The 72089-nt window shown below is 35.2% G+C and overlaps 3 protein-coding genes and 2 long non-coding RNA genes across 8 annotated transcripts; 4 read left to right on the top strand and 1 right to left on the bottom strand.

Annotated features, from left to right (window-relative positions):
• Positions 1-17073: 17073 nt before the first annotated feature.
• LOC140887857 (UDP-xylose transporter 3-like) lies at positions 17074-23550 on the top strand. 4 transcript variants are annotated; one of them, XM_073295395.1, is made up of 10 exons: positions 17074-17309; positions 17438-17453; positions 17558-17620; positions 17719-17876; positions 19601-19785; positions 20731-20798; positions 22137-22269; positions 22614-22775; positions 22846-23121; positions 23232-23550. In XM_073295395.1, exons 4-10 carry the CDS (start codon positions 17756-17758, stop codon positions 23346-23348), a joined length of 1062 nt encoding a protein of 353 aa, XP_073151496.1. In that variant the 5' UTR covers positions 17074-17309; positions 17438-17453; positions 17558-17620; positions 17719-17755; the 3' UTR covers positions 23349-23550. The 4 variants fall into 4 exon arrangements, with proteins under 4 accessions (XP_073151496.1, XP_073151495.1, XP_073151497.1 ...); XM_073295394.1 differs by lacking the exon at positions 17438-17453; XM_073295396.1 differs by having other exon boundaries at positions 17558-17876.
• A 1726-nt stretch (positions 23551-25276) lies between these two features.
• Positions 25277-27928, top strand: LOC140892776 (uncharacterized). The gene is made up of 3 exons (XR_012152910.1): positions 25277-25567; positions 26733-26886; positions 27486-27928. It is a non-coding gene; the product is annotated as an uncharacterized lncRNA (long non-coding RNA).
• Positions 27929-29848: 1920 nt separating this feature from the next.
• LOC140891533 (small ribosomal subunit protein eS26x-like) lies at positions 29849-31935 on the top strand. Its single transcript, XM_073300059.1, has 5 exons — positions 29849-29973; positions 30061-30153; positions 30626-30710; positions 30833-30966; positions 31648-31935. The coding sequence occupies exons 1-5, from the start codon at positions 29971-29973 to the stop codon at positions 31711-31713; spliced, it is 381 nt and encodes a 126-aa protein (XP_073156160.1). The 5' UTR covers positions 29849-29970; the 3' UTR covers positions 31714-31935.
• A 7218-nt stretch (positions 31936-39153) lies between these two features.
• LOC140889831 (uncharacterized) lies at positions 39154-52250 on the bottom strand. Its single transcript, XM_073297560.1, has 5 exons — positions 52181-52250; positions 51266-51352; positions 51047-51184; positions 41378-41389; positions 39154-41027 (listed from the first exon to the last, which is right to left on the bottom strand). The coding sequence occupies exons 1-5, from the start codon at positions 52248-52250 to the stop codon at positions 39154-39156; spliced, it is 2181 nt and encodes a 726-aa protein (XP_073153661.1).
• Positions 52251-55294: 3044 nt separating this feature from the next.
• LOC140886424 (uncharacterized) lies at positions 55295-56011 on the top strand. Its single transcript, XR_012151550.1, has 3 exons — positions 55295-55364; positions 55646-55816; positions 55931-56011. It is a non-coding gene; the product is annotated as an uncharacterized lncRNA (long non-coding RNA).
• The last annotated feature ends 16078 nt before the right edge of the window (positions 56012-72089 follow it).

Below are 72089 nucleotides of genomic sequence, written 5' to 3'. Positions count from 1 at the left end.
CATGTATAGCAGTGAGTATATGATCTAATGGGTGGGAAAATAACGGAATCAAACGTGCCTTTGCGTATTTTTCAATAAAAAATACGATACCGATGCGTAGATGGCTCTTCGGGACGAACGACCTTACTAAATCTTCAAAGGATCGTGTCTTGTGTGTACTGTGAAGATGAAAAGTTTCTGAAATCTGGTGTATGGCGGGTGGGTGAAGAAACGTGAGGTAGAAGAAGAGAAAATGGGCCAAACTTGTATATATTTGTGTTTATAATGGGTTGGGTTCACTTAAAAAAATTAAACTAAGTTAAAACATTTAAGCCCACTCTTTTTCAGATTAAAATTTTATAATTTTCAAAATATATGTTTATGGGCTTTTAAAAATATTTTAAAAGACCATAAAATGGCCTATTTTAGTAAAAAATAGGTTTCTAAATATATATATATATATATATATATGTATATATATATATATTAAAATAATATTTTACTGTCCTTGAAAACCTCAGTAAAAATATTAGATGAAAATCTCCATCTCATTCGTCCACGTTCTCGTTTACGCGATCGAAAAATGACTTTTCTAAAATAAATTTATAAATTTCAAAATAGCGGTTAAATGCTAAAATAAAAATTTAAATCATGCAAATATTTCACATAATAGCACATAAAAATCATTTAACCCATTTTTCTTTTATTTTGAAATCATGAAATTCCCTAATTATGCATGCGGCTTACGTAAACGAATTTCGGGCGTTACCTTAATTTATAATTTTTCAAACTTTAATATTGCTATACTCTACAATTTCTCGTTAAATAAATTTTTAATATCAAATTAATTGTATTATATAATTGTCAAAATGCATGCATAAATTCAATATTATATAAAAATATTTATGAAAAAATTATAAGTAAAATTAATTAAAACTAAAGTAAACTTAAAAAAGTATAAAGCATTTTATTTAAATGAAAAAATAAATGAAAATTAATAAATTGAAAGTCAAACTCATAAATATTTTTTTGTGGGATATTTGATTGTGAAATATGAAATATTTGAGGAGTGAGATATTTGATTGATGATGTGTATCAATGAGCCTACAAATACTTGGAAAAAATGTCACACCTCGAAACTGGGCCTAGTTGACATTGGCGTTATTTAACGTTTTCACATTAAACAGCAAGTCTCGGTTTTCAGAAACTCAAATACATCTCTATTCATTCATTCATAAAACTGAATTTACATCGTCTTTCCATAAATTGAATTCAAATGTCTTTTCAAAACATAACTGAATCAACTAAACTGAAATGCATCGACTTATAAAATGAAACTTGTAAGGGAATGGGGGTTGCACATAAACAGTTTGAGGTGTTGTCAGAAGGTGTTGACAACACCTACAATAGCACCTTGAGTAATTTGCAGCAAAATATTATTTATGCGTGAATAAAATAAACAAGCAACCAAATAAATAGACTCAAATGATTTAAGCAAGAGTATAAAATACTCTTGCAGTGTCTTAGGGCAAAACTTCACTAGAAAACTTTCAAAGAGTTTTACAAACCCTAAAACTAGTGATTATTGTAACAATCAATTTTCTCCAACATATGAGAAAATAAAGAGTAAAAGTTCTCCTAAAAATTCTATATGAAATAGAATAAAGAAAACGAAATAAGGAGAAAAATGTTGAAGCCAAAATCACACGAGCATCACACTTCTTGATCACCGATCTTTGAGTGTTCTTCAAGGCTTCAAGTTGTCTTGACCAATACAAACTTTAGAAGATCTTCGATTCTTTCTCAACGTACGTACTATGAAGCTCGTAACTCCCACTTGGTCGTTCTCCTTCCTCCAATATATATACTAGATCCTTCCTTGTAGATGTTTCCTTATAGACATAGGATTGTCTAGATTTGTTCATATCAAATCTACACAATATGAAAACGATATATTAGATAAGATATTATAATGAGCATATCAAGTTATTCAAGAAAATAAATAACTTATATAATATTACTTCATGTCCAAGAAAGGCAAAAGATATTAAATAAAATCTTTTCAAAAACATGATGATTTTAAGGAATAAATATTCCTTTCAATCTCCCCATTTTTGCATTTTTTGACAAAACACATTTAATTCAAAAATAGATCAACGAAACTCCCCCTTAATCAAAACTCCCCCTGAATAGATTCTCCCCCTAAGTATAAGCAGAGGTGTTGTCACGAGATATTGACAACATCTAGGTACGACATTTCAAATCAGAAAACATAAGTGCAAGGAGAAACAGAAACAAGAATTCATATCAGAGCGGACATCACAAAAGAACAGTTTTGATTAGGATCAGAGCAAAAATAAAACAAAACACACAAACTAAGACCAAAAAAAATTTAAACTATACTAGCAAAATCAAAATAAACAAACTAGAATTTATTGCTCTCAGATGAGCCATCAGCTTCTTCTTCTGCTTCACTTCCTTCTCCCCCTTTTTGTTCAGAAGGGCCAGCTCCACTTAATAGGGACTCATAGTAAGCCTTCATCCCTTCGTAATAGGCTAGATCAGCCTTCGCTTGGGTAATCTTCTGCTCAGCATGCAGCAGTTGAGCTTGAATAAAGGTAGGATCAATATCTGGAGCAGCAGATGGGGGTACAAAAATAGCAGTGACAGAGGAGGTATTGGAAACACCTGCCACAACACCTGCAGCAACACCTGATTCAGACCAAGGTAGGTCTATCTTTCAGTTGCCTCGCAGCAATGCAGGTGAGATCTTTAGCAGTTCCCCAGGCTCAGTGAGTAGCTCGTCATCATTCTTCTCAATATCTTGAGATAGCAGCATAGCATAAATCAGAGAAGGATATGGCAACTTCAGGGTTGGTTGAGCACAATCTGCAAAGGCCATGACTGTGTCAAACACAAGTCGGCCAAAATTGAAGTTGACTCCTATCCAATTGCATACAAGACTGGAGTCTGGTGCTTTGTAACAATGGTGGAATTCCCAGATGGAGTCCATGTCTTGATAGCAGTTTTGTGAAGAACAGAGTAGAAGGAGGTGAGTTTGGCGGCTGGTAGCTTTTTAGGATGAGCTGGAAACACTGTGACTTGACCACCTGTGATGACAGAGGTCATCTCATCCAAAGTAGGTAGAGCAGCATCATCACCAGTAAGTGTATGGAGGAATCCATTGATCATAGCAGGGCTGAAAGCAAAAATCTGTCCTCGCACATACACTTTGTCATATTTAACATACCAAGGGTCCTTCACTGCTTCAGTAAAATTGCAATAAAATTCACGAACAAGTGTCCTGCAATACGCACCAGCAGTGGTAACAGTAGACAACATGTTCCTTACCTCAAAGAACTTCACCATGTTCTGAGCTTGATAGCTGTCCACATCAATGTTGTGTTCCTCAAGGAACTCTCTATCAGCATACTTATCCCAGCAGTCAGCAATTTTCTTAGAATAAAAAGTTGAGGAATAAGACTCATTTACCCGATAGTCTTCACCCAAGGTGTTGTCCAGGGTGTCGGCAACACCTTCCTCAACATCTTCTTCTTTATCCTCAGAATCTGACTCTTCTCCCAATTCTTTTTCAGCATCTAAGTCTTCACTCGAGTCAGAGCTGGAACTATCAGAGGGATGAGGATGGTTATCAGCAAACTCATTAAGCATCTCCTCGTCTGGCTCTCCATCAGATTCATTTGCAGACACTGCTGCTTTCTTACCCTTTGATTTCTTCATTTTAGCCATGAACTAGGCTATTGACATTTCCTCATCGTCTGAGAGAACACGAGGAGCAACTGTGGCAGTCTCCTCAACAGTAGGAACAGGTGCAGATGTATCTTCTTTAGTACCAACAGACGGGGTGTCTGATCATGTGGCTTCATCATCAGACGATGAATCTTTCTTTGATGGTTCTTCTTTCTCAAACGAAACTTGGATGGTTGGAACATAAGGTTCCATGGCACTGGCTTTTCCCCTTTTTCTATGCACCAATTTGAAATCCTCATCAGAGCTTGCATCACCAGAATAGAATTCGGTGTCCACAAGAGAAGGCCTGGATGGGTGACTCTTCCCACGGAATCTTTTCGAAACTGATAAGAACTCAGATATATAATAATCCAAACCTTTTCCAATTCTAACTTGGTTTCAGTAGGCCCCCAACGGTAATAAAATCCCCAACGGTAAATCTCCAAAAACGGTAACAAATCCGATTTAAATTAGGCAATAAATCCCTTGATTTCCACCGATAATCTAGGCCCAAATATTTTCAAATTTAACTCATCATCAGACTATAACACCACTGAAACAAAATCCAATCCCATTCAAATTCAAAAATTCAGTGGATAGGGCAAAAATCAAAACTTTTGTTTGATCAGAATTCATAACCTTTCGGCCAAAGATATTCACAAATAAAAAATATGCATGTCCTAATTATGTCTAAAAACATAGTGTGACAGAAATTAAAAATGCAATCATATGCACAAATATATGTTGACAAGTGAGGTGTTATCCACGATGTTGGCAACATCTCCCAGCAACACTTCAGGATTCAGAAAAAATTTGATATCCAATTCATTATTTTTGCAGAAGTGGTAGCCTGCACACTAAAGGAACGATCGTCAAATGAACCCTTTTAGGTAGATTTTTCCATTTGCTTCTGATAATCAATCAAATTTGATGATTGATTCAATTCAAGCTTAATCATTCTTGTTCTTTTGTTATTCTGATTTTGCAAAGTCACTTTTCATTTGGGACAAGATCATGGAATACACGAACGTCCCTCCACTACTTTGTGACTTAGTCAAAACTCTTCTTAGATTAATCCAATTAAACTGTAAAATATTTTGCAAAGAATCCTGATTGAAAACTAGTCAATGGTTACAAAGTATCTAACACATCACAAAACAGAATGAATGCATGAATGCAATATGCCTAAGATCCTAAAAATGCACATGCATGAAAAGGTGTTGTCACAGGGTGTTGGAAACACTCCTGACAACATCTTGGTTCTGTCTATAATGCACACATACTGAGAGACTTTCTTAGACTGGAGAATCTCTCGAAATCTAATGCTTTTGTGAATATATCAGCTAATTGGTTATTAGTTCCAACAAACTCAATTAAGATCATGCTTTTCTCGACCAAATCTCGAATGAAGTGATGTCTAATGTCAATGTGTTTAGTTCGAGAGTGTTGTACTGGATTTTTGGATTTATCAATGGCACTAGAATTATCACAGTACACGATAAGAGTATCACTCTTAACACCGTAATCATTTAGCATTTGATTCATCCAAAGGAGTTGTGAGCAACAGCTACCAACAGCAACATACTCAGACTCGGCAATAGATAGTGAGACACAGTTTTGTTTCTTACTATACCATGACACTAAGTTATTTCCCAAATAAAAACATCCTCCCGAAGTGTTCTTTCTCTCATGTAAATCCCCAGCCCAATCAGCATCACTAAACCCTACCAAATTCGAATTGGTTTTTTTAGTGTACCACAAACCCAAATTCAAAGTTCCTGCCACATATTTTAGTATACGTTTCACGGCCTTTAGGTGAGTAATTTTTGGGTTAGACTGGTATCTAGCACACAGACAAACACTATACATGATATCAGGTCTAGTATCAATTAAATACAAAAGACTACCAATCATGCTTCTGTAGAGGGTGTTGTCAACACCTTCGGCAACATCCTCCCTAGACAGTTTTTCATTAGACCTCATAGATGTGCGCATGTGTTTAGTGTTGTCATTCAGAAACTTCTTCACAAGATTTTTATCATACTTGTTTTGACACAAAAATATACCATCATGCATTTGTTTCATTTGCAAGCCCAAAAAATATGTTAACTCACCAACCATGCTCATTTCAAATGTAGAAGACATGCACTTCACAAAAACATCAAAAAGTTTGTCATTTGAAGCACAAAAGATTATATCATCTACATAAATTTGGCAAATTAAGATATTACCTTGAGACTTTTGCACAAACAATGTCTTATCAACTTCACCTCTTTTGAAACCAATATTTAGCAAGTACTCAGTTAGTCTTCCATACCATGCACGTGGTGCTTGCTTTAATCCATACAATGCCTTTTTTAACTTATACACATAATCAAGATGATTTGGATCCTCAAATCGTTTAGGTTGTTTCACAAAGACTTCTTCATTTAGGATCTCATTCAAAAAGGCACTTTTTACATCCATTTGAAAAAGCTTCATCCCCATGTTACACGAAATAGCAAGCAAAAGTCGGACTGACTCAATACGGGCTACAGGAGCAAAGGTTTCATCAAAATCCACCACTTCAACCTGTGTATACCCTTGAGCTACCAACCTAGCTTTATTTCTAATGATGTTTCCCGACTCATCAGTTTTATTCTTAAAAATCCATTTAGTTCCTATGACATTACCATGAGTAGGACACGGTACCAAGTACCAAACATCATTCCTAACAAATTGTTCTAACTCTTCATGCATAGCATTGACCCAAAAATCATATTTTAAGGCCTCTTCAACCTTTTTGGGTTCAATGTTTGACACGAAACAAGAGAATCTTACCTGAGAATACATCGAACTCATGCACAACAAACCTGCCAACTTTCGATAATCCACTTTCTCTTTCCTTCGAGTTTGCAAGTCTCCATGCACATCTCCAATTACCTGTGAGGTTGGGTGATTCTTCTGAATTCTGCTTGGAACATTCTTTCCAGCTTTGTTTACCTCAATGTTCTCAACAGTATTCTCATCAGTAGGCTTTTCAACTTTTGATTTTGTATTTTCTGTAGGAGGTGTTGTCGGAGGTGTTGGCAACACTCCTTTGACAACATCTAAATTTTCAGAATTATCCAGCAAATCATTAACTTCATCCTCAGTTGTTTTCTTCTTTAGATCTGCAAAGTCATCAAAAACAACATTAATTGACTCAAAAATAGTCATTGTTCTTAAGTTATACATCCTATAGGCTCGGATATTTGATGAATATCCCAAGAACATACACTTATCACTTTTTGCATCAAATTTAGCAAGATGATCTCTATCATTCAAAACGTGACATACACATACAAAAACATGAAAATATTTAAGGTTTGGCCTCTTTCCCATGAGAATTTCATATGATGTCATAGTAGTACCATTCCTTAAATAAACTCTATTTGAAATATGACTTGCAGTATTCAAGGCTTCAGCCCAAAATCATTTTGAAATATTTTTCGAACTCAGCATCACTCTTGCCATTTCTTGCAAAGTACTATTTTTTCTTTCAGCAATTCCATTTTGTTGTGGGGTTTTAGGAGCAGAAAATTCATGAAAAATATCTTTCTTATCACACAAACTAGCAAAAGAAGAGTTTTCGAACTCCTTACCATGATCAGTGCGAATACGGATTACCTTCAGATTATGTAGATTCGTAATCTTAGTGAGCAATTTCTTGAAGACATCAAATGTGTTTGATTTTTCTCTCAGAAAATTTACCCAAGTATATCGTGAGAAATCATCCACACAAAAAAAAAGAATATTTCTTACCTCCAAAGCTTTCAACATCCATTGGACCCATCAAGTCCATATGTAAAAGCTCAAGGCAGCGTGTTGTCACAGATGTTGGCAACACCTCGTGTGACACCCTAGTCTGCTTCCCTTTCTGACACGCTTCACAAACAAATGAAATACCAGATTTTAAGTTAGGCATACCTCTCACAGCATCTAACTTACTTAAGTTCTTTAATGTTTTGAAATTTTCATGACCCAATTTTTGATGCCATAGATCAAACTCATTAACTTTTGTGTGCCTACAAGCCATCTCTTCTCCGAGTTGATAGCCGTTGTCAGATGACCTAGTACCTGTCATGACACATAGATTTGAATCATCAAAAACTTTGCATAATTTCTTATTAAATTGCACATGCAAATTATCATCACAAAGTTGGCTTATGCTTATTAGATTGGCAGTAAGTCCTTCAAGCACATTGCGAAGTTTAGGCAGACCAGCAACATTCAGAGTTCCCTTCCCAACAATGTTTCCCTTTGAACCTCCACCATATGTTACTTTTCCACTTTTCTGTTCAATATAGTCAGTGAAAAACTTCTTGGAACCTGTCATATGACGTGAGCTACCGCTATAAAAGTACCAAGCACCTGAAACGTTAGTTCTTAAAGCAGTATAAATCATATGACATTGAATATCAGCTTTTGGTACCCAAACCTTCCTTACATAAAATCTATTTTTGGAGATGTTGTGGGGAGGTGTTGGCAACATCTTAGGCAACACCTTCGATGCAGATCTATACCTGTAGTCTTCCTGCAGCTTAAAACAGTACGGTTTGATGTGACCAGGTCTATGACAGTAGTGACAAATGTACTTATGTTTCCTTCTAGACATTGAAGGAGCAGCAGGTTGTAGCTTTGGTTTTCGAGGGACAATTGGTGAGGCCTTTTTATATGAGCTTTCAGTACTGCAACTTTCCTTGACAAACACAGGGCCTTTTGAACTTTCACCAACCTCAAATATGCTGTTTTCAAAACCTAAACCAGTCGTACCATCTCTTCCCATCATAAGTAGAGAATCAAGTTTGGAAGTACTTGAATTAAACTTAGCCAAGGTAGCATTTGCTTTTCCGAGTTCTTTCTTCACTTGACTTAATTTCATGTATTTCTTACTCAGCATGACTTCCAGTCTTGACACATCAGCCTTTAGATCAGAATTTTCCTTTGAAAGAATAGTATTCATATTATTCCTTTCAACCCAATCAGTATGTAACTCTTCAAACATCATCCGAGCTTCTTCCATGGACATTGTCTCTTCACCTGGATCAGCATCACAAATATTATCAGTAATGAAAGAATTCAAACAAACTGACCTTTGGGAGATGTTGCGGCCATGTGTGGCAACACCTGCGACAACACCTAAAGGATTGACTTGAAACTTTTTCTTGCTCTCCAGTAGTGCAGATAAGGCAGTATGGCTTTCTTCATCTTCCTGTTCTTCTTCTTCAGACTCTTTATCACTTAAAGATGTGTTCATCCCTTTCCTAAGCATGTTGGTACACTCATTTGCATAGTGTCCAAAGCCTTGACAAGCATGACATTGAACAGTGTCCAACTTCTTTGAGACACAATTCTTCTTTCCTTCCAATATCAGTCAAGGCTTAGGATTATCAACGGGTTTCCTTGGTGATTGTTCTGGTCCAATAATTCTTAAAGGCTTGTTAGAGAACATTGGAGCCTTGAGTTTTTGATCCGTCTTTCTTGACTCTTTCATCTTCTTCAGATAATCATTGAATTTCCTAGTCATGAGAGAGATCGAATCATCTTCTAAATCAGATTGATGAACTTCTTGATGAAATTGAACATACTCCTCGTATGAGGGTTTTGAGGCTTGAAGGGCTATTGATTTTCCTTTATCCTTCTCTTGTTCTGTATTGTTCATCTCAAAAACTTGAAGAATGCTAATCAGTTCAGTCATCTTCATCTTTGAACTGTCTTTTATTTCTTCAAGCGCCCAAATCTTCCCATTGAATCTTTTAGGCAAGGATCGAAGAACCTTGTTCACCATAGTTTCACTAGCAATAGGTCCTCCAAGAGCATGCGCCTCTGTAGCTATCTCCCTAAGTTTCTTATCATAATCAGCAATAGTTTCATTATCATCCATCCTGATATTCTCAAATCTTGCATTTAACAATCTCGATCTTGTTCTTCTCACGCTATCAGTCCCTTCACAGTGTTCTTGAAGAGCATCCCATGCATCCTTAGCAATAGTGCAGTCAGATATGATTCCATACATCCTCATATCCACAGTTGCAAAAATTGCATTGAGTGCTTTAGCATTGTAGCTTGAACTTTGTGTTTCCTCGGCAGTCCAAGTTTCTTCTTGCTTGATGATATAGTCTCCATCTTCATCTAGCGTCTTTGGAGGAGTCCAACCAGTCAGAATACTTTGCCAAGCACGAACATCCATAGCTTTAATAGTATATCGCATCCTATTCTTCCATAGTGCGTAATTCGTGCCATCAAGGACCGGAGGTTTCAAGAACGAGTTCGCAACAGACGATGAGTCCATCTTATTCCCTATAATAAAATAAACAAATCAAGATCAGTTCTTAGTGTATCAAGAATATGGCTCTGATGCCACTTGTAAGGGAATGGGGGTTGCACATAAACAGTTTGAGGTGTTGTCACAAGGTGTTGACAACACCTACAATAACACATTGAGTAATTTGCAGCGGAATATTATTTAGGCGTGAATAAAATAAACAAGCAACCAAATAAATAGACTCAAATAATTTAAGCAAGAGGATAAAATATTTTTGCAGTGCCTCAGGGCAAAACTTCACTAGAAAATTTTCAAAGAGTTTTACAAACCCTAAAACTAGTGATTATTGTAACAATCAATTTTCTCCAACATATGAGAAAATAAAGAGTAAAAGTTCTTCTAAAAATTCTATATGAAATAGAATAAAGAAAACGAAATAAGGAGAAAATATTGAAGCTAAAATCACATGAGCAGCACACTTCTTGATCACCGATCTTCGAGTGTTCTTCAAGGCTTCAAGTTGTCACGACCAATACAAACTTTAGAAGATATTCGATTCTTTCTCAACGTACGTATTATGAAGCTCGTAACTCCCACTTGTTCGTTCTCCTTCCTCCAATATATATACTAGAATCTTTTCTTGTAGATGTTTCCTTGTAGACATAGGATTCTCTAGATTTGTTCATATCAAATCTACACAATATGAAAACGATATATTAGATAAGATATTATAATGAGCATATCAAGTTATTCAAGGAAATAAATAACTTATATAATATTATTTCATGTCCAAGAAAGGCAAAAGATATTAAATAAAATCTTTTCAAAAACAGGATGATTTTAAGGAATAAAATATTCCTTTCAAAACTAAGACAGAAAGAAAGTAGCAGACATCTCAATTCATCTTCACCAGCCCCAAAACTGGTTCTGCTCATCATCCTTGAGTTCCTCTTCGTTTTTATCTGAGATGATTTTGGTGGGTGAGTGATATGGTTGTCACTCAATAAATGGGAGAAATATCTCAGCTTTTAACTTCAATTTTTAACATAAATCTTATGCATATAAAGTATCATATCAGAATTGAAATCATATATATATATATATATATATATATATATATATATATATATATATATATATATATATATATATATATATATAGGTTCTTTCAAGTGTCCACCTATCATGCCCACTATCATGCCCACCAATGATGTGGCACTATTCTATTGGATGTGATAAAGATGTGATCCAATAGAATAATGTCACATCATTGGTGGGCATGGTAGTGGGCATGATAGGTGGGCACTTGAAAAAACCTATATATATATATATATATATATATATATATATATATATCACTGAATCACATAATCAAATTATGCACCAGTTTACTCATGATTTTCATGGCTAATTGATATCAGTCCTTTATATGTGTATCCTCGAAAGGTTGAAGAATCATAACAGAGTATCAGAATATATATTCCCATCACCAGTTCACAAGCATAAGTGTATCAGAGATCAGATTTCAAAATTCAAACTTTAAACGCAAAACATATATGCTGGAATCGTTTAAAGAATAATATCATATTTTAAAACGGTAAGCCCACTTACAGTAGATTGTTGAAAAGAATTTTTGGTTGTTCTTGACTGCCCAACTAACCCCTCGATTGAATCCTCGACTGAATTGCTCAACTGAATGCTCGAACTCACTTTTACTTGTGATTTTGCTCAGAATGTTGTGTAACATTTACTAAAAAATCTGAGTGTTATTTATAGGGACAAATCAGACTGTTAGGATCCCTATTTATTGCCTTTGATTTGGAGTGATTATATCAGTTACAAAATCCTAGATTTTATGTTTGTCTGTTACAAATTTGCAGCTGGACGCCCCAACTGACTGCATTGTCCAATTGAACTAGTTTCAGTTCCAGTATTCTTAACTTCAGTTTACCTCATTTCAGTTTATCTCAATTCATCCCACTAAAATTTTGGATTCTCACAGAAAATATCCTCATTATTATCACCTTGTTGGTATGAAGATTCGCAAAAGCCTCTATTGAAGACCTGTGTTTGGGGTAACAACTTATAAAATATGGACCAAATTCAAAATGAAGGAAATTAACAAATGCTGTCGAAAATTTTTTATACCCAAAGAGCTACATGACAATATTTGATTTTTACTTGATATAAAATTCATAAAAGCCTCTATTTTTTTAAAATTTTATATATTAGAAACTGTGTAAAATTTCATATAGGAAATATCGTATACTAATAAAATCTTCATCTTACTTGTTAAAAGAAAAAATATATTTTCTATTGGATCATAGATTCTTGGTTTACAAATACTTTATTTATACTAGTGGAAAGGCACACCCCTTGTGTGTGCAATATATTTTGGTTCAAACAAATTTAGTTAAATAAATAAATAAAACGGAAAGACATGGATAAACACCATTGAAAACGGTTGAAAAATACGTGGGATAAGTTAGAAAAATGTGGGAGAGGTTGAGAGTGCACTCACGTGTGAAAGCAGTTGTTAAAATTTCAAATTTGTTTTTGACATACCAACATACCAATTTAGTAGGCTCTCATGCTTAATAAAATAGAAAAGATACCAGGTTATATATAAATTGATATAAGTCTATATAAAGTCTAATCAATATTTAATCACCATTTAAAATGTTTGAAAATACATTTATATTAATATTTTGTTGACTATTTGGGCAAACAAATATGTGAGTCATGAAGCACTTAATTCGGTTCCCAAATTTCTGAACCACGTTGGAGAATATATATAAACTTAGGGAATTCGTGATTGCACGGCATGCATGTGCACTTTGATGGCACCATCATGCATGTACTTCGAAAATAATATTTCGACTCAAAAAAGAGATTAGCGATCGAATCATAACGATTTGTCGAGGCTTGAGTTGCTTAAATCGTAAATAAGAGTTAAGAATTCATGTCATGTGGATATATATTGAATTTGTTGTTTGCAGAATATTAGTGTATCAAATGATCACTTGAATATATTGTTGGGTCCGAAAATGCAAGCAATCTTGATTTTGATGATAAAAAAACTTGCTATTGTGTTCTAACATATTTACTAAGTGTGCAGCTGATAAAAGACAAATTGGAAGTACTAAGTTGTTGGAATACTATCTTAGCTCAACTTAGTTTCTGGCGCAGCTGTTTGACTCTAGCATATCTCATAGCTCGATGATCCAAATGACCAGCTGCCAAAACCGTCGCATAGCCAACGCAAAAGTCTACATGTCATATCTTATTCCAGGTGGACCAATTCGGATGATAGCTAGACCAAAACATCGTCTCAAGATAGAGTTGTATGAACTTGAAGCAGCAGATGGAATGACAGACCAGCTTTGGTTTAATGACCATATCTCTCAGCTCCGTTATCCAAATAGAATTATTCAGTATGTGTTTCAAAGCTAAGCAGATGATCTACAAATCATATTCACAAGTAAAAGTCTGAATCAGATCCTATGAAGATGATAAATTACGTTGAATTTTCTGGTTCTGCACAGGTTGCTGATAGAGCTCAATATTGTATATAGTCTGGTATTTCGAGTGTTTCTCTCTCATACAAACTCGAAATGGATTGATTCTTTATTACATGAAAATCTAAGAGAAAGGGCTACAACATTCATGTTTATCACTTTGATCAAAAATCAATGAATCAAGAGATATAATCATTCACACAGACCACATACACTCGACTGGTTTGTCCTCGACTGTTGATGAGCAGTCCTGGTATTTCATGCACATATCTCTCATATGAAATCCAAATGGAGTGCTTCTTAATGTCTTGGAAAGCCAAGACAAAGGGATACAACTTTCATGTTCACCACGTTGTCGATAAATCAACACATCAAGACCTATAAACCTTCGACCGCTCAATATCTCCTCGACCGCTGAGCTCTCCTCGACCGCCGATGAGCAGCTCTGGTATTTCGCGCATAAATCTCTCATATGAACTCCGAATGGCGCGATTCTTAAAGATTTGGAAATCTAAGATGAAGGGCTACAATTTTCATGTAATCACTTTGCCCAAAAATCAACACATCAAGATCTATAAGCATCTGATCAGAGAATACTTTTTTGTCACCTGGTTAGGTGATCTGTTTGGTCTCTCAACCAACCGAGGAGCTTGTCACCAAGCTAGTTTAGAAGCTTTTCACTTGGTCAGCCAAGGACCCAGTCTCTTGCTCACTTGTCAACCATTTGTGTATGCTCAAACATATTCAAATTTAGTCAAACGGTCAAATCTACAGTCCAAAAATAGAAAATAAACGTTATGTTGACAGACACAAGTACATCAGCTTTTTCAACGTTCTTATATTTGTGTCCAACATTCATTTTCTCCTTGAAGCTTTTAAATACAAGATCTGAAGATTGAGGAGAAGAGAGAGTGGACAACCAAAAGATTATTCAGCTAAGTTAGAGCTTTTTTACATGAAGAGGGCATCAAAACAGATTAATCAGTTTATTCAAGAGCTTGCTCTTGGTGTGAAGAACACAACAGATTTCTTAAGCTTTCACAGTCAAGTTCTTGACACCCAACTCACTCACACACATTTATTAGATGATTTGTATAGATTAGTTGAGTGAAAGTCTTTACACAAAGACGTTAAAGATGTGTAAATTTTTATTTTCAGTGTTATGTCATTGGAGAGATTGAGAATCTAGGAGTATTGACTTAGGCGGCGGGGTAAGTCCTAAGATTGGAGTGAGGTGATTACAAGATGTTGTAATGCTCAAAGTCTTCTAGTGTATCCTTTCCTGTGAGGAAGAAGGGGTGACGTAGAAGATTGAACTTCGAACATCCATAAAAAAATTCTTGTCTCTTTACTTTATCGCATTTACTTGTTGGTATTGTTGGATGATTTGTTGAAGCATTTTATATGTTCTTTAAGGTGTCAAAATGTTGTACACAAAGTGTTTGATAAAATGTTTCAACCAAAATATTTTTACTATCTCAACTTGCATCTTTTTCAAACAACTTCCGAAATGCTTAACCGGTTTTTAGATGGATTATTTCGAGTGTTTTCCGTTTTTTTTTTAACCAACTCGATATAATTTATCGATGCTCGGTTCATTTTCGAACATTTCAGGAACGAGCTATTGTAGCTCAAAATATTTTAAAAGTGTGTATTCACCTCTCTTCTACACACACCCGATCCCCAACATATATGGTGGCATGATAATGGGAAATGGGTGTGTGTATCTCTATATTCTTTTGTGCATCATTGAATTTTTTTTTTTAGTGCAACATGATTGAATATATTGAGGATAATTTTAAATGACATGCTTGAGACCGATTATTTATGACCTATTTAACACTAATGTCTTAAATTAGAGACGAGACATTGGATTCGAAATCCAATGATAACACATTAACCCTTCCATCGACTAAAATAAAAAGAAGACATGCTTGATTTGCTTGAGTCATTATGTTTATTAGTTGTAGGAGCTTAAACTTGTGTTGTGAGAGTCAAATTACTAGTGGAAATTAAGATATTTCACGACTTGTAGTAAATGAGAATTAAAATGTTTTTTAATTTTTTCAGGAGAAAGACACGATTTTAAAAATGAAAAGTAACAAAGTACAGACCTAGTGAGTTGTGAATATGTGTTCTACAATTGCTTCACTGTTGGGAATTACTTGAAATAATTTTATGGAATAATTATCTTTTCGATTACATATCTATACTTGAAATGTATAGCATTTCAATAATTTTTCCAACTAACAAAAATCAGTCTATATGTAATAACTACTTTACATGAAGATTATATTTGTATATATATATTACCAAGAATATATATATTATCAAGAATTGCTCCAGATATTGATTTCAAACTTGTTGATGAGTTTAGAAAGTAGGGGTTTGATATTGCTGCATGGACAACAAAAATGACAAGTAAAAGGGGACCGAATCTAAATTTTGAGAAAAACACATCATTCGAAGAAATAAACAATTTGACGAAAGGACATGATGATGTGACACATTCAGGTGAATAATCTTTCAGAATTGAATATTTTATATTTATTATTAATCAAGCTCGATCTTTCTTCAAATCTGATTTGAGTAAAATATTAATGATCGTGAGATGTTATTCGCCAAATGAAAAATAGCAATGATATGCTACAGTGTTTGTCGAAATTGAATGGTTTATTCTCAAATACTTATGTTGCTTATAAGATTTTGTTAACTATACTACAATAATTACAGTTGTATTCGTTGAAAGAAAATTATTGAAGTTGAAGGTAATCGATAATTACATTTGATTAACAATTCCACATGTTAAACAGAGTAGCTTTGTTGTCGATTGATAATGAAATAGTTAGAAAACTGGATTATACACATTTGATAATTATTTTTTCCACTAAATTAGGTAAACGACTAGTATTTATGTAATTATTTTAAATATTTGTTAACTTGTTATTGATATAATATATTTTTTGAAATGAATTTATATATTATTAAGTGTATTTTGTGAACCAATTTTTTTACTTTTCGTCTCAAACTACATCAAATATAGGTACGATTCTGCTGTTCATCTTGTAAACATTTCTAAGGCATATTTTGAAAAAATATGAGAAATTTATGTTTGATGAAATATGGTGCTCTAAATAATTAATAAACCTTAAGAACCCTAATTAATTTTAATAAAAACAATGAAGCCTTCAATTTCAAGCGACATGCCAGTGATTAGCCTCAAGAAGGTCAACTAAATCTAATTACCTCTTAATTCGCCACTCGCAATTTTCAGGCATATTAAATTAAAATAGTGATTGGGGATGTTTGATTTCAAATTTAGAACGAAATTTCGAGTTCGAAACAAATTATAACAACACGAAAATTTATGTAAGACTGTTTTACAAATTAATTTTATAATAGAAATATCCGTTCCTACCCAATCGACACATAACATTAATTTAATAATTTTCACAGTAAATATAAGTCATCTCGGGTTCTCTCTCATGTATAAAGTTTGTAAGACGAGGAGATGGACTCGCAAAGAAGATACAAATTTATAAATAGGAGAGCTCCACCACTCCACGCTTGTCCAAAACACACACACAACCTATATATATATATATATATATCGGTCTTCTATATATATATACGTATACTTATACAGGACACAATTGTTCTAATCACATTTTTCTTCTCAGAAGGAAAGAAAAAAAAATTGATCGGATACCTTCCATTTACAAACGCCCACTTCTGTGATCAGAGTAATTTTCAAGCTACTCTTTAATCCACTCGAGGTGAGCACAATTGCACATCGACTTTTGTATACCTGCTTTGAATTATATAGATTTGTGAATTTTGTAATGCTGCTTTTGTTCGTGAAAATATGCGAGACATATGGCATATTGTTTGTGTGATGAAGCAGATCTAGGGCGTACAATGTATGAATTTCATGTTTTTCCTTATTTGCCGCCTTTTTCTGATGTTAATTGAGTATTGCTCGTGAACTTTTTCTGTTTTTGTTTGGATTCTTTATTCTGTGCAGCTTAGCTGGACTCGTGGATTTTCGTCTGGACTTTGGTTGATCTGTATGACTGATTGAAATGAGGTAATCAATATATTTTTCCTTCCATGTCCAAGAAATAATAAGCATTCATGATTTTGGAGGCCAACTTTTTACGGCAATTTATGGTGTATGATGAGTAGATATTAAGGATTTGGATAAGAAACTGGGAGCGTAAAGATGAGCGAAGGCCAGCGGTATCAGCTGGGAACAATTGGAGCGCTTAGCCTCTCTGTGGTTTCATCTGTGTCCATTGTGATTTGCAACAAGGCGCTCATTAGCACTCTTGGTTTCACTTTCGGTGAGAGGTTCTGTGCATTATTCATTTTTGTGCCTGTTACGTGTTTCACTGGACATATTGGGCTACACTGAAATCTGAATGCTGAATTTTGAATTTGGTTGTGTTTCTTCTGATATTGTGCTTTAATCATTGTGGTTGTTTGACTCATAACTACACACAGTTAACTGAGTGAATTTATTTGGTGAGGATCGTGATGTAATTTTTATCATGGTACTTTTGAAGAATCTGGGGACGGTTGGATAGTTATGTTCAAAATGGAATTGGAAGATCAAAGATGATACTTGGCCTGATGATAACTGGAACAACTGCTCCATGTATGATCTGATAATTTCTTGTTGCACCTGCGTTTTTTTTTAGGTTGAGTAATGAGTCATGGAATCTGGAAATGAAAATGTTTTTTTGAATTAAAAGTGCATTATTGTCTTTGTGACTTCGTAGGAAGGACAAATAATGGTTCTTATTAAGATGATAGTGCAGTACAAAACTTCAGATAAGTTCATTTTATACCTTTAATTTGGCCACAGAAAAAGATGGCAAGCTTTTATAAAGCACATAAGCTACCATCTCGAGTAAAAAAAATCAAATTTTCTTCGTAAGTGATGTTCAACTTTGAGAACTTTGCACTCTGTTAGATGTAATCGAGTGGTGATGGGTGAATCAACAAAAGGTTATTTTATTTATCAACAGGAAAATTTTCAATGAAGGGAACAAGCTGCAAGTGAATTCGGGCGACCATTGATTTTGATGTTATGGTTGTTCTATTATATAAGACATCAGAAGTTGATTTTTTTCCCAAGCAACTTGGTGTAAATGCTAGTTGAAGTTGAGAGTTGCTCTTTATTTTAAAGTCGTTCACTTAATCATGCTATATTCCCTAGCTACATGAGTTGGTGTGTCATGATTGGTGGTGTTAATTTTTTCTGAGACCATCTCTATGATTTAATTATCTCGACAAATTTAAAGTGTTATATTGGCAATATTATCCTGAAAGTTGTATTCATGTATTGCGTTCTCTCCTTGCATGAGGGCACCATACTTCAATACTATTCTTATTATTCTAAGGCTCTGGTTTTATATATTTTTAAGATGGTGGTTTTTGCTGAGTCAGTTTTCTTTTGCCACATGCTTTTAGCTCAATTATGAAGATGTAGGATCATGTCTCATATTATTTTCCGTTGTGGTCTTGTCTTACCATGATTTCAATTAATTACCCCCTCTTGCTTCTTGTCACTTGCACGGTGACTTTCTTCCTTTTTCAGCATTTGCCTTGTCATTGTATCGTGTTTTGTTAATTTGTAGTAAACGGTTACTTTCATAAGCAGGTAAAATTTGTTTTGTGAAGCAAACTTCATCAGTAGTGAATTATGGGGATGTAAAAGTTGCCACCAAGATGCTGGAAATTTCATTACTTTAGTGTTTCTTTTGAAGGAAGTTCTTTCTTGGAAGATGCTTTATACTTGCAATCTACAGATGATACTCTAAAAAATATGTACAAACCTTGTCAAACCCCAATTGAGAACCTTTAAGTTTTACCTTGTTAATTTGTTGAGTTGGTGCATTAAATTAAAATACTCCCATTTATCTGGGGTGATGGAAAATCATTATGACTTTAGCCACGTCACCCTCGTTTATCTCTTGATTTTCCGTATTTTGCTCTTTTTAGTTCTGCACAAGCATTGCTGAAGTCATTAACTTTGTTCTTTACATTTATTGTGGTCCCTCAGCTACAACCTTGACAAGCTGGCATCTTCTTGTCACGTTTTGCTCTCTTCATGTAGCACTATGGATGAAATGGTTTGAGCACAAGCCTTTTGATCCAAAAGCTGTTATGGGCTTCGGAATTCTTAATGGAACCTCAATTGGGCTTCTGAATCTTAGCCTGGGTTTCAATTCTGTTGGTTTCTACCAGGTTAATCTGACTTGCCTACTATATCTAAATTTCAATTCACTAGGTTGGATGTTAATTGTTAGCCTATTAGTTGTCTTCTCTTAGAAGAAAGAATTCTCTGTAAGTTTAAGTTTTAACAATCAAGGTAGCTCCAGTTTTGCTGAAGGCAGTCAAAGTACCTTGAGCTCAACATTCTATATCTTTATAAAAAAATGAATTGCAAGAGACTGTTGTTCATATCCGAAGATCAAGGTAATCTAGTCTGCCGGCAGCGGTTGGAACTAGTGAAGTATGGATGTCAAGTAGAAGAGTCCAAGCTTAGGGGAAACATTTATAGCTTCTTGTAGCTCATAGTAGTTGCCTAATAGAAAAAAGATTATGCAAGCATGTTACTGTTCTGAAAGTACCTAGCTGCCTTGTTTTCTCTTTTGTTAGCTTTTTTCCACATTATTTATAATATAGAAATTTCAGTTGTCCAACCAATGATGCACAACTCGTACCCGACCACTAAAACCCGGTACCGTGTTTTAGTGATACGAAAAATAAAAATAAAAACAACTATGGTCGGGGACAAAGTGGGCAGGAATAGTTGGGCAGTTGAAAACTTCTCTCTCTCTCTATATATATATATATACACATTTTGTTAGTCAATTGATTATTACAAGTAGTCTAGTCTTCCTACGGATGGGTATTCTAAACATTTTGAGCTTTATGTTTGAGGTACTTATGGAGCTATTTTCTGCAGTAAGGTTCATACTTGGAGCAATTTAATTCCAAATACAAATAGATTAGTCTTCATGTAGATGAGTATTCTAAACATTTTGACTTTTGAGCTTTATGTGTGAGGTACTTATGGAGCTATTCTCTGCAGTAAGGTTCATATTTGGAGCAATTGAATTCCAAATATCTTGATTTTGCAAGTAATTATGCTTTCTAAATATTTTTCTTGGGGATTCTGAATTGCAGATGACAAAGTTGGCAATTATTCCTTGCACTGTCCTCCTAGAGACTTTGTTCTTCAGAAAAATTTTCAGGTTACTGTTAGTATAATTTGATGCTTGATTCATCCCATTAGCTTATATGATGATCGGATACCTATTTTTCTGCCCTATTCTTTCTTACTTAATTAAGTATCATTTCCTATGTGATTAATTGGGTTTTATTTTATCATAAGAAAAGTTGATTAAATATTTACAGAAATGATGGCTGTAGCGAATGTTCTGGTGAAGATTGTGATAGTTGCTACTTACCGATAGTATTCTTGTAGACCAGAATTCTTGAGTCCGTAAGTACTTGCATAAGTTATCTGAATTGTAGTAACGAGAACTAGCTGGATGTCTTCAATCACATCTTTCAATATGCACTTGTAAATTGCACTACCACTTCAAGAAAAATAAGTTTTTTCTCCTTCTAGCCTACACGATCTACTTGCAAATACCTCAACACAGGATAAGTCAATCATGCCGACCTTTTAATTGCCTCATGTTAGATACATCCATGATAGATTTGCCCTCAAGTCAAGTTACCACTTTCAATTGTGAATTCTCATTTATGTCCTTTAATAAGTTAGAAAATTGTTTTCTTTAGCGGTGTTCTAAGAATTTCACAAGCTCTAATTAATATGTGACATTTAATATACATTAACTTTTATTCTTTACCTTAATATCTTCAAATTATTTTATTAATTAATGGAGAAATATTAATTACTCTTAAGTTAAATTATTAAACAAAATTCAGTGCATTAATGAAGCACATGAAATGGCAAAAACAGCACTTGCTTTGCACGTTAGTGATTAACCATCGAAAACATGAGCAATAAATTTAGATAATATTTGAATTAATGGTGGACTAACAAAGAAGAAGATGAGGGGTTTTCATTAACACACAAGATGATTAATTAATGGTGGACTAACAAAGAAGAAAATGAGGGGTACAAGAGGAAGTTCACAATTGAAAGTGGTTTATTTATATGTATGTTAGATAGATAGATTGTCTCAGAAGATTTTCTTGTTATTATGGAAACAAACTTTTTAGATGCTCTCATCAAATCATTGCGGTAAAGCTAATTTCTTGTTATGTTTGCTAAAAATTGCTAGTTTAGTATTTCACATCATCTTTAGGAAATAAGACTTTGGTTGAGTAGTAACAATGGCGTTCTGACCAATGGGAACGGGGTTTGATCTGCTATTTTTGATTTTGGCAAAACATCACTTATCTGTGGTTTAATTTTCGAAATATCTTGGACTCTTTCTAGTTCCTCTGTCACAGTCAAGATTTTAACTTGCTAGTGTACGTCCAAGTTTATATTGCCAAATTCATTATTATAAGATTTAAATGTTTACTGCTCATACTGTCTCGATTGCCATTTGCAGTAGGAATGTCCAGCTCTCTCTTACTGTTCTTCTCATGGGTGTTGGGATAGCTACAGTTACTGATCTGCAGCTCAATGCCCTGGGTTCCATCTTGTCTCTATTTGCAGTTGTGACGACTTGTGTTGCCCAAATTGTATCCTCAGATTTTTTATTGAGCTTATTTCCCTTATCCTCGAGATTTCCGTTGCCAAGATATTGAAACCATGCTAGGTGTCTGATTATGCACAGGGTGTAGTAAAGTGTAGCCCCAATGCTTAGGTGATTATTACGTTGTGCCCCACAGAAACACTTCAGGGACCCTGGACATTATCATGTGTTTTTGCACTATGATAATTATGCCCTTTGCTTTAATTGTAGGATTAATCTAGAGAAGATAATTGTAGTCTCTCTTTCGTAGTTAAATTACTGAATTTTCAGCATCTTGCTTCTCATGTATTTCGCCTAAGCCATCTTGGTATCTTAACTTAATATTCACAGATGACTAATACCATCCAAAAGAAGTTCAAGGTTTCTTCGACTCAACTCTTGTATCAATCTTGTCCTTATCAGGCAATGACTCTGTTCATAGCTGGACCATTTCTTGATGGAATGTTGACAAATCAGAATGTCTTTGCTTTCAATTACACTCCTCAAGTGTTGGTAAGTTTCGAGCTCTTCTCCAGCGTTTAGATATTCCACATGACATAACTCCTTGAGTATTCAATGACAGGCATTTATTGTTCTTTCCTGCCTGATATCAGTTTCCGTGAACTTCAGTACCTTTCTGGTAATTGGAAAAACATCACCCGTAACTTATCAGGTCCTTGGGCATCTGAAAACCTGCCTTGTTTTAACTTTCGGCTACTTACTTCTACAAGACCCCTTTAGCTGGCAAAACATTTTAGGGATCTTGGTTGCTGTAGTTGGCATGATACTGTACTCTTACCATTGCACCATCGAGAACCAGCAAAAGGCGATTGCTGAAGCAGCAACACAATTATTGCAGGTGTGTGCTTAACGTTTTTTTTAAAAAAAAAAAAAAAAAATAGTTGCACACTCATATTTGGTTATATTGGAGAAAATTTACGTGCTCATTCACAATTTCTGTGCTTGAAGGCTAAGGAACCTGAGTCGGATCCCCTCTTAAGTGTCGAGAATGGCGGTGGTATCTTGACCGACGGAGGTGTGGTGAGAGGTCCAGGATGGAATTCAAACAAGGACCTGCAGGCATAAATTTTCCCCATGTCCATTCATTCATGTGGTTTATATAAGCGATGAAGATGTCGCGGGATCCTGCATGTTGCAGATTGCATTTTAAAAGAATACGAATTTTTATCAAGTAGCATAGTAGCTTAAGGGATGTGTCTTTTGTAGTTGCAGTTTTGTAAGGACAAGAACTCATTCTTATTATAAAGAAACTATTCATTTTCTTTTATGTGTCGGATAATTTGTTCTTATCACGTAATTGTGACAACATTGAGTCTGAATAAGCAATTTAATGAAATTCTTTTGGAATGGCTACTTGGGAGTTTTGAAACTACGGCTATTCGTATGTGATATTCTATATAGATATAGAATGAGCTAAGGTTGCACTTGGTCGGAGGGATTTAGATTCAAGGGAAAATAAATATATTGATTTGAAATCTTCTAGTTACTAAATCTTTTTTTTTTTTGATTGACATATAATTTTAAAGTGAATTTTAATTTAGTTAATTATAAATATATTGTTTGGCTAAAAAAAATGTGAAATTCAAATAATAAAACCACTATATTAATCTCGAGATAATTTGAAATGAAAAAAAAATGTATTATAAAATAACAATGTCCAATTTTTTTTGAAACAAATAAAATAAAATTTATATTTTATTTATTTATGAGTAAATTACTAAATTTATATAAATAAATGTAAAATAAAATATGGATATTTTTTAAAAAAACAAATATAAATTAGATTATAACATTAAATTTTATAAGTTAAAATTATCTCATATAATCTAATACATAAAATAATCAACTTTCACTTAGAACCAACAAATTTATCAATAGTTAATGCTCTCTTTTGCATCGTGCTAGTAATATAAGAAATGCTTTTTGTACAATCAGACTTTAATAAAATAAAATTCTAGTAATAAATATGATAAATAAAATTCTCGTAAAAAATTTCTAATATTAATAAAATATGTAGGGAACAGTAAATAAAAAAAAAATAAAAGAAGAGAGTAAAACTATAAAAATGTTCAACACTTTCACTTCACAAAACAAGTTTCAAACAATGGTGTTTAGAGAAAAAAATCACGAGAAAATTCCAATAACTAAAATCCTCGACGAGATCAATATTCTTCAAATATTTGCACCGTCAATGTTTCTCGAAACATTATCCATTATCTTAGTGTTCGAAATGTCATTGTTTGGGCATTGATAAGTTTTGGTGATGTGCGTGTTGTTTTAAGAAAACCAATAGACTATTGCTTATTAAAAGAATCTGTAGAACATTTTTAAGTAGAACTAGGTTGTTTATAGAAAGAAAATAAGTAGACCTTCGAAAATATGTTACCAAGAATTTCAGCAGAACATGTCATCTTCTTTTAGAAACAGAAGCAGCAATCCTTGACAACCTTTTCAAGATTTTAGTGGAAAGCTATTACGTGCACAATATCAGTAAACAACATTGCATATATTATCTGAAAATTTTTCAGAGAATGCCCATATTTACGAGGTCATTCTAATTTTTCAATACAATTCATTCAATGAATCTAGAAAATTATTTATTTCCCTTATCATTTTTAAAATGAGATAAATAACAAAAAAAAAATGTCTATTATACAAATAAAAAGTCATTTTCGTCCACAGGGCATTGGTGAGTTGGTAAAGCCTGAGGTGAAGTGGGAAGAAATTCCTCAGCGTTGCGGGATCGATCCTCGTGTGGAGCATATTCCTCATTGAAATATTTGGGATATGCTCTGGGGATTGGACCATGTTCCCTGCCTACTCGTGCACATCCCTCGATTTCGATTTAACCCCGCATGAGCCAATAGGCCTCTAACTTGAGATGGAGTCCCCTTCGGCGTCAACCTTTTTTTAAAAAGTCATTTTCTTCTAAACGTTACAAATTATTGCCGGTTGCAGGTAAAAAGAAGGCCACGCGTCCATGGGCTGCTCTATCCGCCGCAACAAACGAGATCTCGTAGACAATTCTATAGGACACCTAAGGCGAAGAAAACCATTTCCACGAACCCTAGAATCTCGTTACTTTCAAGAAATAGGCATCAAATCCATATTGATATCCATCGGCCCAGGCTCGGAACCGATTGAAGTTGATGTATAATTCTTGTTGTTGTGAACGAGGAGTGGCAAGTTTGGAGGGATAGAGGAATTCTGGTATATGCTGGATAATGTCACAGTTACTATGGGTGTGACGGGGCAACACTTGCTATTGCAACAGCGTGCTTCAGGTGGACTTTGTTGTGGCGTTCGTTTCTTGTTTATTATTATTATTTTAATTTCTCGATTATGAGTTTTGGGATGTGGGTTTTGGTTTGTTTTCCTTGGTCATTTCGATATTTGTGGTCAAGTTAGGAGGTTTTGATTGGGCAATTGGTTATGTATAGGGAAAACTTGATTTTAAGTTTATATCGCTCTGTTGATCCTGGTCATCCACTCATTACTTCCTCTTTGGTTCTTCTTCGATTCTTATTGTTTCTTGCACTTTGGTTGACTGCTTGTGATATCTTCAAATTCGATTTTCCTTCGACTAGGTTGGTTCGTTGTTTTTGTTTCAGTTTCTTCTTGTTCTCTTATTCTTGTTTGGGTTTTCTGATTTAATGATTTGGTTTGCTTCTGTTTAACTGTTAACTGAGATACTTGCACTTTGTTTCGCTGCTTGCGATATCTTCGAAATCGATTTCTCTTCGACTAGATTGGTTCTTTTCTTTTTGCTTATGTTTCTTCTTCTTCTCTTATTATTTTTTGGGCTTTCTGATGTATTGATTTTCTTCGTTTACGTGTAACTGTAAACTGAGATAATCTCGAAATATATTTCAATCCTTCTTCGCGGCCTCTTCTCGGCTCTTTCAGTTGAAATAGGTACAATGTGTCTGTTTTATGGGCTTATGATATGATTTCTGTTTTCATAGTTACTGATGGTTGTCAAGAGGTAGAAACGATTAGATGTTGTCATAATATGAATAAAAATAACGTGATCCGAGTGTTGCCTTGTTTATAAGTATAATAACTGCAAAGGTTGGTAAGTTGATCGAATTTTGCAGGAATACAGCACTTCATGCATTTTAACTTTCTTGCTTCTCTGAGTGCTAGAATACTTTGTTTGTTCAGAGCTCTTAGTATCCCTGCTTGAGATGTGAATATATTAAATTTTGGCCTCTCATTTAACTAATTGAGACATGTGGTGTTTTTTTTGGTAACTTGCGTAAGGTCTTTTTAGACAAAACTATTGTCATATGGGTTTGAGGTTCATAACTTTTTTGTGATAGGTGTTTCTTGTATCAATTTTTTCCTTGAAAGAATCTTAAATTTCTGCTCTGTTGGACTAGAAAGCACTTTGTTCTCACTCCATCCACTAAATTAATGGATTCGCATTTCGTTTCCTTATTTGATCAGAAACTGAACAAGGTTTGGCGCTATTAATTTTAAGAGTGATTGATTTCAAAAGGGAACCATGACCTCAAGTCTCTGAAAGTGCCAAAAGCCTTGTTAGGCAGATGCAGGAGCCAAATCCTAAAAAGTGTCTGACTGCCCAACAAGTACTTGGTTGGTTAGTTCTATCTTTTGTTTTTGTCATTTATTATAATTTCGGAACTATTTTGTAGGTCATTTATTATGGACGTTATTACCTGAACAGAGCAATAGGCTAGAATTTTGAAATTTTGAAATAAATAAGAAAAACTTATATATATATATATATATATATATATATGTAAAATGTGCCTATAACTAACCCCATGATAAGAATAAAATCACAATGTACTGTTTATGTATATATTAGAAATAGTAATTTTTCTTATATTGGAAATATTCGGTTCTCTCCCTTGGTGTTAATTGGTTGAAGCATCATTTTTATCTACTCTTTTCGGACACTGACAATTTAAATGTATGTAAGCTTAACTATAGATTCTGTTTGTAATGTACTTTATTCAATTATGCATTCATTTTGCATTGAGTAAGGCTATGTTCCTAGCTATACTCCTGTGTAAAAGAATAGCTAGAACGAAAACCTCACCTCACCCATTTCTTGAAAGAAAGTTAGGCGGCATGTTTGTAAAATGTAGTTCCCTAGATGATACATTTAAATTATTTGATGATGATTGAGGGTGATGCATTTCCTGATAATTTATTGTTTCCAAAATTTTACAGGCATGTCGAAATTATGGGATGTCGAGACAGGGAGACTGATATGTGCTACGACAATTACACTTAGGATGAGTAGAGACCTGCGAATGAATAATTCTATTATAGTTGTCTATGCGTAATATCGATGATTGTGCTGTGCTAAGAAGTGATCTCTGGTCAAATGGAATGGCTACAAAGACTTTAAATCAGAATCAGATTCAGATTCAGATTCAGATTCTCGCTTTTGTACCTTTATAGTAACTATGAATGGCTTCCCGTTTTAGTTTTCTTCAATCGAGTTACAACAACTGCATCACTTACCTTCAATTTGTGGAGTTGTAAGCTTTAAATAAGGCTTTTTCAAGGTAACAATTGTTCTATCCATTGTCCTTTTTTCCCTACAAACTTTGTTTGTGTATTGATCTTGCACCCATACAAAAGTGAGGACCAGAGAAATTCGTTTAGCATTCTTGATTTGTAGTTAATGAGGCTTTCATTTACACTTTGCTAGCACAATAAATGAATCTTTATCATTTATGGATTGGGAATGTTCTCTACTACTAGCAAAAAGAACGTGTGATGCATGTTGATACAAATTAAAAATATTATGAATTAAAAACATATATATTGTTAAAAATTTAATTTTTAAAACTTGTGTTATTGAAAAACAACCAATACACAATTGAAAAACAATTTTTTTTTAATTCACAATTTTATAGGTATATAGATATATAGATAGATATATTAATTGATCTTTGATTCCCTCCTTATCATGTACTGTACACCTGGGTGAACATTGAAAAACAATTTCCTTTATTCACAATTTTATAGGTACATAGATATAGATATATAGATAGATATATGAATTGAACTTTGATTCCCTCCTTATTCTGTACTGTACACCTGGGTGAACACCTCAAGAATTGAGGTCACCCTAACTAGCATATATATATATATATATCAATATGATGTGAATGCTCTCTCTCGAGCCCTCGCAATTCGAATATCATTATCATCTTCAAAAGACTCAAGTAGCTCAAGCTTATCATGAGTCTTTAGTATCCAGCAAGCAAAGAATGTTTGATCAAAATCCTGAAGATTGCTCTTGCTACTGCTTCTCACAACCAGTCATTCTTTTATTATTTGTAAAGTGTGAAGAAGTTGTAATCTGTGGAAAGAGTCTTAATCATTACTGATTGACTAAGGAAGTGTTTGCAATCACTAAAAAAAAGTGATTGTTAGCTTTTGGCTTAAAAAAATCATTTTTGTTTGTTTCTTAAACCTAGATTATGTGTTAGCTTATGCTTAACTTAATTGAAATCCAAAAGCTAGTCATGTGGTGATTATGATTCTCCAAAAGTGATTCTAATAAGAAGGTCATTGTTAAAATCACTATAATTACTTATTTATCAAACACTACCCAACTTTGAATTTTTAGATTTTCACATTTGTTTCCAAACATTATCAACTTTTGATTTTTCTTAACTTTTTTATAATCTATAAATTAATCACTTCTACAAAAGCACAATCTATTGCAAACACTCCCTAAATGTGTTGTTTGATAGGATTTTTAGTAAACAAAGGTAAGACTTGCTGAAGTGGATTTGTACACGATTTTAAATCACACCAAAATTTTTCTCCATTTTACTCCTAAATTTAAGTATTTAACACGTATCTTTTTCAATTTATATCTCAAATGACTAATGTATCCTCATTTTTTTCTACTATCATTATCTTATTTTCTCTTTATCTTATTTTTCAAATTCCGTTATCCATTTTTATTAAATTATCCGAAGACATTTTTACAAATTTTCTTTACTTTTTAAAAACTCACATATTATTTTCTCTATTATAATTTTTTTTTTATCTTTTCTCTCAAATAATTGAATTATCGAGCACCTGAAAATCAGGTAACACGGTTACTAGTTTTTATAATAAAAAAAAGCCGGTGTTTTCTCGCATTCACTTGTGATCGAACTCAAATATCTCACTTTATTAAAACATGCTCATGTAATGAGCCACAAGATAGATGATAAATATAATATTTTATTTTACTGTTTTATGAATATAAAAGATTGAAGATAAATAAATGAGTAGTTGATGATTTACGGATAGAAAAATCTCAAATATCTGACCAAAACTCGGGTTCAATATCAAATTATAAAAAAAAAACCTCACCAGTTAAAAATAAACCAAACAATCATACCTTTCCAACTAAAAAAATGATTTATTATTATATAGTTGTTTTCCCCTCATATATACAATTATATAGTTATGTGTAATGTACAATTAATTCAATTCAGAATATTTTAAATGGGTTTATTTTGTTGGGCCAAAAAACAATCACACAATAAAGTATCTTTGTGCCCAATTTGTTGGGCCCGAAAACAGACCTAATAAATATATTTTAGCGAATTTAGGGCTCCGATTAGTAGTTGCTATCACTCGACGCCACAGATCATTCGTCCGCGCCTCCACTGCCACATTGCTACGCCTCAAACAATCAAGCATGGTATGCGTTTCTCCGAATTCAGTTTTCCATGCTGTGTTTTATATTTCACATTCTCATTCAGATTGATTTGTTTGTTTGTTTTTATAGACATTCAAGCGAAGGAATGGAGGGCGCAACAAGCATGGCCGTGGTCATGTCAATTTCATCCGCTGCTCTAACTGCGGAAAATGCTGCCCTAAGGTTGTGTTTCTTTTTTTTTTTTGTTACTCTGGTGTTGGATAATTTTTCTATTTATTGATTCTATTTTACAAAGAAATCGCAATTTCTGTCTTGCTAGCTAAATTTTTTACGGTTTTTTTAGAAGTTTTAACTGTTTTGCTACTTTATGCACAGATCTATGGTTGGTGGGGGTTTAAATTCATTATTTTGTCAATTTATATTGCCCTGTGGCTATGATTCCAGTTTTAGTATCATTAAGCCGAACTTGACGTATTGTTTCCTGCTAGGTATTTTATATTGGTTTCGGAATATGTCCCATAGGTATTTATTTACATAAATATCAATAGAAATGAGGAAAATTCGTACTGAAACTTTGCAAATTTTTGTTATTTTCATTTTTTTGCCTTGAATTTTTCAAAATTCTGGTTTGTAATCAAAGTTAAAACAATTGCTTGTGGTGGTTTTACTTTGGCTTATTAATTTTTTTAATTAGGACAAGGCAATCAAGAGATTTCTAGTGAGAAACATAGTTGAGCAAGCTGCTGTGAGGGATGTTCAGGAAGCATGTGCCTTTGACAGTAAGTTTTAGCTGGTGTTATTCATTGTTCATCTTCAGTTGGTCCGGTACTCGATCCTAGTTGACATTTTATTAGGAGAAAGGTAACAATTGATGTATCACATGCTTCTGTATTCTCTGTAGTGTACACTCTTCCTAAGCTGTACGTGAAGATGCAGTACTGTGTTTCATGTGCCATTCACTCCAAAGTGGTGAGGGTCCGATCTCGTACTGATAGGAGGAATCGTGAGCCACCACAGCGATTCAGACGACCAAGGGTTCACACTCTTTACTTTTAGTGATTAGTGATTTATTAACGATTCTTTTATTTAATGTTCTCTATTCTTTATTGATGATAGTTGCGTCAGTGTGCTGCATTATCATGTATAATTAACTTGTGTTGTGCATCAGTTTTCCATATATTGGGCTAACACTATTGGGATAGATATGCTGTTTTTATGTTGACACACTCTTGTGCTCGCTTGTACCTGATCAAACTTTTCTTAGTTACCAGTACCAAATGTCAAAATCCTATTTGTTATTGCCTGCCCCATTTATTTCAAATAATTCTTAAACAGTGATTCTTGGATATTTCCTATTTTGAATGTAACCTTGGGAAAAAGATCCTGTGGAACCGATAGAGATTCCTGTCATTCTTCAAATTGAAATACTCAAAGATATGTTTACCAGAATCCAGCGTTTTCCTTCTGTTTTTATTAGACCATCAACTAGAGTCAAGTGGTTCATCTTGTTCACATAACCTTGTGTACTTGCCTTGTTCTGTGGAAATATGGACAGAAGTCTTTTGAATATTCTGGAGTAAAGTTGTGTATCTTGTTCATATGACGTTGTTTACTTGCCTTGTTTTATGTAACGTGAACAACGGTTATTTTTTGATTACTCAGATATTTGTTGAAAAAATTGTTGAATTTGCTTTAATTTTTGTTGCACATTTGCAGGATGATATGCCAAAGCCGGGTCAAGCTCCACGCCCTGGTGGAGCTCCTGCAGCTGCTCGCACTTGATTTCTTCTACTTCACCATGTTGCTACTAGACTTCACTTTGCAGTCAAATTGTGATTCCCTTATTCCTGGTTTTGACCGTTAATTCTTAAATGTTGTTTCAGAATCGAAACTTTTAGTCGGGTAAAACGAGTTTTCCATTTCTTGCGTTATAATTTGCAGGGATTTGCATAAATTTTATTGATCTATTTGAGTAAGGGGATGAATTCCATTTCAGTTTTGCTACCGGGTTTTTCAATAACTAATTTTAAAAAATTTAAAAATCGCTAAATTAATTTGGTGGGGGCTTTCGGAAAATTACAGCAAAACTCTCACTTGATGCGGACTCTGCAAAATAATCTGCATGGTCCCGGTGCTGTAGCCTTAGGGATGGCAATGGGACGGGGATGGGGATGTTTTCCCCGTTCCCGAATAAATAACCCGTCCTCATATCCGTTCCATTTCTCGTCGGATATTTTTCATACGTGTGGAGACTTAATTACCAAATTCAAATATATATATATAAATATATATGTTTTTAGTTTTATTTATATATATATTATTAGTTAATTTTATTATAAAATAAATAAAAAAAATTTTGATTGTAAAATTAAAATTTAATATTAAACATAATATCTGGAATTAAAAATATGCATATGAATCAAGATTATTTTTTAAGTGAAAAAAAATTCCTTTTTTAAAATAGTATAAATTAATAAATACTATTATTTTTTAATTTTAATATTTAATATAATTTATATATTATTCAAAGATTTAATAAAATTTGATAAATAAAAAATATTTATATTTCAATATTATTATTATTATTATTATTATTATTATTATTATTATTATTATTATTATTATTATTATTATTATTATTATTATTATTATTATTATCGGGGTAGATTCGGGGACGGAGATAGCATCTCCATGCTCGTCCCAATATGTTTTGAGTATTTTTAAAAATTTTCGAACCCAAACCAATACCAGAAAAAGCTTCTTTATACCCGCCCCGTTTCGGGTTTTCTCCGCACGTCCCCGAACCCGTGAAGAAAATTGTCATTTCTATGTAGCCTCATGAACTTTTTTTTTTTTTTTTAAATATTTATTTATTTATTTATTTTTTACAATTCAGATCTTTTCTTTTAACAATATGGGTCATATCTCTTATTTAATCAATTAATCTAGCTTTCTTCTGCTCACGATAAGAAAAAAATAAAAGAAGTCACAACCCTTGTTTTCCAAGCTCAATGATTAGTAATATAATCGAGCGAAGTTGATTCGAGTTTTTTAATGTTTGAATCATTTATAGACTATAGTCGAGTTGTAGTTTTATTTAGTGAATATATTAATGATTTATGATTTTATTCGAATTTTTAATGAGTTTAAACGTGCTTAAAAGATAAATTATATCTTCATTAAATTCAGTAGCTCACAAAAAACTAAATTATTTATTTAGATAAAAATATAATATTCTTAATAAAATTTTTAATTTTATTATAATAAATAAAGTTAATAGATTTTTATATATTTTTCAAGAGTAAAATTATAAAATTTATAAATCAAATATCAAAATTATTATTTTTTTCATTTAAGAGCTGACTCATTAGCTTACGAACAAACATGTTCACAAGTTAATGAATCGAATAATATAAAGCTTGAAATTGGTTTATTTATCTAAATAAAGCTCATTAAACACTTTTATCGAATCGAGCTTCGTATAGCTCACGAGCGGCTTGATTTATTTACACCTCTACCAATGATGAAGGCTTCTCAAAAGAGATGTTTGCAAAGTTAAGAGCAGATACAACAGGTGAGGAATCGCCCAACTTCCTCGGCCCATTTCCTCACTCGCACCTCCATGGGGCGAGGATCTCGCACGCGGATGTTATCTACGTGCGAGGAAGAGGTGGGCCCATGCAAATACCTTCCACGTGGTGAAGCCCATCATATTGTTTTATCTTTTGCTATTTATTAAGTTTAGGCACCATATAAAAACTGATAGTGTCATGATCTGTTTTTCGATAACCCAAAATTGCCCCTGTTCCCGTCCACGTTATTTTTTCCCTTCTCAAATTACTTTTCCCTTTTCAATTACAGATCGTGTATAAGATCAGTTTTATTTTATTTGAGAAAGATCAATTTTATTTTCTCCCCTCTTCAATTTACATTCACGCCTTCTTAGGTCAAACTCACCCCTCTCTCTGAAACAGAACAATCGAAACAAGCAGATTTTGTGAAGCAGAAAAATCGAAAATCCAAGATGGTTGTTGCTTCTTCTTCGGCTTTCACAAATTATCAACCCCGCAGTCTGTTTTTTTCCTCTTCCAATACTGATAAAAAACACCCCCACAACACTATTGATTATCAAAATCATCCGCTGTTGTTTCTGCACGAAATCCATTTTCGCATACGGTGCGTGGCTCATGGTAGCAGATTTTAATCAGATTTTTTTTGGGTTCTTGCAGGATTGTTTTTTTGAGTTTGCTTTTGTTATCTTTGCGTCTTTAATCAGATTTTTTTTTAGGTTCTTGTAAGATTGTTTTGATTTTTCTTTTGTTTCTTTTTATTTCCTTTCCCATATCATAACAATTCACATTGATTTTTCGTGTTCTTTCATTTTTTTCCCCCTGGATTGAAAGTGAAAGAGTAGGCTCACAGAGTATTTTATTAAGGATTTTCAGGGTGTTTATGAGTTTATTTAGAGAAGCAACTCCACTGCAATTTAAGATAATTTGCTTCAATTTGGTGCACATCTTCTTTGCTTCTTCTTCTAAATGTGACTGTATCGACATCGTCGTTGTTAATTCTTCTTCACCCAAGGTTAAACCCAGAGCTTGGGTCAACCCAAGCCTTCCTTGGGTAAACCCAAGCCTTGGGTTGACCCACGCTTGAGTTTCACTTGAGCTTGGCTAGATACATAGATTTGTTTGATCCATGATTCAGTGTTTGTTTTTTATTGTTCTAATGTATTTGTTTTATTTTTATTTTTTCATAGGTATATTTGCCAACAAAACTGGGCAGAAATGCAATTTTTCGTGTGAAATTGACAATTGAGTCGAGATATAAAGAGACTGCCCAAAAGATTAATAACTATCTGAACAACGAGAAAATAGCAATGTTTTTTGATCAGTCACCATTTGGTAACCTCGTTAGGTATCACCGAGATTTTAATGTTTCAAGTCAAATTATGTGGTATCTAATGAGTAGCCAGATAGTTGATAACGGTAGTGATGATTTTTGGATGGTCGTGCGTAAAAGGCCAGTTAGATTTTCTATGTTAGAGTATTGTTTAATAACAGGTCTCAGCTGCAGTATAGAGCCGACAGATCTACCAGATGTAGAAAGTATCTTTGTCTCGAGACACTTTGTTGGTAAGTCTCAAATTTTTCTTAGTGATTTGGAGACAAAGATTACTGCCGTAGGAAAAAATGAGACTGTGGGGATAGATGTGGAGAAGTTGAAGATGACTAATCTTTACTTTTATTCTACTGTATTCTGTGGGGGGAGTAGGAAAAAAAACATGAAGGTCGACCGTACATGTCTAAGGCTTATAGATGATTTGGATAGGTTTAATAAGTATCCCTGGGGTAGAATAGCCTATCATGATGCCGTCAAATCTTTGAAGAAGGACCTTTTAAAGAAATATACTTCCCAGGGACATGGTTGTAAAGAAGTTCATGGCAATTTTCTTCTATGTGGTTTTGTGCTGCCTCTGCAGGTATATCATTTTTTGAATGTTAAAAGTGACTTTGTTATTTTTATTTATAATAATAACATTGTTTGAAATAATTTTCGCAGATCTTGGCTTATGAATATTATCCTAGTGTGGCACAAACGTTTGCCAAGAGAAAAGATATGGTAGACGGTTTGATTTTGCCCAGGATGTTTCAGTGGGTGACGAACATGTGGCCTGCAAATCGTGCCCCGTCTGATGTTGATGTTAGTGCAGCATTTGGTGCCTGTGATATAGATGTAAGTAATATTAATTAATTTGATATCGTAGCTGTGGACATAATTTTTTTTATTTATCTGATACGATTTTAAATAAATATAGAATTGTGTTGGATATTTGACTCCTACTTATGAGGAGCTCATGTCATCGTATTATACCACCGTTGTTTTTGTTGATTCTGCACCAGATGTCGTCACCACTTGGGTACTAGAGTTGTGGAGTCAGGGTAAGGCTGTTATATGCAGCCAGTACCCTATCGAGCATGATGTCACTAGATCCAGCTCTAGCAACCCTTCTATTGAAGCCACTAGATCCAGCTCCAGCACCCCTTCTGCTGATGCCATTAGATCCAGCTCTAGCACTCTTCGTCCCATTCGTACGGGGCCTAGAGTCTACGTTGGAGCCAATCCTACCCGCCGCACATCATCCCTTGAGCATCGTTTTGGGCGGCGTTTGAGTAAATTGGATGATACCGTTAACTCATTGCGTCTTGAGATGAGAGAACAATTTATCGACACCAGAGCGTGTATAAGGCAAATGAAAGCTGGTTTTGATGAGTTGAGATCGAGTTTGACTGAACAGATTAGAGCAGGTTTGGCTGAGATCAGGTCTCAGACGGCGGTACATGTTCAGAGAGATTATAGCATGGTCTATAGCAGAAGGCAAAATAGAAAATCATCTGTACTTGAGGCAGACGTTGGTGAGTAATTTTTAATTAAGTGCACATAAGAGAATTATGTATTAAAATTGTCATTTTAATTTTAAGTTGTTTGATGTATGCTATTAGGTGTTGATGATAATATGATCAGGGAATTGTTTCCCAAAATTAGCCGAGTTGAGCTGCCAACTATACCAGAGGAATCCTTTGAAGGTGAGTTAATGCATTTTTTTACGTATATATTTATGTATAGCATAACATAATAAATGATCAACTTTATGTTTTTAGATATTCAGGTGACTCCTAATGCGGTTATGTCAGGTTCTGAGGCAACCACGTCGAGAGGTTGTGACGGTGTGAGGCCATTTGTGGAGTACTTACTTTCAAGGTAAACAACTCGTTGGCTCGAGTTAGAGCATCGATGCTCGTAAGTTCGCCTAGCAGAATAAAAGGATTTTATGACAATTATGACAAGTCGTTCTACAAGCCCATGACAATCGCAAATTCGCCCGTCACGATTTGTGTAAGCATTTAAAATTCGTGAACATTTGTAGATCAATTATTTTTTATCTTTGAAAAATATTCTTCTGTCGAATTTAGCTCATGGGTGAAGCTCTCCGTGGATTACTCGAGATTCAGCTAAAACATCCTGAAGTGATGTCACCAAACGTGTCCCTGATGGATAGGCATTTCTATGTGTCGATGTCCGTGGTGGATGAAGTTGAAAACCGAATTCTCAAAAAAAATGTGGTAGGGGTGGTTAAAGGGATGGATCCAAAATGTCCTTGTGTCTCCTGGGCAAAGGCGCGAATAATCCTCATCCTAGTCCACAGAGATGGACGATGGTTTTTACTAAAACTCGTTGCAGGGGTCAATAAGTGCACTATATATGATTTGCAGCGAAAGCACGATCCTAAGTGCAAAGATCTGGATGAGGACATAGGGCCTATACTTATGAACGTTGCTCGTCTGCTATCTTTTGTTGGGAACAACCCACACCCTGAGAGGTCATGGTCTATAAAAATGTTTGATGAGTTCAAAGCCCAGATTAAACAGTACGTTATCATATCTCTAATGTGTAATATGTTTATCATTGACAGATGACTAATAGTTTCATATTTTTTTAATTTTACAGTGAGGATTCGGGAGCATTTGTCCTCGCCGTTGCTAGATATGCTTTATCCAAGAAAAGTGATCACCTAGTATTAAAGTTAGATGACAAACTTGTAACTGAGTTTAGATTTTTTTTACTCTGTAATATGTTTGATAATCAATGGACTATTCATTGATCTTTATTTCTTTTGAATTGATGAATTTAAGGTTTTATTTTCTCAATTATGTTATATAATGATATATGTTTTAGTAGTTGAATCCACTGGTTTAACGATTTTGATATATAATCTTTCAAGTTATAACATATGTATCCGTTATTTTCACGAGTATGTTATATAATGATACATGTTTTAATAATTGAATCCACTGGTTTAACGATTTACAACCATGGTCGACCCAAAACTCATTGGGTTGACCCAAGGCTTGGATCACCCTGGGTCGACCCAAGGAACCCCCAAGGTTTGGGTAGCTTGGGTTGACCCAAGCTATGGGTTTACCCAAAGCTTGGGTCGACCCAAGCCTTGGGTTGACCCAAGCCCTGGGTAACAGAGCTTGGGTCAACCCAAGGCTTGGGTCGACCCAGAAACTCTTGGGTTGACCAAGAAACTTCTTGGGTCGACCCAAAAACTCTTGGGTTGACCCAAAAATTCTTGGGTTGACCCAAAAACTTTTCACGAGTATTTTATATAATGATACATGTTTTAATAGTTGAATCCACTGGTTTAATGATTTTAATATATAATCTTTCAAGTTATAACATATGTATCCGTTATTTTTACGAGTATGTTATATAATGATACATGTTTTAATAGTTGAATTCACTGGTTTAACGATTTTAATATATAATCTTTCAAGTTATAACATATATATATCCTATTTTCACGAGTATTTTATGTAATGATGCATGTTTTAACCGCTGAAGCTACTAGTTTAACGATTTTGATATATAATCTTGCAAGTTATAACATATGTATCCGTTATTTTCACGAGTATGTTATATAATGATACATATTTTAACAGTTGAATCCACTGGTTTAACGATTTTAATATATAATCTTTCAAGTTATAACATATGTATATCCTATTTTCACGAGTATTTTATATAATGATACATGTTTTAACCGCTGAAGCTACTAGTTTAACGATTTTGATATATAATCTTGCAAGTTATAACATATGTATCCGTTATTTTCACGAGTATGTTATATAATGATACATGTTTTAATAGTTGAATCCACTGATTGAACGATTTTAATATATAATCTTTCAAGTTATAACATATGTATATCCTATTTTCACGAGTATTTTATATAATGATACATGTTTTAATAGTTGAATCCACTGGTTTAATGATTTTAATATATAATCTTTCAAGTTATAACATATGTATCCGTTATTTTTACGTGTATGCTATATAATGATACATGTTTTAATAGTTGAATCCACTGGTTTAACGATTTTAATATATAATCTTTCAAGTTTGGGTAGCTTGGGTTGACCCAGGTCGACCCAGAAACTCTTGGGTTGACCAAGAAACTTCTTGGGTCGACCCAAAAACTCTTAGTTTTTGGGTTGACCAAGAAACTTCTTGGGTCGACCCAATTTTTTTTGGACAAGATATTTTTTTGACTTATTATTACAAAACACAAAGGTTGCTTCTTTGTTTTTTTAACTCATTATTACAAAACACAAAAGTTACTTCTATCTTTTACTAAATTCTCCAATCGAAGGAATTCTATTTTTTTTTTCTACCCACTTTTTTTTGTAGACAAGGAGGTAATACAACTGGAAAATTAATGTTAGGTGGCCATTCACTTTCTTCCGGAACTGGATAGACAGTCTCTGAGTAAGCCATACACCATGTCATCGTAGAATAATACTCTGAACACAATTGATACAAGTCAATATTCGCTAACCAACTGGCTGCAATGGCATGAGCACATGGGAATCTATCAATATCAAAAACTCGGCAAGTGCATCTTTTAGATTCCAGGTCCATAATGGCCGAGTGTCGACCACTCCGAACATCAAACTCAAGACGGCCCAATTCAAAAACTTGCATTCCTTGGGCATCAGTGAACCGGCTGCGAAGAATTCCCTCGATGGTAGGGGTCAGATTATTGTTAGCTGCAACTGATGCGTTACGATATCGGACAAACCAAGATGATGCCAGTCTCTGCAAAGAATCTAAAAGTGATATTATAGGAAGCTTTCTCTCTTCAAGTAGTCTAGCATTGATTGATTCAACCCCGTTTGTCGTCAAAATATTGTAACGAGTATTTGGGCAATATGCTCGAGTCCATCGATCAAGTGTATCTCTTTCGTCTAAAAACTGCGCAGCCTCAGGATATCTCTTCCTAAAATCACTGTATGCAACATCAAACTTGTTTTGCTTATAAATTTTTGCAATCTGCAAAAACATTTCCGTTGCGCCCTTTTTTTTGCACCTGATTTTCAAATTCTGGGATAAATGCCACACACAATGACCATGATGTGCATTTTTATAAACACTAGAAACAACATTAATTATTCCCTGATGTCTGTCTGAAATTATCACCAGATCAGTCGAGTCTGGTATTACTTCTAACAACTTCGTCAAAAACCAACTCCACGAAGAAGTAGACTCACCATCGACAATTCCCCACGCCAAAGGATATTGATGATAATTTCCATCCTGTGCAGATGCCACAAGTAAAACACCATTGTACTTGCCTTTCAACCATGTACCATCAATTGACACACATTTTCGCATGCTTCGATATCCCCTGACACACGCACCAAAAGCAAGAAACATATACTTGAATCGATTTTTCTCGTCAACACATATGTCTGTTATGCTTCCTCGGTTCATCTTCTCAACCATGTGCAAATAACAAGGCAGTAGAGTAAAACTCTTGGTAGGATCACCTTTCAAAATATTGTCTGCTAGTTCTTTTCCTCTCCAAGGCTTGTAATATGATATATTAGCATTCATATTATTGCGCATCATCGCCATGACCGCTTTTGGTGTTATTTGTACTGGATTACCTTGAAAATTATTCACCAACATATCACGAACAACAACCGAACTAGCTCCACGGATTCTCTTACGCCTCCCCGTCAAATAACAAGTATGTGTATTGCAATATGTTCGAATGGAGAATACATGTGAATCTTTCATCTTTGAGGTCCAGATTCTCCACTTACAATTAGCCACGGTACATTTCACAGAATACACCACCTGACTACTTTTTACTGTCTCAAATTCAAAACATGCTTCCAAACTGATTCTTTTTAACAAATTTTTCACCGCATCTTTGTTTGGAAATTCTTGACCAACAAACAAGTTTGAACCATCTGTGAATGAAAATGTGTCATTAACAATATCCACATTTGCAACCATATCTGACTCATTTCTTGCAATCTCAACTGTCTCATTACTTGCAACCACAATTGGCTCGCTATCAATATCCACAGTTGCAACCACAACGGCCTCATTATTTGCAACCACATTTGTCTCATCAAAAGCCTCACTAATATTATTACGATCCAAAGAAACAATATTCAAATCAAAATAATCATCATAAGAGTTTTGATCGTTATAATTAGTATTGCCTTCATCAATACCAACTTCATGCACATTATCAGAAACATCCAAAAAACCAACAACATGTTAAATTTCAACTTTAAGCACTGGCCTCATTTTCGGACAACCAAAATACAGATATGCTTTCAAATCTTGATCATTCTCTATATAAATCGGTTGAATGTTGCACGACAACTCTAGAAGGTAACTCAACCTCAGGTTGGCAGACTCTTCTATTTTCCCAGCTCTATATAGTTCACGATTTAAATTTTCAAGAAGAAAAAAAATCATCATATACTGGAATAGCAGCAAACTTTGAATTCGATCCGGGATTCTATTTATATACTTTTTCTTCACTCGCTTCCCATCTACCATCGAAATGAACAACGATTACCGTAGGCATAACCTACAAAATTCACATAAATTATAAGAATAAAACTATTTTAATCACAAAAAATAACAAGAACACTACATGCTCTGTCTATGATCTACCCATGGTCAACCAAAAGAGTTCTGGGTACAAAATAACAAGAACTACCTATGGTTAACCAAAAGAGTTTTGGCCATGAATTCTGGGTCAACCATGGTCGACCCAAAACTCATTGGGTTGACCCAAGGCTTGGATCACCCTGGGTCGACCCAAGGAACCCCCAAGATTTGGGTAGCTTGGGTTGATCCAAGTATAAATTAAGAATAAGTTCCCGTGTTAGGAATTTTTGTTTGAACTCCCCGATCTCACTTTTTTTTCATGGATAAAAAACGGTTCAAAAAGTTAAATATACGGTACTAATATACAATATTGGAGTACTCATAGTTTGAGATCTAGTACAAAAATCAAGATTTTGAGTATAACATTTGAATTACTTTATTACTACCAAAACTTATTATACATACATGTTTATGTACAAAATATTTATATTAAAATATTTGTTCATCATTTTTTTGACATATATTATTATTTTGAAAATCACAAAAATTAACAATTTTTTTGGTATTAATTTAAGATATTTGAGTACAAAAATATTTAATTTACGTATTGATATATATATTTTTAGCATTAATTATTTCAAATTGAGTACAAAATCATGACACATGGACTGATTTGTGGGCCCAGAGAGTAGAAACAAACTTTTAATGGATCAGGGAGTGCAGAAAAAGAAAAAATATGACAGAGACTGAATTATAATAAAACATGTGATGGGAAGATTTTTTAACAATTAACCGTTATTTTAAAGCCTTCAATAAAATGTAAAGATACCAGCAATACATAAATGTAAAGGCTTTGTGTAAACTTGATGCTGAAAAAAATTCTATTGTTTTGTCCTCTTTGTTGTTCGCATTGCTCTTCTCTATGTTCAATTATATGGATAGAAAAAAATTCTATATGTTTACTGGTTGATAGTTACTATTTTATCTAAGTATATGTTTTCTCAGTTGCAAGAAAAATACTGAATTTGACCTACCTTTATCGGTATATGACTCAATCTCTTTCATTTTAATCATGCTACACAATACTTCATATTTTGTGTTTGTAATGGAACATTTGTGTATTGATATGTGATTGCTCTCAGGACAAGGTTCAAAGGCAGGTCTGACGTCCTCAAGACCTTCTGCTGCTGCCAACCCTCCTGTACATAAGCCCGCCGCATATGGCCCACCTCATGCTAAGGTACTGTTTGTTTTAATTTTAGGAAAAATATAATTTACTATCTTGCTAATCAAGTAAAGACCAAGAATATTGGAGATCACCGAAGGTTGATGAAAGATCCCAAATATGCAAACCCATTTAGTAAATGGGATCTTCATGCAAATAAATAGTATCTCTAGCATTGATTTGTTGGAAAAAGTTGAATCTTCTCTTCTAACTTCATTTTTTTTTAATGGAGTTTATGTCCCATATATCTAATTTTTACCTAATATATACAAATTTAAAAAAAATGTCGTATTGATTTGTAATTTGAGATTCAATTGTTATACTTATAAATTTTAGATACAGTTTAATAGCAATCAACAAAGTTCTGGAATTAAGTGTTGCATTAATTTTAAAATTATAAAAATAAACAAACTAATAAAAATTTTCGATTGTTCTATTTTTGGGATACATGTAAGCATCTATTTAGCAACGCTCAGTCGCTCTTTGTTATTTAATTCACGACGACTGTTATTGGTTTTACGTTCATTTTTGAATTTGTTAAAATACATTACCTACAGAATTGTATCGAACTATTCGGGTTCTGTTATATTTTTTTATTTTTCCTTCGTTTCGTTGTTATCTATACCTATAATCCTTTAAAGTAATTTCTGCATATCATTGTTTCTCATGTATTTTCATCATGTTTTCTCATTTGTAGAGAATTTGTGAAGATTCATGGATGAATTAGCGATAGAGCATAAGAAGATTTTAATTTTCTCTCATTGTCAAGGTTCATCGAGAAATTAGCGGTATGGCGTAATAGACAAAGAATTAAGAAACAAAAAACGTGGAATTGGCTCGCTGTTGTAAAAATTATCGGAGAAAGAGACAGAATAATGTGCGCTTATCAATTCCCTGATGTAGTTATTTTATGATGGAGTTACTTTGTACAACTCTTCTTGGTGATGGTGAATTGATCTATTTGGATCAAGTGAATGTAGGATCATATTGATCCGAACCACTATACATTTTTTTGTCGTCTTTATATTTGCACACCACTTGTTCAAGAAAATACCAACACTCAATCAAGAATTTAATATCTTTAATACACTGATTCTTGCATTACAAATAAAATATTCAAATTTGTACAATATACACATCCCAATCAAGTACTTTTACAATAAAATTTTATATACAAATGTATACATCCAATATTCATATATTTCGTTATACACGTGCAACACATGTGCCTCAGTTGCTAGTTATTATTATTTTTTGCTTTTGTTTAAATGTAAAAGGAAAAAAGAAGAAAAAAGAAGAAGGATTGCGATGATATATGATCGTTTGAAACGATTAGATTATCTCAAATATTATTTTAATTTTCACATTTTTAATAAATTGCAGAAAAGTAATAAATAATATGAAATTATGTGTTTTTATGTGTCTTTTTTTATTTATGTGAATTGTTTTTATAAAATACAAAATGATTTTTTTAACGCCCCAAATTTATCTTAATTGAGTCATTAGAGATTTTCTGAAATTATAGAATTCGAGGGCTGAATTGATATTGATCAGGGACTATTTTGTAATTTTTGGAATTTCAGGGGCAAAAATACAATTTGAGCTATTTGACTAAGTCATATATCTAGATGGATGACTAAGCCTTTTCAATTATTCCTTCTCCTTATCCAACCATGCGCCCTCCATTGAAGAACAAAAACGCCTCTTCAAGCTTTTGAGTCCCGGTTTCCGCTCGATCCGTCCGATAGAAATTAAATTTGAAGGCATATTCGCGATCACGACATCGAAGGCTTCGTTCTATCGTAAGTTTTTTTTCGATCAGTCGTTCTTCGTTTTCGGATTTCGTTGGAATCTAATGATTTTCGGATATGTTGTTCTTGAGCTAGTAGACATCGTTTATTTTCAGTCAGATCAGAAATATTTTTGAAGTGTTGTTCGAAAATGGGGTTTATGTGATTTGTTGGTTTTGAGTTGAAATGGTTATATTGCTATCGTTATGAGTTGGTTGAATTGATTTGCTGGTGTTGTGATTTTCGGTTATTCAGTTTTTTGCCGTTATGTCGTCGGTTTGAGTTTTGGGAATACCGAACGAATTGTATTGTTTGAACCGAGTTTTCGATTGAGTTGAACATTGATCTCAAGCCTTTATTACTTCTGTACAGATTGTTTTGAAGGAACTGGAGTTCGAGTTTGCAGAATTTGGATCGATATAGAGTTGAAGCCGGTATATTATTGATTTCTCTTTTGTCGATTGTATTGAATTGGAATAAGATTTAATATGAGCTTATCATTTGATCATCCAGGTTTGGAGCACTGTGGATCAAGAGAAAGGTATAATCGACATCGAATTGTATTGGGTCGAATACTCGAATCCGAGTTGAGTCCGAGTTTTTCCTGAAATCACATACTTGCATGTTTAGTTGAATTACTTGAATTATGTTGAATGCATTAGATTTGCACTCGCATTCATATTGAGCCAAAACGATTTGTTTTCATTTTGAATTAGACGTTTTGGGGACTATAATCGAGTGACATTGGTCGTCGAGTTACTCCAATAGCCCGAGGCTCCTTATAGTTGCTCCAGAGTCTAGAGGATTGAGATATGCATCATCCACCTCGATCGGGAGAGTCGGTAAGTTGTGTGATATCTTGAACTCGGTATCCCAAAAGAGAACCGAGCTATCTTTTGATTATCCGAGTTGATAATCCCGAAATTTAAAGTCATGCATTTCATTCTATTTCTTAATTGGAATATGTTGTCATTATATCATGGTTTTGATATATTATTTGATATTACTTGTTTTGTTGCTTTTACTAGAAATATTATTCTCACCGGATTTATCCGGCTGTTGTCTCGTCTTTGTATGTGTGCTTGGCAACAGGTAGGGCAGGATCGAGTAAGAGATCGCATGGCTAGATGGGATGTGATGATAGAGTGAGTACTTGGTGTTTGGAAGTCGAATTTGTAATTCGAAATTGATATGTATTTTGTATTGGGAACCTAGAACCGAAGCATGTTCTACTAGTTTGAATAAATGTACAACTCTAGAATTATCATGTATTGTATTTTGTTGAATTGAGGTTGTGATGTATGTTTTAGAACATAATTTGAAGTTGTTTTAGCATGGACATCTAATCTGTTAAGCTTTTTATTTTGCTGGTGTAGTAGGGCACGGACCCCGTGCCACCTCCGGGTAAGGGTTCGTGTGTTCTCGATTTTGTTATATTTCTGAAGTTGGTCTTGCACGGACCCCGTGCCATTTTTGTGTATGGGTTCGTGTAAGCAGGCAGATAAACGAACTTTTAGTGTATTTTTGATACACGGACCTGATCACGGAGGGGTGCACGGGGTCTGTGTACTTTGTAGTCTCCGAGTAGTGGCTACAGTTTAATGCACGGACCCGTGCACGGAGGTGTGCACGGGGTCCGGGCATTCCTTTAAAAAAAAATTTCTTTGATTAATTCTTCTAACTCTCTGTCTAGAATTGCATGATTTAATTTTGATTAGATGATTAGAACCGAGGTCCTCACATTAAGTGGTATCAGAGAGATAAGTTCTTGGTTTTGAACTAGAAGTGAGCGGGGTAGATCGAGTCTGCTTGAATTGGATTCTCGCATGTGATTGAGTTATTTAATTGATTATTTGAATTACATGAGATCATGCTTTATTATTTGAGAATTATTTGAATTACATGATTATGTGATTTAATTTATAAAGCATGAACTACTTGAGATATAACTGTAATTAATTCTCGACTTGTATCCAAATTCCTTAGAGGTTGAAGGGCACCGAATTTTAAATTGAGGTATTTGTGTCCTAATCTCTTGAATATCAGATATGGCACCTCAAAGAGTTTTGAACAGGTAACGACCAACAGTAACTCCTCCGAATGATCAGGGTAGTATTGAGGCTGAGGTGATGGATGTCACTGCGACTCCAATAGAAACCTTACTGAAGAGGTTTCAGTCGTTCAAACCGCCAACATTGAAGGGTACCGAGAATGCAGTTTACTGTGAGAGTTGGCTGGAGGAAATTGATCAGTTGTTCGATTCTCTCGACTATTCCGATGACCGCCGAATCAGGTTAGTTATTCATTAGCTTCAGGGTGTTGCTAAGAGCTAGTGGATTTCAATGAAGAAAGCACTAGAGAATCGAGATACGATGGTTTCTTGGAGCGTGTTTAAAACTGAGTTTTACAAGCGTTTTTTCCCGGTGTCTTATAGAAAGGATAAGTGTAGCACCTAAGATTTCATAATTTAAAATTCCATGCCTAAAATTCTTTTTAATAATCATGATTTTAATTGCTTGAAATTAATTTCTTGGAATTAATTGCTTAAATTTCCTTTAAAGTTTAAGTGCTAAAATATTTTAAGTTCTTTATTATTGAAATTTTTGAGACAGTGGCTTCCAGTTCCGGTGTATGGCAATGGCGGATTGTTGGCGGTAAATTCCAAGATTTGCTATTTTAAAAGTTTAGGAGGGAGGTAGGAGGAAAATTAGATGAGAGTTATAAAGTTAAGAATTTCCGGGTATCATAAATCTTTTTTTTAGTATTGCAATATTGGGCTTATTCTTTAACTTTTTCAAAAGTTAGAATTTTTATAAACCCGGATTAGTAAAACCCAATTTAATATTTTTAATTTGGGGTTTTTAAAACTTAGAAATTTTATTAGTGTAAGTTAGTAGGTAAGAGTTGTACTATAGAGTTGTACTTTTAAAAGCAACACACACCTATTTTTAATTACTTACACCTATACATACACACATATGTACACACAACATACTCCACTTTTAAAACCCATAAATCATTTTATTTGCAAACCCTAACCCCTCAAACCACAACTAGCCGATCCCCTCCCTCTTCCTCAACTCAAACCATCGGCTTCTTCATCTCCCTCAACTTTCGACTGCCGCCGCCGCCTTCCAGCCACCGCAGCCGATCGAGTTTGTGTGTAGGGTGCTTAGCTAGCTGTTGGACGTGGTGTCCAGCTCCCCTTCCCTATTTTCTTTGGGTTTTTGCTAAGCTAAGGCATGTATAAGCTTTTCCTTGGGCAATCAAATTAGCTATCTATGTTTTGAGCTTAAATCTTTGCAAATTTCGAAATGCCTTGTATTTTGGCTTGTATGGGTTCGGTTTTTATGATTTTCCAGCTAGGGTTATGCTAAAAGTTTGAAAATTTCATTTATGTTGTTGATTGGAAGTTGTATGATGCATTGTGATGGGTAAAATGATGGGTTTTGATGCATATTGGCACACTTGAAAATTTTCAGTAGCTCATGCCCTATAAGTTTTGAATTTGCATGATTTTTGGGCTGTTTTTGAAATATATAAGTGTATTTTATTGTTTGGCAATTGGTCTTGATTGATTACTCATGAATTGGAGGCTTTTTGATGCATAATCTTGATATTTTGAATTGTGGAGTTGAAGTGTGGTAAGGGGCTGCCTAGGTGTTTGTGATAAGTCCTAGGAGATGGTATGGAGTGTGTTTAGTTTTTCGGAAGAAAGTGGGGGTAAGAAAATAGGTCTTGGTGGTGTTTTCTCAAGGTAGAGTTGTTGTAGAGTGAGTTTGGCTTGGACAGGGCAGTTCGGTTTTGGGGCAGGGGAGGATCTGGACGAGGTCTGGGCATGTTTAGGGCTGGTCCTAGGTCAATTTCATGATGTTGCGGTTGCATCGGTATATAATGGGCCCGTTTCGGTTAAGATTTCAATAAGTTATGGGTTTTTGAAGTTAGGGTGTCGGTGCAGAATTTTAGGAGTAAAGTGGGTTGTCCGATTTTAGTTTTTGGTAATTTTGCTTGGGCATTCAAATGAAGTTACAAACTGGTCCGTTGGTTAGTTGGTAGTGTTTGGAGAGTGTCGGTTTGAGCGGAGTCGAATTTGGTTAAGGGATGATAGAGTTAAGAGATTTTTGGTGCGATTGCTCTGGTTGTGCCTTGTATGTGAGAATTTGAGTTAAGGATGGGTTAGCACCTAGGGGCAGACACTTACTCACCTAATACCCACTTTTATGTGTTGAGTATTCGTTCATAGAAATGCATACATGTGTCTTTAAGCCTTGGCCTTGGGTCAAGCAAAAAGGTTACAAAGAAATTCTCTTCAATGCATGCTAAGTATTTTAATGTCGAGTCAAAGGAGGAAAAGAAAAGAAAAATGTTTTTTTTGAACGAAGTGATTTGATTGTGACGAGACAGGGTATTGATGGGTGGGGGATGCCTCACTCACTTGCCATAGACGGGTAAATCGAGATCGGTAGACATCCCGGGATCACTACCAAAATAGAAGGGCAATGTGGGGCCGGGAGAAATCTCGGTGTCCTTGCCAAGAAAGGCAATGAAACGACCCTAACTCAAAGGAATTTTTTTTTTAAAATGTTACACATATGCCCATACATATATGCATCTATACTTAAAATAGATTTTCATAAAATTTAATACATAATAAAAAGTGATTGCATCTTAAAAGTTTAAAAACTCGAACAGGTTAAAATCCATGCAAACGTCTATAATCTCAAAAGTATGCAAACTAATGAAAAATAGTAAACATGTGCGGAAAATAGCTCAATACATAAAATATCTCATCATAAACTAAATCAACTGAAACATGAGCTGGCGAAGGTCACGGGCATGCTAGCTCGCCACGGATGCACAGAGGTCTTCACCACCAGTCGGGACCACAACCTCCTAAATAACATAAAACTCACCTGCACATCATTTAGATCTAGTGAGTCTAAAGGCCCATCATGCTCTACCTTTAATAACGAGTATTACTAAATAAAATCACATGCAAGCACATAACGTATATAAAAATAACCTGAGGATTCTAATGCATACATGATCGTAAAATCGCATGCATAAACTGCGTCGTAATCTAAATCATAACATAATACGTAACATAATACATTACATAAGCATTGACATGTCATAAACATAAAAATCATTTTCTGTGGGTCATATCAGTGAAGTGTAACCTAATTCGATTGATCAATCTAAATCCATCGTACGTGGTGGCGGCCTGTGGGGTGTACCCCTAACGCCCTATGCCACTTCACCCAACCATTGGGGATCCATAGGCTCATAATCGTAAGTGGAAAGTTCATCGAGCCCGGTATCCCGACCTCCAGTCCCGTGTTTGTCACAAATCACTTCAACTTCCCAAAAAAATTTTCTTTACATGCCCGTTATCTCATCATAAGATACATGCATGAATCATGAACTTAAAAATATCATTTTCTTAAAATTTTGCCCGTAAATATATATTTAATTCATTTTCCATAAAAATCATATTTATATCAAAATATACATATACATCTATTAAATATATATTTACGAACTATTTGTTTGCCACTGGCTAGTTCGAGTTGTTGCCCCTTAACTAAAGCCCATAAACTTAGACTGACTCGTTAACATTTATACTGGCCCAAAAATACTTAGACAAGCTCCATCACACTTAAAATGACCCAGATCAAACTTAGATTGGCCCAATAGTACCGAGCCTGACTTAGAATTTATCTCAACCAAATAAATTAAACAACTTAGGCTCATTAACGAATTTAGCCCAATTAAGAAATTAAGCCCCCAATAACTATCTTAAGCCCAATAATCTTGACTCAATAACTAAATCAATTCATGCAAGCCCAAATAACATTTTAGCTCAAATAAACAACTCAAGCCTAATAAACATATTAGACCCAATAAATAAATTAAGTCCAATAAACATCTTAGACCCAATAACAAAAATTGACCCAATGAATAAACCAAACACTTGGACTCCTAAATAAATTATCCGGCCTAAAATAAAATAATCCGGAATCAAACCATAACATATGACCTTAATACACTTTACCCGACCCAGACAACCCACTCGTCCGAGCCCTGCCTGAGTTGCCTGCTAGATAGACCACCCTTACAACCATCCAACTGTTCACCTAGCCAACACTAGTTCAAGACGTCTTAAACCAACACCCAAAGGGACCTAATCCAACCATCAACCATTGAACAACAACTAAGACCTAGCCATGACAGAAAAATCATTCACAATACATAAAAACGTGAATAATGCATGAGTTAAAATTTGTGCTATTATATCCACATACAAATGCAACAACACAATTTAGTAACCAAACAGTGAATATACTGATCTAAACGGTGTGAGCAAGGAAGGGTATAACATGCCTTTGCATTTAAAACGCACGAAAAACCTATACAGTTGCGGTTGCGCGTATCGGGACTCGGAAATCTCATAATTGTCCAATTTTGGAAGCTCAAATTCCTAAACTGCTGATTTCTGCCTCTAATTATCCTCAACGGGCTTCCGATCTGCGAAAAATCATATGATGGTCAAAAGTCAACCCTGGTCAACTCTGGTCAAACTTTAACCAAAAATTATCGAACTTTATTGCGCTCTCACCGCTTAACGATTTCGAATCTCGACTCAAAACTTGGATATTAGGATCCATCACGTCGAACCGATCAAAAATGGTTAGCATGTCGACGGCCGGTGGCTCGCCGGAGAAGACGGCGGCGACGGTGGTGGCGCGGAGGCGATCTGCAAAACTACTCCAAAAATTCTGAAATTTTGCAGGCTTGTAGAACTTGACAAGACGATTCTAATGGACTAAGCCCCGACCAAAGAGGACCACTGACGCGGCCGGAATTGGCGATTTACAGGCGGCGGCGGCGGCGAGCTCTAAGCTCTGATCCATGCGATTTTCGACTGAAAATGATGTAATAAGCTTGGGAAATAATCTACGCACATCCTAGAACCTTTTAACAACACAAAAACAACAAGAATCGACCTGAAATCCGATGATTCACGCGAGGAAGATGATGAATAGTGTCGCCCCTTTCTCGACGTCGTGCTTACCAAATCGGACACCAAAACTCACGATTCTTGGTATGGTTGTGATCGCCTCGACGAGAGCTACAAGATGGCATGATCAATCGACGACGGTGGGATGTGAATGGGGGTTAGGGTTTAGTGTGTGATTTAGGTGTTTAGTGTGTGAGAGAGAGTGTACCACTTAATATTATAAAATTTGGTCCTAAAATTACCCAGTCTGATCCATTTTAATGCTCTTGTGTTATTTTACTCCAATATGTAATTTAACACATTTTTACAATTGTCTGAAATAGCGAACTTTGACTTGGCAACTAGACCAGTTAATTCCCAATAAATAAATTGAGTCAATTTTAGGCTTTGACCAGTGACCCAAACTGATTATTTTCTCCAAATTAAATTATCTGGCATCAATAATTATTTTTAATTCCATTATCTCAATAATTATCTCAAAATGCCAAAATTATCAGATATTAAAAAATAGTCAAACTCATTGACTAATTGGCACGTGTATTTTATAAATACACTCTATAACTCATTTGGCAGTAATAATTATTTTTTTCCAACTCAATAATTATTTTAATTTCCAATTAATTCTGTAATAAATTTTTGGGGCGTTACAACTCTCCCCTCCTTAAATGGAATTTCGTCCTCGAAATTGGAGTAAGTACCGATAAGCTCTGTACAATATGTCCGCATAACGACCTTGGCCTCCGAGAGAGCCTCCTCCTCTGACTGATTCTAACACCGGACCTTGACCAAGGGAAAAACTCATGTTCTAAGTATCTGCTCCTCCCGTGCTAAGATCTGCTCTAGTCATTCCTCTGACGACAAGTCTGACGCCAACTGCAGAGGCTCATATCCATAACGCATCACGCCCTCACAAATACAAGGTCTCCAACAGCAAACTCAAGGTCTCATAGTCGTCGATCAGCATAACTCTTCTGACGAATCTGTGTGGCCCTCATCTTGTCCCAAATTCGAACCACGATATCTGTAGTCTGCTGAACTAACTCAGAACCTAAGAGAATCCTCTCGCCAACAACGTTCCAATGCACGGAAGATCTACACCTTGTTTCGAAAAAGTATCGTGTGGAGCCATAACTATGGATGCTTGAAAACTGATGCTTTAGGTGAACTCCACTAACGGTAGTCTCGACTCCTAAGAGCCCTGAAATTCAATCACAATAGGATCTCAACAAAACCTCGATATCAACTGTCCCACGATTCTATCTGGTGCCCGCCAAACACTAAATTCCAATGGTGCTAACAATCACTATCAGTTACGAGCCAAAACAATGTCAAGACGACGTTCAGTATAACTCAGCTCAATAAATAACTTGATGGGTCATAATAAAATCGAAATCGAAGAGACATGGTTCAGAACAACATCAAAATACAATAATCTGGTAAACAAATCTGCAAAAAGGAAACACCTCGTTTGCAGTCTAATACATAGGGTGAGCGAATCAATTCAAGGCTCCATGAACAATGGATACGAGCCAATCAATAAACACTAAATCAGATGATCAACTGCCAACAGGTATGACATCATGTCCACCATCAATACAAATCAAAATCAAGGTTGTCAGCGTGGCTTACACACGAGGAAATCCGCACGCACTCAACGAAAATAAAATAAAATCTCAAGGTGTAATCCGATGTCAACAAAATAAAATCGAGATCCCAATGAAATAGAATAAAAATACTTACCCAAATCAATATCCATGTCCAGATTTGGAATTCAAGTTCTCAAGAAATATGAATTTCCGAAATTCATAACCGAAATATCATTCGAAGCCAAATTGACTGAATCTTCAATGAACAATGTCATGCGAATCAAGGAATGCATGAACTACAAGAAGGATTCCAATATTTTCGGAAAGAATCGATAAAATGACTTACGTAACTTATTTTACTCTATCCCAAAAGCACCTTCCTAATCCCTCACAAAATCAACTAAACGTCAATAAATATTTAATTACTCAATTAGGACTATCACCAAATCCTCAAATTTCATATCTGCAACAAACTAATTCATCTCTCAATAGTACCCTTCACCCAAATCATTTGGCTCAACGATCACTACAACAAATATATGAATTAACCACACTATAAAGACAACGGTTTTATATCTAAAGTGTTGTCTTTTAGTCTTTAACAACGGTTTTTAAAAAAACCGTTGTTGTTGGCCATATTTTATTTAAAAACGACAATGGTTTTCACAAAACCGTTGTCTTATATATATCAAAGACAACGGTTTTTAAAAACCGTTGTCTATGAGCGGGTTTTTTATGATCTACGACAACGGTTTTAATTTACTGTTGTCTATGTGCATTTTTTGGAGGTCTACGACAACACATTTTGTAATCCGTTGTCGTTTTTATTTATTATTTATATTTATTTTTATTATTTTAAAAAATATACACAATATAATACATTTATTAATTAAATTTAAAAAATATACACGATATAATACATAATAACCTATACACTACACGCATTGAGCCTTCAGTGAAGAAACGGGAGAAACCCAATCCCTAGCCAAACCCGTCGCCCCCTTCAACCCAGCTCACCTCCGACGCCGATAGATCGCCAAAAAATGGTCGTCCGACCTCCTTGCATCTAGCCCAAGCCTTAGCAACGCCAATCGTGAATTCAATCGTGAGTTTAATGCTTGGATCGGAACTACAGTGTCGCGACTTTCACTGTGTAAGTTTCGTTCCTTTCTTCTCTTGCTTCGTGCTCATGCTTCGTGGTATTTTAGTATATGTTGAGGGTTTATATTTATTGTTGTTTGGGCTTTTGGTGAATGTCGAGAAAAGGGTTAAAAATCGAGACTCTGTTTTGTGTTTTTTTTTCTTTTGGGGATTTGTTCAAACAATGTTCAAGTTTGGATGCGTGGGATTTCTCTTTTGAAACGGTATCTATACGTCCTATTGACTTGAAATTTTTGAAAACTCAGCTTGAAAAAGAAGAAAATACGGGAAGGAGAAAACACAAGTAGCCAAATCTCTGCTTTCAAGGTATCGGATTCAAGGAGGTACCGATTTCTTTCAATGTCATATAATTTTTTTTTAATTCTGTTATACATCGTTGAATTTATTTTTTCTGAAGAAAGATAGGAAAAAAATTCAGTCCTCTTGATGGTAAGTTAAGTGTTTGTTGAAATGCCTGTGAGGGAGAATTGGATGATTAAGATTGTGGATTTGTTGTTAATTAGTCCACTATGCTTGTGTCAGTTGCTCTTTTATCATTTTTCCTTTTCAAGTTTTTGCAAAAGAAGCGTGAAGAGCAGTATGCTCTTTTACTGAAATTGTTCGAGTAGGATGATGAACTCGAGCTTGAGCAGGGATTGAGCTCTTTTTTTTTTTTTTTTGTATGTTAGTGTTTATTGAGGTGAGCAGTGCGCTCCTTTTGCTATTCTGCTGGTTTTTATTGTTGTTTCACTATTGCGTTGATGTGTTTTCCATTGTGGTTATAAATTTGAATTCGTTGTGGACTACCCTTATCAAGGATTCCATCGATAAGCCAGTTAGTCTTTTTATTACTTGAATGAATGCTCATTTCAGTTATACATTATAGTGTATATATGATAGCAGAGTACCGAGAGAAATATCCATTTTAAAGCATTCTCCTTTTTCTTCCTTAGTTCACATTCACAATCATGTTCTTCATTTCTAATTGCTGATTTTTGAAGTATAACCATCAAATTTGTTGCTTTCAGAGTTCATTGAATCATTTTTTAATATCCAGATATGGTATTTTCAATGAAATTTTCAAGCTGAATGTTCCTATATTGTTCATTAAATTGACAAATAGTAATGCGTCAAAAGTTATACTTGCAGAAATAAGCTTTGATGCTTCCAAGGATCTCGATTCACTTGAGGTATGATGAATTATGACAGTGTCATCATATAATATCATTAGAACTGAACAAATACTTTGTTTGTTAACTGTTTCGTTTAACCAGAATATATATATGATCACAATTTAAATCGCAGAGAACAAAATTGCATTAGATCATGTCCCTATTTTCAGTATTTAATAAAATGCTTCCACACTTACTATACACTCTAATCTTATTATCTCGAATCATTGCTTTAATTGATTATACAGAATTTTGAGTAACATGTCTATCCAACTTATAACTTTTCGATCTCATTGCAGTTTCATCCATTTCATATACCAGACCTGTCATTTGGATGTCCATTGTTTGTATCAGGAAGATATTGTGGAAACTTTCCTGACTTTGTTGAAGTTGGCGGGATCTTGGCTGATTCGAGTAGTTTTGTTATACAAACGAAAGTTCAACATGCAAAAGATATACCTCTTGACAGGGTATGTCTTCAACTCATTGACAATAAATCACCTTCGTAAAAGTACTGATGAAACTGAAAAATATTTTATAACTTTAATTCCATTTTTGTATGGCTATGTACGTACTTCTACCAGGCATTTGCGAGGAGACAAATTGATGCCCTTACATCTCATGCATGGTTTACAGGAAGCAAACCCCAAGAGGAAAAGGTCTGTTCTAGTGTTCTCAATCTAAAATTATGATATATATCTAAATGCATGTATAACTAATCTGAAACGAGTTCTTATTGTATTGTACTCATGACCTTTAATTATTAACGAAAGCTCTTTAATGTGGTTGTTATTTTCCGCTGCAAATCTTGATTAATACAGCATGATAACATGTTTTTCCATGCATATCTATACAGGCAATATTCTAGCCACATGCAATATTGACACCTCTCCTTACATGATTGGAAACGCTCGATCTGAATGATTTTTGTGTTCATGTTTTTTGACTGGAATTACACTCTACTTGTAGGCTACGAAACTGAGCTTGAATAGCAGAGTTCCTTCCAAGTATACCAGAATTACTCTGATGGAGACTTACAGTGACAAGTTATCTGCTAAGTCAGACACAAAACAAGAGGTATATATATGTTTACTTGTGATTTATCTACAAATATTATTTGTAGACAGTGAATTCTGCTTTCTTCTACACAGGGTCCTCGACAACCAGATGCAAAACAATGTGGTTATTATGTCATGAGATTTATGAAAGATATTATTGAAGGAAATGTTAACAGTGAAAAGAATTCACTGTCCTCTATAGTAAATCTTCTCAAATAATTGTTTTGTTATTTTTTTCCAAAGTCATTTAAATTTATTTGGGTAATAATATAATTTATTTTATGGTTTGAAGTTCGTGAAAATAGAGTACTCAATGGAAGAAATTAATGAAGTCCGTTCCGAATGGGCGGAATGCATACAAGATTATATTGATTACTAGGTACGTATATTTATTTACGATTATATCATATTCTGGACAAAAAATCATGAAAGATTTGGATTCATGGAAATGCAGCTGTACTTTACTGTCCCAATTTATCTATTTTTAATTAGAGGTGGATCTTTTGGTTATGAGTTTTTTATGCTTTTGGATGTTTATGCCTGAAACCAAATAATTCATTGACTTTGTTCTTTTATACAGAATTGGTTGCCGAAATTTTTTTGGTGCATGATTAATAATGATTCAGACATGATTTCTTAATTTCCAAATTTAAAGTTGACAGCTTGTAGAGGATTTAACATAGACACTATTGGTGCACACTGCATGCTTATGGGTTCTTTTGTCAAGGCCAAAATTATGAGAAAATAATTCAACAATATTCTTTGATCTAACTTCTTGTAGGATTAGGGTACGTATATTGGATAAAACAAGAATCAATCACCATTAGTTTTAAAGCTAGTTAGCTACTTTCATTACAAAGAGAGGTATATAAATATTAGGTTTTCTTACTATATTATAAAAATGAAATGGAAATAATTAATGGAATGTGTGTGTGTGTGTGTGTGTAAATTAATGGGTGGGGCTGAAGCATAAGATGAGAATCATGAAAGTAGGAAGAAACAAGTCTAGATGGGGTTGGTTACACTCGCTATCACTGTCATCATCCAACGTACGGAATGAATTAATGTATGAGCCATTATATATACAGTTATTTATAGACCACTGGAAGACCTTTGTATCATTGGATCTTATCATAACTTGTACAGTAGTTATCATATTCATGCGCCTAATAGTCTGGTACTAATTGTTTACTGTTTGCCTCAGAATTTGTAAAATATGAGGTCCCATAAAGATCTCGTTATAAGTTCCTCCCGATTTTCAATTAGAACAAATATGTGCATATTGTTCTCTGTTTGCTTTGCTTCTTGTTTTATTACTCCTCAATTTCTTGAAAATGGCAAATGTATGAGGAAGGAGTGTTATTTCTCCGTGGTTTTTTCGTTGTCTTTGGTTCAAGGAAATTGTTTCGCTAGTGACTGTTAAAACTCTTCATTGAGCAGAAAGAGGCAGATTTGGAAACTCATTTTGTGGTTTGGATAACTTTCTTCATTTCTTGTTGGGTCACTGCTTGATATTTTCCATTTCTCTGGAATTTTGATGACACCATATCCCTAAAGATCCATCTTTTTTTTGTTTTTGGTTACCCTTTTCTGTTCTTGCCTCTGTATTCCTTGTGTTCTTTTTGGCATCTCATGTGTGAGGTCAACTGTATGTAAAGAGCATTCAAAAATTACATCTTTATGGGTCATTTCAAGCTACTTTTCAATGTTTTCTTTGTTGGTTTTCATTTTATTTAATTCTTCTCATCTTCCTATTTCGTTTATTCGTTTCAGATGCTAATCTTCTGCAATAAAAAATTTTTAACTCGAAAATTTATGCAAACTTCTCAGCAGCATCTCATAGAATTCTTGAAAGATTGAATAAATAAACAGATAAAGGGTGGCTGCTCATGCTTCAACTTATGTTTAGCAGTTATTGGCTTAGTGACATGACTTGATTGTTAAAACAAACTTTTCTTACAGCATTTGGTGAAGTACTGATATTCATCGTATTTGGTTTGTGATAGATATTTCCTTATGTTTGATAGTGTCATAGTTTACAGATAATTACAGTATACAACTCTTATTTTTGCTCAAACTATTGATAACTCGTGTGGTGTGTGGTTGAGTTTTGTAATTGGCTTGTAACACTATTTACTATTTGCTGTTACTTGTAGTTTTGGTTGTCGGGTGATTGGAAGTCATGTCGGGCATGGGCATGAAGCTGTGGAATGAACTAGCTAGCTGTTTTTGGAAATTGAGGAGAAGCGCTTTGTTTCAAGATCGAACTCTTAACAATTGAGGAGAAGCTGTTTTTGAAAATCGTGATTCAAAATATTAGAAAATTCAGTCAGATAAGTAGATCTAAATTTTTTGTACAACTTACATGACAGGTTGGGTTCGAAATTACTAGCGCTAAAATTTCGAAAGTATTTAGATGCATGTAACAACTTTTGAGACTTGAAGATATATATTATTTCCACATATTTTATGCAGGTAGTAAATATTTTATTTTATATGGGTATATACCACTAATTAAGTTAGACAATGGTTTTGAATTCATAGTGAAAATTAAATAATGACAACATTTTAAAATGCCGAGGACAATGAATAATAAATGTTGTGAAAAATAACATACGACAACGGTTTAAAAATGTGGTTGAGTAATAAGCTAACGACAACGGATATATACAGTTGCATATATGTTGTCGTACACCTACATAGACAACGGTTTACAACTTAACACAACGGTTATAAACTGTAGTCAAAAAGTGTCTACGACAACGGATATTCACTGTTGAATATTCGTTGTCATATGTTACAATCCACAACGGATACAAACCGTTGTCGTATGTTATACTTACGACAACGGTTTATAACTGTGGTAAAAGACAACTTATCACAACGGTTATAAACCGTGGTCGAAAAGTGTGTACGACAACAGATATTTACTGTTGCATATTCGTTGTCATATGTTGGAATCCACAACAGATATAAACCGTTGTTGTATGTTATACTTACGACAACACATAAAAGTACAACGGTTTTTCGACCCCTACGACAACGGATTATATCCGTTGTCGTTTCCCTTTTTTCTTGTAGTGGATTCCTGAGAAAAATGAAATCTAAATTCCTCAATAGCAATCAATCAAATCTCTAAGAGAATTCTCAAAACATTCTCTCCGACCCAACATTCGCATCTAACATATAGCAAACAATTACTAAAATCCTCAAAAACTACTGAGAGATAAAAGAATGCGTAGCTCCATAATCTAGCAATACAAACGTAACAATACCTCTAAGGCTAATCTTCCCTGTACGCAAAAGATTTCCTAACAGATATAGGCCGTTCCTCTAGAGCAACCAATTAGCATCCTAAGTTCAATCCCGAGCATGCTAATTTAACCAATTCCCAATTCTCATCCTACACATCCATTTCTAAAACACAAGTACAATAGTCAAGCAATTTCCATTGCAAATCTTAACTAAGCATCCCATTAACTGAAATTTAAGAATGCAAATTAAGACTATCCGCGATAAGAGAAGTATCATGATCTGCATCCTCAGCCTGCACCACAAACAAGCGCCTTGTAGTCTGCCTCGCCCTGTGATAGTTCCACGAAATTGTTCCGGATCCTCGCAATGGTAGCACCTGCCTGAGCCAACCAAACACTTTTCAGCATGAGGCCTCTGACACTGTCTGTAAGAAGGTACCCCTCCAGTGCTAAGGGCAACTGCCCCCTAATGCTGTTGTCTTTGCTGGCCCTGCGGCCTTTGCTGCCGCTGCTGCTGCAGTCTAAGAGAATCTGATCCCTTAGACGACCCAAAATAGTACTTCTTTGCTGGCTGCTGCAAGGAATGTCCTCTAGATGACTGCTGGAACTGTCTCTGCTTCTGGGAGTCAGCCTGCATCTCCTTCCTCCCTTCTTGGACTGGCACGCTCGACTAACCGCTACCTTGTGATTCGTCACATCTGCCGTGGAAACATATGCTTGATGTCGGACCTAAAGTTCCCAGTAAAATGCCGCAGCCTCTCTCCATTGTAGCAATCGTGGGCACGAAGTGACACTCCCGCTCGAATTTCCTCAGATACTTGGCCACAGTCCTGTCTCCCTGTCGAAGGCTCATGAAGTCACGAATCAGATGGCCTCACACATCCTCTGTGAAGTACTTTTCAAATAAATCCGTCTTGAAATCCCTTCAAATCATCCTGACCAGATCAAGACCAGTCACTGCGCCTTCCCACCAGAGAGTTGCATCGTCCTTTAACATGTAGATTGCGCATCTGACCCAATCAGCATCCTGGGTCCCCATGAAGGCAAAGATCGTCTACAACGCTAGAATCTACTCCCCAACCACAAGTGGATCACGGGTCCACGCAAAATCCTTCGATCCTTGCTTGTAGAACCTCTCAGTGATGTCCTCCTCGTGCGCCCTCCTAAGCTGTCCAGCCTGATGCTCAAGTAAACTCGTGATACTAGCTACCATGCCCATGCCGGCCCTCTCAAAAGCTGCGAGTGGTAGAGTTGCAGGTGAAGGTAGAGGCGAAGGTGGATTCTGATTACTCGCATCACAAACTACGCGACTCGGAGACATACTGCAATTCCCAATAATCCCTCATGCAACCGTAGTGCATAGCTATGTATTTTAATTTAAAAGCCTTATAACATAAATTTCAGTGAAAACTAACTCATGGGTCCCATTCGTAAAAAATAATTAAAAGCATTTAAAACTCACAGACTGGTAGTGCGACTTCTGAGCTCCACTTAGCAGGCTAGCCAACCCTCCAAGGACCTTGCTCTGATACCAAATGAAACGACCCTAACTCGAAGGAAATTTTTTTTTAAAAATATTACACATATGCTCATACATATATGCACCTATACTTAAAATAGATTTTCATAAAATTTAATACATAATAAAAAGTGATTGCATCTTAAAAGTTTAAAAACTCGAACATGTTAAAATCCATGCAAACGACTATAATCTCAAAAGTATGCAAACTAATGAAAAATAGTAAATATGTGCGGAAAATAGCTCAATACATAAAATATCTCATCATAAACTAAATCAACTGAAACATGAGCTGGCGAAGGTCACGGGTGTGCTAGCGCCACGGATGCACATAGGTCTTCACCACCAGTCGGGACCACAACCTCCTGAATAACATAAAACTCATCTGCATACCATTTAGATCTAGTGAGCCTAAAGGCCCAACATGCTCTACCTTTAATAACGAGTACTACTAAATAAAACCACATGCAAGCACATAACGTATATAAAAATAACCTGACGATTCTAATGCATGCATGATCGTAAAATCGTATGCATAAATTGCGTCGTAATCTAAATCATAACATAATACATAACATAATACATTACATAAGCATTGGCATGTCATAAATATAAAAATCATTTTCTGTGGGTCATATCAGTGAAGTGTAACCTAATTCGATTGATCAATCTAAATTCATCGTACGTGGTGGCGGCCTGTGGGGTGTACCCCTAACGCCCTATGCCACTTCACCCAACCTTTGGGGATCCATAGGCTCATAATCGTAAGTGGAAAGGTCATCGGGCCCGATATCCCGACCTTCAGTTCCGTGTTTGTCACAAATCACTTCAACTTCCCAAAAATATTTTTTTTACATGTGACCGGCTAAATCGGTGTGATATAAATCTACTGGCAAGCGCACCAGGTCAAGTAATAGTAAAGTGGACTGAGAGTCCAAGTATCGATCCCACAGAGACTGCAGTCAATTCTCAAGAATTAATTATTTTACTTAATCTAGACAAAATAATAGAAGGATTTTGAATTAAATAAAATAAGAATATAAAATAAAAACTGATTAAGAAATAAGAATAAAAATAACTGAAGATAAAAATAATCAAGACAAAGACAACCAAGACACACGTAGGTACCGAACAAATCACGTAACATGTAGTCGATTCAGGACTCAGATTTAATTTTAATTCACGGGAATTCTCCTAATTTGTTCAAAGGTCTATTTCTAGAACAATCAAACCTATTCAAATATTGATGAAGTAATCTTTCGTAATTCTAATCAAATTTGAATGCATTAAATATTTGTGAAAATTCAGTTTACACCTAAACCGCACACTGAAACCGAATTCTATTTCTAGTCGATTTTACAATATGTTAATTATCAGAGTGATCAAAATCGAAACCTCCTCTGTACAAATTGGAATCGATTAACAAGCAAACAAATAACTGGCCAAGAAATTTGTAAGGCAAAGATAAATCTGATAATCAATAAACTCAATTCAACTCTAAAAAATCTCGAACAAACATCCAAGTTTTCTACATAAATTTGTTCGGTCCAATCACGCCGTCTTGGTTGAAAATAAACTACTCAATAATTAAAAACAATAATTCAAAAATAAAAATAAAAAGAAGAAAAGAAAGAAGAAATCTTCTCTCCCAAGCCTTGTAGCCGCCTCCTCTTGCGTTGTCTGCGCTCTGGAGCTTCCGAACCCCTCAAAAATATGTTATATCTTCTATATATATGGTCCGGAACGCCTACCAGTTAATTTCCTCCACAAAATAGGAATTTTCGGAGCACATATGACCCCCGAACACGCGCGCGCGCGCGGCATAGGCCTCGCGCACGCGCAGAAGTTAAAAACAGAGATCTGATCACGAAACTCGCGCGCGCGAGCTTGATTCTCGCGCGCGCGCAGTACAAGTTTTCTGCACCGAGCGACGATTTCCAAAAATTCATATCTCAAGATCTAGCCGTCGGATTGAGCTGAAATTTGGACAGCAGCTTCAAAACATCGTGAACTTTAATCTAATTGGTGGAGATCGGATTTGGAGCTCTCTAAAATTAAATTTGATTTTTTGAACAAAGCTGGTCCGCAATTCACTCTTCAACAATATATTTTCCTATAAAATTAACCCCAGGAGTGAAATACACACACATGCACTAAAACACATAAAAACACATAAAAATAATATGAATGCACACAAAATAGACATAAAAATAACATGAAATAATGCATACAAAATGCACTTATCAACACCCCCATACTTAACTCTTGCTCGCCCTCGAGCAAGACATGAAAAAACAAAATGCAAACAAAAACATAAGTAATGATGATTCATGAGGGTGCACAGCATCCGAGAAGTTTAATCACAAAACATAAAACACAGACATGCTCTCAACTTTTCATAATACACCTTCGGTTGAATGTGAACATGTGTGTGTGAAATGTCATTCCAGTTTCATACAACTTAGACCGAATTCGTCTCAAATCTGCTTAGCGACCTATGACAAATCAGTGCAAGTTTCACTCTTCAAGTACCCATTCCTTTCAACGACCTCTAGACTAAACCCACCTCCCTTGAGATAATGAATTACACACCTCCGGATTTTGCACCCGGTATTGCATTAGCCCCAATAATTACCCGCTGACTTAGCTATAACTGGCTAGGATACGAAAAATCATTCTATTTTTTCTTTCTAATCCCCTCGTCTATAGCCCGGATGGAGCATCAATCCCATTGAATCCGCATACTTAGCCTTAAATTTGATTTTTTTTTTTTTAGGATTTTAATCCTTTCAAGGCCCGGATGGAATTGTATATAAATTTTTCTAGGTGCGCCCAAGATCATAAGTGTAAACTAGAGCCTCATCAAAATTCATAGAACACAATCAAGATCCACAAACCACCTATTATCGTGCAATGGTCAAACAGACAGAAACTTCATCAAATCTTTCGCTACAATTCACTGGTCTAACATTAGTGCTTAAAAATATTCACGGTTCAACCTACAGTTTCTCATGTCCAGTCAAGAGCAAAATTTTTCAAATTTTTTTTTTTTTTCAACATAACTTCATCATCATTGGCTATCATGACTCATCCTACTCATGCAATGCAAACAACAACAAAAACACACTATATGCAAACAGACATGAAACAAACTTTATGCAACACAAACACAAAACATAATGAAATAAACTAGTCTATCCCCCCATACTTATCCAAAGCATTGCCCTCAATGCTTCAGACAAATGAACAGAATTCAAAACGAACAAAAACACAATGAAAACAGAAATAACACTCCCCTGGTTTTCGTTTCATTCTCTTCCTTCTTGACGGCATCAGCTGGGACAGTAGCATCAGTCTAGATATATCGGCAGACATGACCAACTGGCATGGGAAAGAAAACAAAATCAAATAAAAACAAAATATAAAAAAAACAAAATAAAAACAAAAGCAAAAACACTGGGTTGCCTCCCAGTCAGCGCTAAAATTATAGTCTATAGCCCGACTATGCAGAAGCCACCATCAAAGAGCGGCTGCCGCCCATAGTAAGAATCATACGATTCTACGTATGGGTTTTGAATTTCTTCGCCCTCAAGCTTGGCGTGATATTTGCAGTTTAAGCTTGTCGGTCCAACAGTACTCGGCATGAAATTTTTCCTTTGGAAAGAGACTCTGATTCTAGGCTGAAGCTCAAAGAGGATGTAATACTGTGGAGGTGGCGTCAATGTCAAAAAAGTATCTTCTAACGGTGTACATAAAACGACCACTGACGAGGTAAAATCTCTCTCCTTGTATAGTTCTTCCTCCTCCACTATTACGTTTGGCTCTTCTTCACAAGAAGATTCCTCAAAAATGATTTCTTCATGCTCTGGCTCAGTTACTTCACTCAATTGGCAGATATCCAAAATTGGTTCTCTAATAAGCGCAATCTGTTCATCCAAAAGACTTATGCGGCTTTCTAAAAATTGATTTGACTCTGTCTGCTGTCGCACAATATTTTCCAACTGAGCCACATAATCTTCGGAACGCCCTATGCACTCTTCTTGATGCTCTGGTGGCTGGTTCGCAGAATTTTTAGAGTTGATATCTGGAGGATATTGGTGACTCAAACCCTGCAGTGAAGGATCACAATGCCAATGGTAGTCAAAATCTGCCATATCATTTAACAAGTGCATCGCACTGTCTTCATCTCTTCTAAACAATTGACTGCCAGTGGCCAACGCTCCATAATCCACCCAACTTCTTGTAATCTCATCCAAACCACCATAAAAAAATTGAGTGAGGGTGTAGCTCGAAAATTTATGGCATCGAAATCTGTTCGCCAAATCATTGAATCTCCCCCAAACAGCATAGAATGGCTCCAAGTATTGCTGGCCAAATCTTGTGAACACCTGATGATGATCCATCTCCAAGTACCTCACAAGCAAAAGAAAAGAAAAAAATCAAAATTAAAATAAAATAAAAAAAAAACGAAAAGAAAAAAATGTCTAGCCTCAAGCAAATAATCTATCCTAATATCAACTAAACAGTCCCCGGCAACGGCGCCAAAAACTTGACCGGCTAAATCGGTGTGATATAAATCTACTGGCAAGCGCACCAGGTCAAGTAATAGTAAAGTGGACTGAGAGTCCAAGTATCGATCCCACAGAGACTGCAGTCAATTCTCAAGAATTAATTATTTTACTTAATCTAGACAAAATAATAGAAGGATTTTGAATTAAATAAAATAAGAATATAAAATAAAAACTGATTAAGAAATAAGAATAAAAATAACTGAAGATAAAAATAATCAAGACAAAGACAACCAAGACACACGTAGGTACCGAACAAATCACGTAACATGTAGTCGATTCAGGACTCAGATTTAATTTTAATTCACGGGAATTCTCCTAATTTGTTCAAAGGTCTATTTCTAGAACAATCAAACCTATTCAAATATTGATGAAGTAATCTTTCGTAATTCTAATCAAATTTGAATGCATTAAATATTTGTGAAAATTCAGTTTACACCTAAACCGCACACTGAAACCGAATTCTATTTCTAGTCGATTTTACAATATGTTAATTATCAGAGTGATCAAAATCGAAACCTCCTCTGTACAAATTGGAATCGATTAACAAGCAAACAAATAACTGGCCAAGAAATTTGTAAGGCAAAGATAAATCTGATAATCAATAAACTCAATTCAACTCTAAAAAATCTCAAACAAACATCCAAGTTTTCTACATAAATTTGTTCGGTCCAATCACGCCGTCTTGGTTGAAAATAAACTACTCAATAATTAAAAACAATAATTCAAAAATAAAAATAAAAAGAATAAAAGAAAGAAGAAATCTTCTCTCCCAAGCCTTGTAGCCGCCTCCTCTTGCGTTGTCTGCGCTCTGGAGCTTCCGAACCCCTCAAAAATATGTTATATCTTCTATATATATGGTCCGGAACGCCTACCAGTTAATTTCCTCCACAAAATAGGAATTTTCGGAGCACATATGACCCCCGAACACGCGCGCGCGCGCGGCATAGGCCTCGCGCGCGCGCAGAAGTTAAAAACAGAGATCTGATCACGAAACTCGCGCGCGCGCGAGCTTGATTCTCGCGCGCGCGCAGTACAAGTTTTCTGCACCGAGTGACGATTTCCAAAAATTCATATCTCAAGATCTAGCCGTCGGATTGAGCTGAAATTTGGACAGCAGCTTCAAAACATCGTGAACTTTAATCTGACTTGTGGAGATCGGATTTGGAGCTCTCTAAAATTAAATTTGATTTTTTGAACAAAGCTGGTCCGCAATTCACTCTTCAACAATATATTTTCCTACAAAATTAACCCCAGGAGTGAAATACACACACATGCACTAAAACACATAAAAATAATATGAATGCACACAAAATAGACATAAAAATAACATGAAATAATGCATACAAAATGCACTTATCAACATGCCCGTTATCTCATCATAAAATACATGCATGAATCATGAACTTAGAAATATCATTTTCTTAAAATTTTGCCCGTAAATATATATTTAATTCATTTTCCATAAAAATCATATTTATATCAAAATATACATATACATCTATTAAATATATATTTACGGACTATTTTGTTTGCCACTGGCTAGTTCGAGTTGTTGCCCCTTAACTAAAGCCCATAAACTTAGGCTGGCTCGTTAATATTTATACTGGCCCAAAAATACTTAAACTAGCTCCATCACACTTAAAATGACCCAGATCAAACTTAGATTGGCCCAATAGTACCGAGCCTGACTTTGAATTTAGCTCAACCAAATAAATTAAACAACTTAGGCTCATTAACGAATTTAGCCCAATTAAGAAATTAAGACCCCAATAACTATCTTAAGCCCAATAAGCTTGACTCAATAACTAAATCAATTCATGCAAGCCCAAATAACATTTTAGCTCAAATAAACAACTCAAGCCCAATAAACATATTAGACCCAATAAATAAATTAAGTCCAATAAACATCTTAGACCCAATAACAAAAATTGACCAAATGAATAAACCAAACACTTGGATTCCTAAATAAATTACCCGGCCCAAAATAAAATAATCCGGAACCAAACCATAACATATGACCCTAATACACTTTACCCGACCCGGACAACCCACTCTTCCGAGCCCTACCTGAGTTTCCAGCTAGATAGACCACCCTTAAAACCATCCAACTGTTCACCTAGCCGACACTAGTTCAAGACGTCTTAAACCAACACCCAAAGGAACCTAATCCAACCATCAACCATTGAACAACAACTAAGACCTAGCCATGGCAGAACAATCATTCACAATACATAAAAACGTGAATAATGCATGAGTTAAAATTTGTGCTATTATATCCACATACAAATGCAACAACACAATTTAGTAACCAAATAGTGAATATACTGATCTAAACGGTGTGAGCAAGGAAGGGTATAACATGCCTTTGCGTTTAAAACGCACGAAAAACCTATACAGTTGCGGTTGCGCGTATCAGGACTTGGAAATCTCATAATTGTCCAATTTTGGAAGCTCAAAATCCTAAACTGCTGATTTCTGCCTCTAATTATCCTCAACGGGCTTCCGATCTGCGAAAAATCATATGATGGTCAAAAGTCAACCTTGGTCAACTTTGGTCAAACTTTGACCAAAAATTACCGAACTTTATTGAGCTCTCACCGCTTAACGATTTTGAATCTCGACTCAAAACTTGGATATTAGGATCCATCACGTCGAACCGGTCAAAAATGGTTAGCATGTCGACGGCCGGTGGCTCGCTGGAGAAGACGGCGGCGATCTGAAAAACTACTCCAAAAATTCTGAAATTTTGCAGGCTTATAGAACTCAACAAGACGATTCTATTGGACTAAGCCCCGACCGAAGAGGACCATAGAGGCGGCCGGAATCGGCGATTTATAGGCGGCGGCGGCGGCGAGCTCTAAGCTCCGATCCATGCGATTTCCAATTGAAAATGATGTAATAAGCTTGGGAAATAATCTACACACATCCTAGAACCTTTTAACAACACAAAAACAACAATAATCGACCTGAAATCCGACGATTCGCACGAGAAAGACGATGAATAGTGTCGCCCCTTTCTCGACGTCGTGCTCACCAAATTGGACACCAAAACTCACGATTCTTGGTATGGTTGTGATCGCCTCGACGAGAGCTACAAGATGGCATGCTCAATCGATGGCGGCGGGACATGAATGGGGGTTAGGGTTTAGTGTATGATTTAGGTGTTTAGTGCGTGAGAGAGAGTGTACCACTTAATATTATAAAATTTGGTCCTAAAATTACCCGGTCTGATCCATTTTAATGCTCTTGTGTTATTTTACTCCAATATGTAATTTAACACATTTTTACAATTATCTGAAATAGCGAAATTTGACCTGGAAACTAGACCAGTTAATTCCCAATAAATAAATTGAGTCAATTTTAGGCTTTGACCAGTGACCCAAACCGATTATTTTCTCCAAATTAAATTATCTGGCATCAATAATTATTTTTAATTCCATTATCTCAATAATTATCTCAAAATGCCAAAATTATCAGATATTCAGAAATAGTCAAACTCATTGACTAATTGGCACATGTATTTTGTAAATACACTTTATAACTCATTTGGCAGTAATAATTATTTTTTTCCAACTCAATAATTATTTTAATTGCCAATTAATTCGGTAATAAATTTTTGGGGCGTTACAGGCAATGTGGGGCCGGGAGAAATTTCGGTGTCCTTGCCATAAAGGGGTAAGTCGCGTCGGGAGGAATCTCGGCGTCTTGCCGGCATAGTGCACTGCAGCCATTGATCGATCAAAACAGAGGGTCACAATTCAAGGATTTAAGTTTACATTTTCAGTTTCAGTATCAGTTTGACTCGTCTTATTGCTTTCAGTTTTCTATCATGCATGCGTTTCAATAAAGTTAAGATAGTTCCAGAGTTTCATAGCGTGAGTTGGCGTGTGTTCATCGTTATATGTTGTCTCATTCTTTTGTAGAATGCGCACTTTTACAGCTTATGTTTCAAGAATACTATGTATAGTATTTTGAGTATTATTGCAGTTATTTTAAACCCTTGTTATTACACTGCTTATACATGCTGGGTCATTAGAATCACTATGCTTATTTGTTTTCCAGGTGAGGAGGAGTTCGTAGAGACCGAGGGGCAGGGTCCTTGAGGGGAGGTCTCCGGCGGAGCGAGGCCCTACGACCGTTGCTATTTCATGTTTCCGCACTTGCTTATGATTGTAATAAAGAGTTTAAACTTATGTACTTTTGGTAATAGCCAGGATGTGCTTTCCCTGTGCTTAAATTTCTAAGTCTTGGAACTGTTATCGCTATTTTTCGCAACCGTGTGGGGTTGCTTTTACTTTTGAAGTTATGATTATCGCATTGGTTATCTTTTTGCCGCATTTATTGCATTTGTTTAGATTTGTTGTCTGTGACAGGGAGGTTTTGCTTACTTTCAAACAAGTCATGGCAAATATTTTCAAAAATTCGTAATTTCTTTTATTATTTATTTAAGTATAGAGGTTAGGGTCGTTTCAATAAGGGCGCTAAATTTGCTACTCCGAAGCAAGGGAACATGAATATTGAGGAGCATGTGTCTAAATTTGATAGCTTGCTGAAGTTTGCACCACACTTTGACGAAAACAAAGAAGCAAAAGCCGACCAATTCATTAATGGCTTGAACCCCAATATCTTTACATTGGTAAATACTGGAAGGCCCGATAATTTTGCCGATGCTATGAATCAAGCCAAGGGAGCAGAAGCAGGAATGATGAGACAATGAGGATCGCAGTTTGTACCTCAGCAGCCGAGATAGTTTCAGAACCAGCCGTCTCAGTTTCAGAACCAGCCACCAAGATCTGAGGGAGGTAGCAGTGGCGGTAACATAAAAGATTACTTCCGTCCGAAGGAAAACAATTCAAGAAACCAGGGAGTAGTTCTTCGAGTTCCAGTGGCTCGAAGCAGTTCGGTTCAGGGTAGAGTTTTGGTTTTTTTGGAATATCTTGCAACAAGTGTGGAGGCCGACACCCCAGCGATCAGTGCAAGGGAATCTTAGGAAGTTGTCACATCTGTCAGCAGCCTGGACACTTTGCCAGAGTTTGTCCTCAGCGTGGTTCTGATCGAGCTCAGAGTGGATATTCTTCTAGACAGTCAGCTCAGCCTGAGAGGTAGACTTCTGCAGTCCACTCTTTCCAACCACAACAGCAGACACAACAGGGAGGTAACCAGAATGCGATCAGCCTCCTAGACAGCAGGCTAGAGTTTTTGCTTTGACTGAGGATCAGACTCAGGAAGCACCTGACAATGTTATAGCAAGTAATTGTTCGATTTTCGGTTATCCTGCTCATGTGTTGATAGATACAGATGCTTCCCATTCTTTTATATCTGAACAATTTGTGTTGATGCATGCTTTATATACTGAGCCTTTGCCTGCTGTAGTCATCGTTACTTCACCTTTAGGTGGGGGAATTGTATCTGTTAAATTGGTTCGAAACTGTGAATTGCGATTTGAGGAGAATTTGATTGAATTAGATTGCTTTGTACTTGGGTTATCCGATTTTGACTGCATTGTTGGTATAGACGCTTTGACCAAGTTATCCGATTTTGACTGCATTGTTGGTATAGACGCTTTGACCAAGTATTGTTTTCAGACAGTGGTCAGATTCCGACCCGAGATGGCAGAGGAGTGGAAATTCTTTGGTAAGTGTTCTAGATCCAGAATTCCTTTAGTATCTATTTTTTCTATGACTCATTTGTTACAGAAAGGAGCCAAGGGATTTTTGATTTATGTGATTGATGTTCTGAAATCTAGCCCTGAGTTGATTGATTTACCAGTGGTTAGGGAGTTTGCTGATGTCTTCCCGGATGATATTCCAGGATTTCCGCCTATTCGTAAGGTCAAATTCAGCATTGAGTTGACATCAGGTACACAACCAATTTCTAAAGCACCTTTCCGAATGGCTCCTGTTGAACTGAAGAAATTGAAAGAACAGTTGGAAGATTTGATTTTCAGGGGATACATCACCGCTTTAGAAGTGCATTTCGTAATATATGAGACTCTGCATAGACTATCGCGGATAAGTGCATTTTGTGCACTTAATTGGTATATGATTTGACTTGACTTTTATGATTTATTGGGAGATATTGCGTAAGTTTGTTGTTGTTTTTGTGGTTGTAGGAAATAATGGAGTTGATGAGTGCAAGTGAAATTAAGACAAAACAAAGTGAGAAAAAAAGGGAGATCAATATTTGAAAAAGTGGAAAAAATGCTGAAATTCAAACTACAGGCGCGCCCGCGCTGCGAGGAAGGGTTGAAAGATTTGAAATGCGTGAGTGCAGCGTGCCCACGTTATATAAGTAGCGCGCCCACACGACGGGAAATTCATACTTGATAATTTTATTCTGTT

This window comes from Henckelia pumila, chromosome 3 (assembly GCF_033568475.1).
Source record: "Henckelia pumila isolate YLH828 chromosome 3, ASM3356847v2, whole genome shotgun sequence".
Taxonomy (NCBI): Eukaryota; Viridiplantae; Streptophyta; class Magnoliopsida; order Lamiales; family Gesneriaceae; genus Henckelia; species Henckelia pumila.
This window is presented reverse-complemented; position numbering and strand designations above follow the sequence as displayed.

Coding starts and splice junctions, on each gene's coding strand:
- LOC140887857 (XM_073295394.1), top strand. CDS start 17,756: ATGAGCGAAGGCCAGCGGTATCAGCTGGGAACAATTGGAGCGCTTAGC. Junction 19,786..20,730: donor ATTCTGTTGGTTTCTACCAG/GTTAATCTGACT, acceptor TCTGAATTGCAG/ATGACAAAGTTGGCAATTAT. Junction 22,776..22,845: donor ATTACACTCCTCAAGTGTTG/GTAAGTTTCGAG, acceptor ATTCAATGACAG/GCATTTATTGTTCTTTCCTG.
- LOC140891533 (XM_073300059.1), top strand. Junction 30,154..30,625: donor GCGGAAAATGCTGCCCTAAG/GTTGTGTTTCTT, acceptor TTTTTTAATTAG/GACAAGGCAATCAAGAGATT. Junction 30,967..31,647: donor AGCGATTCAGACGACCAAGG/GTTCACACTCTT, acceptor GCACATTTGCAG/GATGATATGCCAAAGCCGGG.
- LOC140889831 (XM_073297560.1), bottom strand. CDS start 52,250: ATGAGTTTTTCCCTTGGTCAAGGTCCGGTGTTAGAATCAGTCAGAGGA. Junction 51,353..52,180: donor AGGCTCTCTCGGAGGCCAAG/GTCGTTATGCGG, acceptor CATCATTTTCAG/TCGAAAATCGCATGGATCAG. Junction 51,185..51,265: donor CGCGTCAGTGGTCCTCTTTG/GTCGGGGCTTAG, acceptor GTAGTTTTGCAG/ATCGCCTCCGCGCCACCACC.